At 33.9% G+C, this 72,089-nt stretch overlaps 2 protein-coding genes across 4 annotated transcripts; both read right to left on the bottom strand.

Annotated features, from left to right (window-relative positions):
* Positions 1-311: 311 nt before the first annotated feature.
* LOC107908827 (uncharacterized) lies at positions 312-1,869 on the bottom strand. The gene is made up of 3 exons (XM_016836107.2): positions 1,750-1,869; positions 1,016-1,067; positions 312-883 (listed from the first exon to the last, which is right to left on the bottom strand). The coding sequence occupies exons 1-3, from the start codon at positions 1,867-1,869 to the stop codon at positions 312-314; spliced, it is 744 nt and encodes a 247-aa protein (XP_016691596.2).
* Positions 1,870-23,754: 21,885 nt separating this feature from the next.
* On the bottom strand, positions 23,755-36,202 carry LOC107918026 (carbon catabolite repressor protein 4 homolog 6). Of its 3 annotated transcripts, XM_041099309.1 has the most exons (15): positions 36,008-36,202; positions 35,544-35,922; positions 35,146-35,309; positions 34,569-34,634; positions 34,352-34,404; positions 33,563-33,644; positions 33,384-33,430; positions 32,818-32,899; positions 26,537-26,629; positions 26,380-26,412; positions 26,221-26,306; positions 25,131-26,148; positions 24,939-25,024; positions 24,365-24,449; positions 23,755-24,055 (listed from the first exon to the last, which is right to left on the bottom strand). In XM_041099309.1, exons 1-15 carry the CDS (start codon positions 36,092-36,094, stop codon positions 23,975-23,977), a joined length of 2,442 nt encoding a protein of 813 aa, XP_040955243.1. In that variant the 5' UTR covers positions 36,095-36,202; the 3' UTR covers positions 23,755-23,974. The 3 variants fall into 3 exon arrangements, with proteins under 3 accessions (XP_040955243.1, XP_040955244.1, XP_040955245.1); XM_041099310.1 differs by lacking the exon at positions 26,537-26,629 and having other exon boundaries at positions 36,008-36,191; XM_041099311.1 differs by lacking the exons at positions 26,380-26,412; positions 26,537-26,629 and having other exon boundaries at positions 36,008-36,197.
* Between the last annotated feature and the right edge of the window lie 35,887 nt (positions 36,203-72,089).

Below are 72,089 nucleotides of genomic sequence, written 5' to 3' on the forward strand. Positions count from 1 at the left end.
TCTACTCTCGATCCTACTCTCGTACAGTGGGCTGACGACCCCTTGACCCTTAGCTGTATAGGTTGCACTTCTATTTTGGATCCTACTTTGAACATGGCAGCTAGAGTAGCTAATGCATCTGCTAATTGGTTTTCTTCTCTTGGCAAATGAAAAAATTGGACATCATCAAACTCTTTGGTTAGCCCATGCACATATGTTTGATAATGAATTAGTTTGGAATCCCTCATTTTCTGTTCTCCTCTTAATTGGTAAACAACTAACGCTGAGTCACAAAAACCTTTTAAAAACCTGATCTTTTTCTCAATGGCGATCTAAAGTGTCAAAATGCATGCCTCGTATTTAGCTACATTGTTCGTACAGGTGAACATCAGTTTAGCTGTAGCGGGAAAATACTGGCCACTTGGGGAGATAAGTACTACCCCAATCCTATGCCCCATCATGTTGGATGCTTTATCGAAATACACCCTCCAAATTTCTTCTTCGCACTTTGAAATTGACATGATCTCTTCGTCTGGGAAATCAAAACTCATGAGTTTGTATTCCTCTTTCATGCGATCTGCCGGAAATTGTGCGACTATGCTTTCTTTTATAACCTTTTGGGACACGTAGACGATGTCATACTCGGACAATACCACTTGCGAATGAGCAAATCTTCCTGACAATGATGGCTTCTCGAAAATGTACTTCAAAGGGTCCAACTTTGCGATGAGGAAGGTGGTGTGATACAATATATATTGCCTTAGTTGACGCATGGTCCATGCTAAAATGCAACACATCTTTTCTAGATGGGAATACTTGGCTTCATATTTTGTGAACTTCTTGCTCAAATAATAGATTGCATGCTCTTTCTTGTTTGAACCATCTCGTTTCCCTAGAACACAACCTATAGAATTATCCAGCACTACCAAATACAAAATCAAAGGTCTTCCATGCACCGGGGGGATCAAAATTGGTGGCTTAGCCAAATACTATTTTACTTTCTCGAATGCTTTTCGACAATCTTCAGTTCATTCACCATCACTATCCTTACGTAAGAGCTTGAAGATGGGATCACATTTATCCGTTAACTGTGAGATGAAACGAGACATGTAATTTAATCATCCCAAAAACCTCTTACGTCCGTTTTAGTTTTAGGGGGTTTCAATCTTCAATTGCTTTAACCTTGTCTGGATTTATTTCAATTCCTTATTCACTCACTACAAAACCCAAAAACTTCCCCAACTTTACCTCAAAAGTACATTTTACTAGATTCAATCTCAATTTGTATTTCCTCAATCTTTCAAATAGTTTGTGGAGGTTTTCCACATGACTTTCCTCCCTAGCCGACTTTGTTATCATATCATCAACATAAACTTCAATCTCTTTATGCATCATGTCATGAAACAGTGTCACCATTGCTCATTGATACATGGCCCTAACATTTCTCAGACCAAATGGCATGACCTTGTAACAAAAATTTCCCCAAGTTGTGATGAATGTGGCCTTTTTCATGTCCTCCATTTCCATTTTGATTTGATTATACCCTGAGAATCCATCCATGAAAGAGAAAGCACAATGTTTAGCAGTGTTATCAACTAGTGTGTCTATATAAGGTAATGGAAAATTGTCCTTGGGGTTGGCTTGGTTCAAATCTCTATAATCGATGCACATTTTGACTTTTCCATCCTTTTTAGGCACCGGTACAATATTCGCCACCCACTTTGGGTATTTAGCTACTTTCAGAAATCTAGCATCAAATTATTTCTTGACCTCTTCTTTAATCTTCAACAGCATCTCAGGTTTCATCCTTCTTAACTTCTGGTATATGGGCTTACTATCTGATTTCAAAGGTATCTCATGTTCCATGATATTGGTTTCCAAACTCGGCATATCTTCATATGACCATGCAAACACATATGAGAACTTAATAAGTAGATCTTTCAACAATTAACTTTGCTCTGGCATGAGAGTGGTTCCAATCCTAATTTCCTTTCTTAACTCATCATTGCCCAAATTGATTAAATATGTTCCCTCCAAGCGAGGTTCTATAAACTTATTTTCTTGTTCAACTAGCCTAAAAAAATCATCTGGTACAACTTCTTCCTCTTCCATCTCATGATCGTTATAGTGAACATAATTATGAGAATTTGATTCATGTCATTTGGATAATTTATCAATTCATAAGGTATATCCCTGAAATAATTATGAGTATGTATATTGGTATATGAATGAAAATGATTGAATGAATAAAAGTGACTAGGGACATGATCCAAATCTGATTTCATTAAAGATAAAACAGTTTTACTTGGATTTTTAAAGGAAATTAAATTAACTGAACAATATTAAATTTTGATATAAAAACTCTTAAAAATGATTACATCTCAGAGGATTCAAGGATAGCTGGTAATGGTATGAGCTGTCAGTTGTCCAAGGCGGAAGGGTCGTAGCGAACCCAATCTCTTGACATCAGCACTCTATCGCCAATCATGTTTAGATCCACTATATCTCCATTAATCATTAACTTGATCGAGGTCCTTTCCTGTTTCTCAAATCCCACTGGGTAAAAGGTCTTAGATAGTGGAGGACAAATCAAAGAAGGTTCCACCACCTTCTTTCCAGCCATGCTAGGCAACCTCTTTGCTCTCCGCTCTTTACACATGGGCTTATATCCCAAATCTCTTGTATCCTTCTGAGTGGGAATAAAAATGGGTTCTGAGATACCTTATAGGTCTTTTCCCAAACCCAAGTGGATTTACCAACCCTTCCCTACTGTCTGGGCAAATAACATGTTCATTGTTCGTGGCACATGAGGCTTAGGGGCTCGCATTCCCTCTGTCACGTAAGATGTAGTGGCCACCTTAAAGGTCTGTAAATAACTATCTATTACATCATCATCCACTTCTATGAAAGGATAATTTGGCAAGCTAGCTACCAACAGGTCTTTTTCACCTCGAACGATGCACAAATTCTGATCGACTACAAATTTCAATCTTTGGTGCAAGGACGATGGTACCACCCTAGCCGAATGAATCAAGGGTATCCTAAAAACATATTGTAAGAAGGCGTTATATCCATCACTTGAAAATGAATAAGGAAATTAATGACTCCTACCAACAAGGGAATCTCTATTTCGTAAATCATGCTTCTTTTAGTGCCATCAAAAGCTCGCACCACTAAAGGGCTCGATACCATGTACGAAAGGTGTCCACGGATAGCTTGGACAATGTTTTCAAAGGCAGGACATTGATCGATGACCCATTGTCGATAAAGACCCTGTCCATGGAATAGGTTTTACACTTTACTGAGATATGTAGTGCCTTCGTACTTCCTTTTCCATCCAGGGGTGTTTCATCATCATTGAAAGATATGTAATTTCGGGTCAAAATACTTCCTGTTAAGTGACTGACATTATCTACTGACACGTTGTGAGCCACATAAGCTTGTTTTAGAACTCGTACAAGAGCCTCCCTATGTGGCTCTGAGTTCAAAAGTAGTGACAACAAAGAAATTCTTGCTGGTGTTTTGTTCAACTGCTCGACCACGTTATATTCGATGTGCTTTATCAGATGCAAATTTTGGTTAACTTCATCATTCTCCACTTCTCCCTTTTGGGCCTCTCTCGTTTCTTTATCAGCTTATTTATCGCCAATTTCTGGTTGGTTTTCTGAAATCACTTCCTTACCACGAGGTTCTTTCCCCACCGTGTTTGGCTTGTAACAACGTCTGCTTTGAGTTATGCCACTAAGTCCTAAGATGTTGGAAGCATCAAATCCAACCACCTCATAATCTTATCTCCAAGAAACTCGTTGGTCATCTCCATACTTAAAAGGGCAAGGAACCCTAATGACCAACACATCATCCTGTACGGCCTTTTTGGTAGACTCTTTTCCAATAGGGGTTTTCTTTCCATATACAATGGTGACAGGTTTCACATCTAACGTGTTTATCTCATTATTTTTAACACCATCTTGTATCTCTAGCTAGAAAGAATCTAAGTGACATTGTATATGTTCCCTAAACGTTGGGCAAACTTGGATAGAGTGTCCTTGTCAAACAATGTTGAAATGCATTCCTAACTGAAACCAACTCCACCAAATCAAGTATACGATCCTCTGACTGGCATTTAATACAGACGTTTTCTTGAGGAAGGGAACATTGAGTTGGGAAACCAAAGCCAAAATAAAGTTTACTTACTACTCGTATATATTTCTCTTTTCCTTGATGAAGATTTGAGATCCTGTTCTGAACGAGGGGTTCACATCCTTGGCCCACACTAAAATGAGGGCTGCCAGTAGAAGTCCTTACTCTTGTTATCTTTAGTTGATAAAATTTCTTGAAAACACCCAATAGTGAGTGCTCATGGTGTATACAACAGTCAATGAAAAATGCCACCAATGTCCACAAGGATAGAGCTGATAATTACCCTGGTGCAATACCATAACTATTGACTGCGACACAGAAGAAAAGGTTAAGTGGCAGATGAAAACCATCCTCCAATAAAATGAGTGGTAAGATGAAACCTCTCGAACAGTCACTAAGATCGAAACGATGGAGAAGCTAAAAGTCATAAACAAAGTTTGGGTTTTGGAGACCTCGGACTCCTAAATATCGATTCATTTCTTCTCGAGTGGTACTACAATCACACATCTCAGTCTCTACATGCAACGGAGTTACATGAGCAACGGTTTAGGTAATCAGGCCACGACCTCTTCCTCTTATAGTAGTTCTTCTCATGATGGGAACAAAAAGCTAAAATTCAAAGGAAGAAAGAAGAAAAGAGTTACCTATGAGAAAAATTAGAAACGAAAGATGAAGAATGCAGAGAGGCTTAGTAGAGGAAGGTTAGATTTTTGACCGATTTTGCAAAAGTAACTAATGAAGTATTTGAGTACCTGTTTTATAGAAACAAACTTGTGCAAGAAGTTTATTTAAAGGGAAATATTTAGTTTCTCCAATGTAAGGTTGACATCTTTCATAAAGGAATAACTGTAATGTTTAGGAATTTACGTGGTGATAATTGAAATTTGAAATTTCCAACTCTTAGATTACACTTAGCCTAGTCAGTCGGTTTTCAATGTATACATATATATTGTAATTATATGAGATTAGAAAATTTCGAGGATGAAATTTTATTAAGGGGAGGAAAGTTGTAACACCCAGTTTTGGCAGGTTCTAAGTTCTGGCGTATAGACTGAGAGTAATCTGTAAGACATGGTTCTACTCGTCTAACTGTTGCTTTGGCATATAGATCGGGTGCATAGCAGATGTTAGAATATTAATTAAAGATTGGTAAGAGTGTTGAAGATTTTTGGGTAAACTAGGTTATCGCCAAATGTAATATACGACATGTTCATTGGGTTACTATGTTAGTTCGTTGTGAATGATTTGGTTATGAACTAATGGAACATATGAACGAGGTATATAAAAATATTGGATTTTATTTTATGTTTTCTCTATAGTTGTAAACCATTATTGGGGTAATGTTGAAAGAAGGCAACATGTGTCAAGTTCAAATAAGGACTTGGGTTGTACAAATAGATATTCAGGAAAGAGAAATATGGGTTTTTCTTCTTCCTTCTTCCTTCCTCCATTGAGCTAGAATTGTAGATTTGGGTCTTTATCAGTGATTTCTCCATGTCAAGGCAAGATTTATGACTCTACATGTTATGTTATGAAATGTTAAGTCAGTAAGAGTGCATAAACAGTAAAATGAAGAAATAAGGCTTTGCATAAGGGCTATTTGGGTTTGAGATGATGGTAAAAGTCATACGAATGAATTTAATGGTGTCCCTATGTTGTATAAGCAGTGGTTGTTGCATTTTCTCGTTGGATGTTGAATCTGGAGTTAAAGCTGCTATCTGTGGTTGTTAGGTGAGTCCCTATACTGACTCTTGCATGTGTGCTATTCATACCAGAATATCTGTAAGAAGTTTATCAAGAAAGGTGAATCCCTATACTGACTCTTGCATGTGTGCTAGTCATACATGATATGGGTGATTATTAAAGGATATCTATGATTGTATAAATATGTGTTGAGGATAGTAGGTAAATCTGATACAGAATATGATAAGTTCAAGTATGTGATGAAATACGAATATGAATGTATGTTTGGATGGTAAGTTACGCAGTGTGATTAGAATTAATGTGCTTATTTTGAGTTAATGCATGAAAGGTTTATAAATTAAATGTGATTGAAACCGAGCTCTAGCATTTGTTGCGGACTCGAAGATCGTATGGCACAGATTTATCCTGGACTGGTAATTTGTTGTCGTTTTATAGGTTTAGCTTGGACTGGTAACCGTATATGTATGGTACCATCCGAAAAGGAAATCATGAATGATGATTACCCAATAGGGTTCTCTATATGTCCCAGGATGATGATGAGCAAACCTCACGAAAGTGAGTTTAGGCAAATCCATGTCATAAACATGTCAAAAAAGAATAGCCTTTATGACGTATTGCAGAAGAATAGCCTTTGTGATGTATTACAAAAGAATAGCCTTAGTGGCAAAGTTTAAAAGAATAGCCTTTGTGGCGTATTACAAAAGACTAGACTTTGTGGAGAAGTCTAAAAGAATAGCCTTTGTGGGGAACTCTAGATGGACTATTCTTGTGGCGTGTCTTAATAGGATTCCCAATGAAGAACTATGAAGGAGGTTCTTTGTGGCATACTATGATAAGGCCTTCATGGCACATTCTAATAGATTTTCCCTGGTGACGAATCCTGTATGGCTCTTAAATGAAATCAGAGGAATCTTTAAGGACAATATATCACTACACGGTGAAGTACTATACAAGACTAAGACTCGGTTGGCAATAATGAATTGAAGAGATATAGAGAAGTAATAAATTAGTATTGAAAATGTATTATGATTAAGGTTATGAATTTATATGATCAAAGGAAACATATGTGATCTACGTACGTGTTTCTTCTTGAATCGTGATAAGGTGATGGCTCAGTGATTGAAGGATGTAAATGATACAACAAAGAAGTTTTTTTGAGAAAAGGAAATAATTTCAGTGTAAGGTATAGTAACAAACAAGTGTAAATGAATAGAACTTTAAGAAGCATTCACTAGAGACAAGGTTGAAGGTTAAGAACAATAAAACCACCTATATAAGTTATCAGTTGTGATGTGCAAATATGACTTAGGTAAATGATGTTTTGCTCATGAAGTCACCATGAACTTATTTGTGTGTGTTATGTCACAGTTAAATTGATATGGGTCTTCTCTAGGTGGAATAATGCTAGGACATCCTGAGTTAGTTTGGCGGCGTGTCCCAAGACTGAAATGTTACTTAAAGATCCATACTTTGGGGTATCTGTAACTAATTAGGATTTCAATATAGATATTACTGTAAATTAATTAAGATGTGTTGTAGTTGTATTTAGTCATGGTATTTACTTATGTATTTTAGTTTAAAATTTTGTAACTAAGTTGTAATTATCTATAAATTGTGTAAGTAGATTAAGCTCATGTTTGTATCTGTGTGGTAATACCCAATATTCTATTTCGATTAATTGAATCAGACCAAGGGTGTTACAGGCGATCTTTTCCCACATTATCTTTCTCTTGGGGAACCATTGCTCATAATGTACCCCACACAATATCCATTCTTTCAGTCCAATCATTAGAGAGGCTTCATTAGACTTGCGGTTTTGACCTTTGATAGATCAATAAGATCTTCACTTCATTGTGTTTCATGTTCTTATCGGACCTCCATTTTCGACTATTCTCTAACTGACTTTACTACCCACTCAGCCTCGAGCAGGCATTTCTTCCCCTAAAGACTTTAATAGGTCTACCCAATCTCTCAACCACCTCTTTAGTGGCTAACAAATTAAAATTGTAACTGCAGCTTACCAGGCGGACTCCTTTTGTTGCACAATACGTATACCTCCTTATCTATGGAGGTTTTTTCTCTTTTAACTCTAACTAGGTTGAGACATTACCTTGTCTCACTCATCATCGCCCCTGGCGAATTCTCTCATCATATTGATAGCGTGTGTCCCTCAGACGCACCAAGCCTATTCATTCATGTGAGTTATCGCACCAATCACACTGTTAAATTTACTTTAAACCTTGGCGTCACTCCCAGTGTACCTATAAGCCCCAAACACGACCTAGACGTTATGACCAAATTTCAGAAGCCATATTAAATCCATTAAAAAATTTTACTTGTTAAAAACAACTATGTTAAAGTCGTTTTTGTGAAAAATTAAAATTTAAAGACTGAATAACTTAGTTTTTGAAAAACATTTATTAAAACATAAATATTTAAAAGGTTCATTATTATATCGAGTTGTCGTCTTATATCATTAAAACAAAGAATTTGCAACATCAATTTTAATTATTTCTTAAAAATGATTATAGTAAAATATTTTAGAGCGGAGTTTGGAAATACTTAGAAAACAACTAAAATTTATAAGTTTACTAAAAATTAGATAGAATCGTTAAAATATTTGATAACAACAATTTAAAAAACTTATAAGTTCATCTATCATGCATGCATGGCAATTTATAAAATATAAGTAAAAACAACCCATAAATAGTCCAATGTCCAATGTCCAAAATAATAACCCAAAAAGTGTATTAACCATTTTATAAAATATTTTATTCGAGAGACCGCTCCATATGCTGAATCCAAGGCCTACGCTCGTGAATCATCTAAAAAGTTTATGAAAACTAAAGAGTGAGCTAAAAACCTCAATGTGAATTTTATAACAAATTAAATATCAATAAACACATTCACAATATACAAAATTACAACTCTTGTGCACATGATTATGGCAATCTAATTTTGATAAAACCATAATGCAATTTCTTTTAAAACATCCTACCCATCACCGCTACACACCAAAAGGAGTACCCCAAACTCATCCATCCAAAACACACCAAAATATATGTGGACGAAGCCACCAAATTCATAAACAACCTACCAGTACATATAGTTGTGGACAAAGCCACCAAATTCACAGACAAGCTGCCAAAACATGTAGGTTGTGGATAAATCACCAAATTTGAAGATTATTACTGCCACATCCTGTCACATCCCACTTTTTGATTATTTAAGCAATAGTGAAACGGTCATCTCTTATGTTTTAAATTAAATGTGCAAGATTGGACACAAGGGAATTAATGGTCAAGTGGTTTAGTAACTAATTATCTATCCTAGTCATTCAAGGTTCAAGCCTCATTATTCAAACTCTTACATTTATTTCTTTTTGACAATTTTCCCCCTTGTTTAATGCGCTAGCCATCCACCTTGTGCACCATAATGAGGAGGATTTGTTTCCTCCATTTGATGGTTAAACTTACCAAAGTTAGGGGGAACATGATCCCCTTTTTGCTTCATGTCCCCCTCTCTTTCCATAACCTCACCTCTTACCATGTAGCTTGATACATTGAACCTGGCCATAGTTGACCAAGCTTCTCCCTTTCTTTTGCCATCCATACCCGCTCACCCTCTCACTTTCTTCCATTGTTCATGTCTTTCTCACCATTTTTCTCTCCATTTTTGCAAACAACCACCACCTTTCCTCCAAAACACTTTTCTTCTTCCACCGTGAACTGAACAACCTTCTACCCAATCACCACCTCTTGTGGCCTCCGCTCTTCCTTTTTTCTCATCTCCGACCTCCCATTTCCGTTGTAAGCGTCATCGTGGTCACCGACGTGCGCCACCGCGAGACCACTTTCTCCTCCTCTTTTTCTTTTATTTTCTTCTCCTACTTCTTTATTCTCCTCTCCTTAGCCAAACCTCCAAACTCCACCGCTATCGAACCATCGTTGAACATAGCATCACCATCATCAGACTGTCATCGAGTTGTCGTCGATCCACCGTCGTCGTCACCGCTGGTGATCAAAATCTTTCTTTTCTTTTTCTTTTTCTTTTTATTTTCCTCTCTTTCTGTTGATTTTCATTTAAAAAAATCAAACTTATTCTTTTATCTTAATGATATTTTCTAGATTACTCGATTCTCTAACATTGCCCCTTCTCAATTCATGGTTCGATTTGAATTGATCAAGTGTAAGTATGGATCATTTTTTAAGTCATAAAAATCATTCTCCTAGTATTTTCTTGACATGGCTAAATGTTATAGTGCCATGAGTCATAGTGGTATTTTGTTAATATTAATTATTTATGTACTATAATACTAATGCTACATCATATCGGTTTGAAGGACGAATAAATAATTGTAGGGGAGACCCCTAACTTCAAGACGGAAGTTCTCCTTTCAAAAGTCTTAGATCGCATAGGTAAGCAACGAGCTATTAGTGATAGACCTCTAAAGTGACGAAACATTTTCAAAGATCTATACTAATATGTGTTAATTATGTGAGATCATCTTGTGAGGTAGATCGAGTGAAACTGATTAATAAGGGTTGAAGCAAATCGAATCTACAATCTAAGGTGTGGGATCGATACTATTTCTTTGTGTGACATCAATATTTTATTGTTAATAAAATAATTATATTAAATTATGAATACTAAAAAGATGTATAACTCAACAAGATGGATACCAAGTAAGTGTTCTAACCAAGTGGATCTATGAAATACATGGCAAATGATATGCTTATGATACTGATTGTGTTATATGTGTAGATCTCATGCTCGTGATATGTGATGAATTGCTTATGTGTTATATGTGATGATTTAAATATATGCGATATATATGTATATATGTGTAATAAATCAAGATCTATGATCTAATGTGAAAAAGCATGGTATTCATGTTAAAAGTGAATATTATGTGATAAGTGATTATGAGAGCATGTTTACATGCATAAGTGTATAAAGTGGTCTATATGTGTAATAAGTGAAATCACCATATCACATGCATGGGGTGAGATTATGTGAAAGGTGGAAGCAGTAGCAATAAATCTGTAAATCAGTGGTGGCTTGTCCACATCAGTATTATCAGTGGCAGTTTATCTGCAAATCAGTGGTGGCATGTCCATAAACAGTGTTTGGATGGACGAGTTCTGGGGAACTCGATGTTGGTGTATAGCGGAGATGGGTAGGAATTTTTATAAAACGTGCATCAATTTTAAATGTGCACTGATGTGTTCATGCATGGTTATCAATGATAAATTCCATCATTTTGATGATGTATGATTATGTCATGTTTGATATATGAGTTGATCTGCATGCAAATATATGTATATTATGTGGTGATCTCACACTGAGCCTTTAAAACCTCACCCACATTACTTATGTATTTAAGATCATCCTCGTGGCTAGGACTCGGATTCTGACATAGGAGAGGCTCTCAGAAATAGACGATTTTTATGGCTATGGACTATTTTATTATTTTGGGACTTTCGTGGACTTTTAAATTTTATTTTGGGACTTTAATTTGTGTATTATCATTGAATGGATATTTTTTTTTAAATTATGATGAGTTGACTTTTTGCATGGTTTTTAATATGGATAAACTGTTTTGATGTTTTCTTAATAAAATCAGTTTTTCACAAACTCGTTTTATCGAATCTAAATTTTTAAAATGATTATAAAATTTTTCAAATAATAAACAAGATTACCTCTCAAGATTATGTTTTAAACAAACTAATTCTAAAGAAATATTAAATACGTGTTTTAAAAATTAAATCTGTTTATTTCCATGGCCCATGTGATCACTTAGATTGGGCCATAACATCTACGCCTGATTAGAGGGGTTACACATCTTCCTCCTTACACAGTTTCTAACCCCATGTAATGCATCATGGCAAACAAATCACATAGAAAATTAGTAGGACATGACAATCACGTTTTCATGTACATATAAGTTTCAATATCCATGGTAATCCATGTTATCACGATAATCAAATAGCCATGATTTTTGCACAACATGAGATTAGAAAGTATTTTTCAATACATAACAATTTTTTTCACATCTTATCATAAAGATTCATGTAAGAATAACTTACCTTATAACCACAAAGTCAATCACTTGAAATAACAAAAACATTATGCTTTCATTTGTATAATAGTTTGATAATTTATAGTCAATTCCTTACATGTTTAACTTGTATAAAATGCACTCCATCTGCAGTTTGACTTGTAAATCCTACTAAATCTTGATCACTTCAAATCCAAGAGAATATGAACTTTGATTCACACATAAAGAAATCGTACATGTGGTTAGAATTCTCTTATCTCCAATAAAAGAATTTCCCAAATAAAATCATCTACTAACTTCTCAACTTATGAAACTTACTCCTTTATTCCAAGATGAACACTTCTAAAGTTGATGACTTGAGTTGGTGTGAGGATCTAGTTTAATGAAAAGATTGAGTGAATTGAATTAGTTTTCATGAAAATAAAATAAAATATATGAGATTATGAATAAAAATTAAAAGAAGAAATAGAAGATACTTGTTACCCAAATATTGACAAATATGTCAAAAGTTGAAGAAGTATCCAAGAGGAATTTTAAAATTTTGACAATGGAGAAGTGTTAAGATATTTTAAGTGACGATCAAAATAAATAGTAAAAGAAGAGGAGAAAAAAATAAAGAAATCGATTTTTGGATGATGGTACTAGAGTGATGATATGGTTTTAATGTAGTGGTGGTGGGGTGGTGCTAAGGTGGTTTAATGGTGGTGATATGTTGGTTGTTGGGTGGTGATATGATGGTTTTTGGGTGGTATTTCGATTTGAAATTGGAAAATTAAGCAAAAATGAAAGAAAGAAACAAGGAGGAGCAACCAATTTGGGCCGCACAAGGAGGAGGAAAATAATGAGAAAAGAGAGAAAATTGTTATGAAAACAAAACAAATGAAAGAGTGTGAGGGAGAGGAGTGGATGGTCACCTAGAGTAAATTCCCAACAAAGCATTCAAGAGGGGGCAAGAGTGTTAAAGAGAATTAAGCAGAGTTACTCTAGGAGTTTCACCTTTTCAAATTTTAAAATATGGGGTTACAAAAAAAATATGAGTTACATGCTTATGGTTGGATAGTTTTGCATGGGAAAGTTGACCAAATTTTTGCATGAATTTTAAAAAATAATTAATGTTACGGGTACTAGACCTTGGGTCATTTAGGAGTTACATAAATTATTTAACCACTATACCACATCTCAAACTTAATTAAATGCTAACAACATTTATTTTTAAACAAGGCATAACACAAAATAGGATTTTGAAACAAAATTACTCAAAATAGAAAATGATGTGAGGGAAGGGACTCGAACTCAAATCTTCAAGAACAACTCTACCAATACTTAACCACTAGACTAGATACTTATTTAGTATCTAATTTTCAAATAAAATTTTTAACAATCAAGGCGTGACCACTCTTAGTTCACTAACCCTAATTTCTTTTAACTTGATTTTTGGAATGTGAAAACTCTTCCCTCCTTAAAAAAAATTTGTTGTCGAAGTTCTTGTTGTCACGCCATACACTTAACATAAAATCTGTAATTCCTCTTTCCCAATTGACCATCATGCTTCCACTGCGCAACTCTAATTCCAATACAGTTCCAGACAATACTTTGTGTTCAACTACCAACGGACTTCTTATTCACTTTCACGGATTGTCTCAAGAAATTATCTACAAAAATATCACTAATGATTTCCTCTACCCCAAATTCTCAGTTCAACAGAAATACTTTTAACAACAAACATTTGGGTAAAACCAATTCTCACTCAATGCAAGGTACAATTAGAATGGATCATAAAATTACCTATATTGAAGCCAAATGCATCTTGATCCTCTCGACACCTAATTGCATAAACCAATCTTTGATTCCACTTTTGAGCTGAAGCTTGCATTTAACTAAGAGAATGATATGAACAATCCTTAACTCAGTGTTCAACAGAACCACATCTAAAACATGCACCTGACTTTTTCCAACACTTGTCTGGATGACGCTTACTACAGTACTTACAAACCAAAATTCTTGCTGAACTAATAAAACCAGTATTCACTGTTGCAATACTTTGCTGAAGTCTACCACTGACTCGCTTCTAAGGTTGCGGTTTTGAGCGACTAGAATCAGAACCCATCTTATTTCGTTCTTTATTCCTTTTCTCTTTCTCGCACTCTAAGCAATTACTCTCTTTCACTATCTTGGTCTTCTTAAAAAAAGTTTTGAAAACTCTTCTAAAATTCCCAACACCTCTATGGGACACTGCATCATCCCTAGTCTTTTGGTTTTCGCCTCTAGCGTTAGGCATATCCACAATGTCATTTGTCTCAGGGCCAGGTACAAGTCCCTAAGAAACAAATGACTATCCTTGATCAACACGACACTGAACCTCACAGTTTTGCATACCTCGACTATTCTTAACAGCCTCGAGTCTACAGTCTCAAGGTTTTATCTACAGTTTCAAAGAAAAGATACCACCACTAATTATTACCGGAAAGTTTTTAGTTCTAAAATCTATAGTTTCAAAAATATTCTTCATTATTCACACATATTTACAGTCTTATGATCAATATTTTTAATAACATAAAATTTCAATCTAAATCTCAATAAGTACATCGTCTAAAGAGGAATCAGCATCAGAGTCTCGAAGTCACAGAGGTTCGGTTCTGAAATTTAACAGTAATATATATTTTTTAAAAACAAAAATACTCTTTAAAACATGGATGCAAAATCGATTAAAAATTCATAATCAAAGTTTTGAACTCGACTTTGATACCACTACATGTAACCCCTTAAACTCGGCTAAGACATTATAGCTAAATTTCGGAAGCCACATTAAATCCATTGAAAAACTTTTACTTGTTAAAAACAACTATGTTAAAGTCATTTTTGTAAAAAATTAAAATTTAAATACTAAATAATTTAGTTTTTGAAAAACATTTATTAAAACATAAATATTTGAAAAGTTCATTACTATATCGATTTATCGTCTTATATCATTAAAACAAAGAACTTGCAACATCAATTTTAATTATTTCTTAAAAATTATTATAGTAAAATATTTTGCAGCAGAATTTGAAAATGCTTAGAAAACAACTTAAATTTATAAGTTTACTAAAAATTAGATAAAATCATTAAAATATTTTATAACAACAATTTAAAACACTTAAGTTCATCAATATTTCATGCATGGCAGTTTACAAAAATATAAGGAAAAATAACCCATAAATAGTCAAATGTCCAATGTCCAAAATAATAACCCAAAAAGTTTATTAATCATTTTATAAAATATTTCATCTGAGAGACCCCTCCATATGCTGAATCCAAGTCCTACGCTTGTGAATCATCTGAATAGTTTATGAAAAATAAAGAGTGAGCTAAAAACCTCAATGTGAATTTTATAACAAATTAAATATGAATAGTCCTACCAATCACTGCTACACACCAAAAGGAGTTCCCCAGAACTCATCCATCCAAAACGCACCAACATATATGTGGACGAAGCCACCAAATTTGCAGAGAAGCTAGCAAAACATGTAGGTTGTGAATAAACCATCAAATTTGCAGATTATTACTGCCACATCTTCCTCCTTACACATGTTCCTACCTCATGTAATGCATCATGGCAAACAAATCACATAACAAATCAGTAGACATGACAATCATGCTTTCATATACATATAACTTTCAATATCCATGGTAATCCATGTTATCGCGATAATCAAAAAGCCATGATTTTTGCACAACATGAGATTAGAAAGTATTTTTCATTACATAACAATATTTATCACATCTTATCATAAAGACTCAAGTAGACCAATCAATCGAATATTGATTAATACGTAATCAATCGAGCACTACTTGAAAACGGCTCTTCTACTCAAAAACGAAATGTTCCAAATGCTCTTGGAAATCCTTGCTCTCATTGGACCATTTGTATCTATATGCATTAGGATCTCGATTCATGGATCTCTCAGTCCAAGAAATCAAAATAAGAGGATCGAACCATTTCTTCTGACTCATTTTCAAATTCGATAAATGTTAGTTGATCGTATATTTCATTATAGTTTTATGATTCAAAGTATCATTTCCTTGAGAAAAAATAAGTTTTAATTTTTTTAAATAATAGAGCTTTTATTCAACTATATAGTTGAGTTAAAGTTGAATTCAATGTATTAAAAATAAGTAATATTAATTAATTAATTATTAAAAATAGATAATATTAATAATTATTAATAATAGATAAAATCATATCAATAATATTTTTTTTATATAAAATGTAACACCCCTAACCCGTCTCCGTCGCCGAATCAGGGTTACGAGGCATTACGAAACCAAGCTCACATAAACATAACTTTAATATTTAATTCCAAATGCAAGTCCAATTCATGAACATATATATAATCAAATTCAAGCATGGAAGTTAAACTCTTTTCGCATTGCTATTTACACAATAGGATTCAAAATTATCCAAAACATTATCAAGCCTATACATGCCATAAGATCGAGTTCAAATATTTAACAAAATACCAAAAGAAGTCGATAGTGTGATGGGCGGTGCTGATGATCCCCGAGCTCGTAACACGTCTCAAAAAAAAATCTATAAAAACGAATGAACGAAAGCAAACAAAGTAAGCTTTTATAGCTTAGTAAGTCTACAGCATATCTATAATACATATAAAAGAATCATATAATTCTTTAAGTAAATTTATTGAAATTACAATCATCAAATATGATTACTAATCAAACACTACTTTATTGAGTCATTTTGTTTAAGTCTAAAAGGATGTATATTTATCTAATACACATAAACGGACAAATGTATATACATTATATGCATATAATCAAGTTACTAGCATAATCCTTAACAGCATATACTGATTTCTAGAGTACTTATTGTTCGCACTTCATCGAATCCATTTAAATACAACTATTCAACTACATATATCAAAAGCCAAATTTTTATGCTTATCATCCATAAATGCCGAATGCACATATGCACCTATACCCATCTATGCCGAATGCATAGATACATACACTTATTTTCACCTATGCCGAATGCATACACATAAATATATTCACCTATGCCGAATGCAACATATATATATATATACATATCTATCAATTGCTTAGACCAAATATATGTATATATATATGCTCATCAAGTTAATATGACTAAAATCATGTGATTGAACATTTATGTATACATTGATTTCATATAATCAAAATCATAGAGGTATCAATTGTATATTATCACATGCTTTAAACGGATTCACCGGCATTTAGCCTGCTAGGTTTTAAAACCTGATTCAATACACCGGCTCTTAGCCTGCTAGACTTATAGTCTGAAATGTGTCACCGGCATTAAGCCTGCTAGACTTATAGTCTGAAATGTGTCACCGGCATTAAGCCTGCTAGACTTATAGTCTGAATAATTTCACCGGCATTAAGCCTGCTAGACGTAAAGTCTGAATTATGTCACTAACGATAAACCGAATGATACTGAGCTTTAACAAAAGAATCTCAATTCATAGGAGTTGTATATCATAATGGTATATAGAATTCACATAAAAATTCAGCTCAATAATTTATAAACTATATCCTTAACCCACATCGGTATAAAAAGTTCAGTCATCAAATTCAACTCAATATCTAAATTATACATCCGAATATATATATATATATAACTTAACACATTGAAGCATACTATTAATATCGTACTTTCGAACACATTAAGATAATCCAAGCTAATAATTTCATCTCTTCAACCCCGTTCAAGAACCTTTACAAGAACATACATACCTAATCGAATCTCCCTTTTTCATATATAAGTTTCATACTTAAATTTATCACAAGAACATATACATGCATAGTTGCATAGTCGAACCCCTTATAAACTTGTATAAATGGCATACCTAAGTTCAATACGAGAACATATAGATGTAGATTTGCATAATATATATATAATTCACTCATACTTTTAATTATTTCAACTATCATATTTTTAATTATAATTCATCCAAAAACAGCTCATATACTTATTTATATACTGATTTTATGACATTAAATAGCTAATAGACTTACCTCGGATATCAGCAAACACGATCGACTATTCGATTATCTTCGACTTCCCCCGATCCAAATTCGTTTTCTTCGTTCCTTGATCTAAACATAGTCAAATTTAACCTTTTTATTCATCAAAACATTCATTTGAGTCCAACAATACATAAATGGGAAAATTACCATTTTGCCCCTAACATTTTGCACTTTTTGCAATTTAGTCCTTTTTGCACAAAACACAAAATACACAAAATTTGCCCATAACACACAAGGGCCGAATATTCATGGTTCTCATACAAGTCCACACATTGCATTTATTTCACATTTTAGTCCCTCAAAAATTTATTTTCACAATTTAGCCCTAAATACTCAAATTCATCAAAAATACCAATACAAAACATGTTAATCTAAGACATATCTTCCATTATTCATCATCAAACATCCCAAAACACAAATATTCATCAATGGCATAATTCAAAATATTCATCAATTCACAAAATTAAGACATGGGTTTTGAAGTATTCAAAGCAACGATCTCAAAAACGTAAAAATCATCAAAAACCGAACAAAAACTAACCTTGAATTAAGCTTCAAAAGATGGCCGAACCTAGCTTAGGTTTCTTTCTTTTTCTTTTCTCTAGTTTCGGTCAAAATAAGATGAAAAATGTGGCTTTTAATTTGTTTGTCTTTTAATATATTAACATTATAATATAATATATTATTATAACCTTTATACATAATATAAAAACTATAATTTATAAGCATAATGCGATCCACTATCTTGAATAATGGCCTAATTTCCTATTAAGGACTTCACATTATAAAGACATTAGCAAGTTAGCACTTTACACATTAATTAGTCAATTTCACATTTTATGCGATTAAGTCCTTTTATTAAATTAAGCACACAAACAATAAAATTAATTCACGAAATTTTCACACATGTAAATTAACATATAATAAACACATGAAATAATATTAAAATATTTTTTTAACTCGGACTTGTGGTCCCGAAACCACTATGTCCAATTAGAGTCAAAATCGGGCTGTTACAACTCTCCCCCCCTTTAGGGATTTTCGTCCCCGAAAATCTTACCGGTGAATAGGTTTGGATAACGCTCCTTCATTGTATCCTCTGACTCCCAAGTTGCTTCTTCAACTCCGTGTTTATGCCACAATACTTTAACTAACGGAATTTTCTTATTTCGTAATTCCTTGATCTCACGAGCCAGAATGCTAATCGGTTCTTCTTCATATGACATATCAGGGTTAATTTCAATCTCCGTCGGACAAATCACATGTGAAGGATCAGATCGGTATCTACGGAGCATCGAAACATGAAATACATTGTGAATCTTTTCTAACTCAGGTGGTAACATCAATCTATAAGCAACCGGTCCGACACGTTCTATAATCTCATACGGTCCAATGAATCTTGGACTCAATTTGCCTTTACGACCGAATCTGAGTACTTTCTTCTACGGTGAGACTTTCAAAAACACTTTATCGCCGATCTGAAATTCTATACCTTTTCTTCTCAAATCCGCATAAGATTTCTGACGATCTGATGCTGATTTCAGGCTGTCCCGAATCACTTTCACTTTCTGTTCGGTCTTTTTAATCAAATCAACCCCGTGTATCCTATTTTCACTGAGCTCGGTCCAATACAGTGGTGTACGACATTTACGACCGTACAAAGCCTCATAAGGTGCCATTTTAATACTAGATTGAAAGCTGTTATTATAAGCAAATTCAATCAAAGGTAAATATCGTTCCCACGTACCTTCAAACTCGAGAATGCAACATCTCAACATGTCCTCAAGTATCTGTATAATTCGCTCCGATTGAACATCTGTTTGCGGATGGAAAGCTGTGCTAAAATGTAGTTTCGTACCTAAAGCATCTTGTAATTTCTTCCAAAACCGCGATGTAAATCTCGGGTCTCTGTCCGAAATAATAGAAATAGGCACTCCGTGCAATTTTACAATCTGAGAAATGTACAATTCAGCAAGTTTATCAAGCGAATAATCAATACGAACCGGAATAAAGTGAGCCGATTTTGTCAATCTATCAACAACAACCCAAATTGCATCTTTCTTGCTGGGTGTTAACGGTAAACCGGATACAAAATCCATCGTAACTCTGTCCCATTTCCATTCAGGTATCATGATCGGCTACAGCAATCCAGAAGGTACCTGATGCTCGGCTTTTACTTGCTGACATATTAAACATTTCGAAACAAAGTCAGAAATGTCTCGTTTCATTCCATGCCACTAATAGTGTTGTTTCAGATCATTATACATTTTCGTGCTACCCGGATGAACAGAAAATCGACTATTATGGGCTTCATTCAAAATCATCTGAATTAACTCTGGATTTTTCGGAACACATAATCGGTTTCTGAATCTCAAACAATCCTCAGTATCAACTAGAAACTCTGAATCAACATTTAAGTCACACTGAGTTCGTTTTGCAATTAAATCATCATCGGCTTTTTGAGCTTCACAAATCTGTTGAACAAATAACGGTTTTGCTTTCAATTCAGCTACTATCGCACCATCATCAGACATAACCATATGTGCATTCATTGCACGCAAAGCAAACAGTGATTTTCGACTTAGGGCATCAGCAACAACATTAGCCTTTCCCGGATGATAGTCAATCACGAGCTCGTAATCTTTCAACAATTCTAACCATCGACGCTGTCTCAAATTCAGATCTTTCTGAGTCATCAAATATTTCAAGCTTTTATGATCGGAATAAACATGACATCTTTCGCCAAACAGATAGTGACGCCATATTTTTAACGCAAATACAATAGCGGCCAATTCCAGATCATGCGTCGGATAGTTCTTTTCATGCGGCTTTAACTGTCTCGAGGCATAGGCTACAACTTTGCCTTCCTGCATCAATACACAGCCCAAACCATTTAAAGATGCATCACTATAGATAACAAACTCTTTACCCGATTCGGGTTGAACTAGGACTGGAGCTTTGGTTAAAAGAGCTTTCAACTGATCGAAACTTTTCTGGCACTTTTCTGACCACTCAAACTTAACGTCTTTTTGTAGTAGCCTTGTTTATACAGTCTTAAATGTTGTACACCATTGTATTAGACCGAGCTCAGAGAAAATAAGATACACGGGGTCGATTTGATTAAAGAGACTGAACAGAAAGTGAAAGTGATTCGTGATAGTCTGAAAATAGCATCGGATTGTCAGAAATCATATACAGACTTGAAAAGAAAGGATATAGAATTTCAGATCGAAGATAAAGTCTTTTTGAATGTGGAAGAAAATACTCAGATTTGGTCGTAAAGGCAAATTGAGTCCGCGATTCATTGGACCATATGAGATTATAGAGCATATCGGGTCGGTTGCTTATAGACTGTTGTTGCTACCTGAACTAGAAAAGATTCATAATGTATTCCATGTTTCGATGCTTCATAGATACTGATCCGATCCTTCGCATGTGATCAGTTTGACCGAGATTGAAATTAAGTCTAATATGTCATATGAAGAAGAACCGATTAGCATTCTGGCTCGTGAGGTTAAAGAATTACGAAATAAGAAAATTTCGTTAGCCAAAGTACTGTGGCATAAACACGGAGTTGAGGAAGCAACCTGAGAACCAGAGGATGCAATGAAAGAACGTTGCCCACACCTACTCACCTGTAAGATTTTCGAGGACGAAAATCCCTAAGTGGGGGAGAGTTGTAATAGCCCGATTTTGACCCAAATCGGAACAGTGGTTTCGGGACCACACATCCGAGTCATAAAATTTTTCTTGATTTAAACTACACAATTGAGTATATTAATTCATTATTAATAATAGGTATTATTTTAAACATATTATTCATAACATTAGACATTTAAGCATTTTCTAACAAATAGCATCCAAATAATATCTCCAAACAATTTTGAGATTATTAGTATGATCATTTTAATCTATGACGAGGTGAATTTATTATATTCTTTCACCTTTAGTTTATTATAAACCAAATTTATTTTAAACTCACTTTATTCACTTTCCCATTCATTTGTCTAATGTGAAAGTTTCATTTTATAATAATATGTCCTTATTAAATTTACTTTTACTTTATGCTATTTTCTAACTACTATATAATTATTAATTATAAGTTTATAAAAATATTTAATTTACAAAAATAAATTCTTATTATTTATCATTATAATTTTATAATTGTTTAGATAATCTATAACTCCAAAGCAATTAATTACATCAAAAGTCTAACATAAATTGAAGATGATAATGCGGATAATAGATTGAAGATGATTAAGATAAAAAATGTGATGAAAATGATAGATTGAAGCACAAGACATAAAAAATTAAATACATTTGTAATATTATTAGTATTTATTTTTAAATTAGATTTTATTTTATTTTATTAGGAAGTCTGATTTATTTAATTTGTCTAAATATACTTTTGTTTTACTTAGGAATTTAATTTTTTTAAAATTTTATTTAATTCATTTCATTTTTTTATAATACACTTATAAGATTTAATAATCTAAATAGTTGTTTCACTTATGAAAATAAACTATAAAGAAATTTAAAAAAAATGTTTTATGATAATATCATCCCAATTGATAAGTAGATTCTAAACAAAATTCATAAAATTTAATTTGTTTATATTTAATATAATTTGAATTTAATATTTGATTAATAACATCGTTAATTGGTATTAAATTAAAAAACAGTTAAATATGAAATGTTAAGAATAATTTTTAATAATAAAACTAAAAAATTGAATTTAGTTTTAACGCTAAATTTAAAAATTAATAGTTAATTTGATAATTTTAATACATTAAAGTCATAATCAATTCTATTTATTATTAGCATACATATCGAAATCAAATCAAAATCTAATCTCAGTTCTCAAAAAAAATATTCAAAATTTAATGTTCAAGAAAATTTATTTCACCTTTATTAGAATTCATAATAAGAGTTAGATGATTCATCTTTACTACACTTTCATTATATTTGAATTATTCAATTTAATCAATTTTTTTTATTTAAACATAGATCAATTCTATCCTCAAAGAAGACACAAAAAGAAGCATACACAAAAATGTAATATACAAATAACTACACGACAAACACAAATGAAACATTTGGTAGCAACCGAGTAAAACATTATTATTTAATACATTGATAATATCATTAATTTATTTGCATCAATTGTAAAAATAAAAGATATTAATAAATATGCGCATCTTTTAAATATTTTACAAATATACTTTTTTAATATCGTACTATTATTTAATTATGAATTGAAAGTCTTTCATTATATATATCATTTTTAATAAAGACGATGATATAAAATATTTTATTAAATAATAAAAATAAACATTTATATTCAATATCGAAAACTAAATTAGTAAAAAGTACACAACTATAATTGTTCACATCACTTCGATTAATAGATTTCTAATTATGGGGGTAAGTGACTATGATCCAGCAATTCCATTCAATCAATTGCCAACTACCGATTCGTTGATCAGATTCATTGAGATAATTTACTTAATAAATCATTAAAAATAAAAAGAATACTTAAAATTTATTCAATTGTTAGTTGAACTAATTTTTTATACTTAAAATTTATTTAATTGTTAGTTGAACCAATTCTTTGTCCATTTCAATCGGTCCATATCGATTCAAGAGACCTTTCTTTGGACTGATATCCAACTGATCTAGTCCAGTTCAAATAACCATGCAACGATCTACTAGATAGTACCAACAGGTAACAAAAGAACATGCATGTTGTGACAAAGAAAAGACGATCTAACCAAATCTGCCCTGTGAGCTGCTGAACTTGAGACTTGTCCCAACTATGTTACCAAGATCTCTATATATAATTATGCAAAATGACAACCAGGAGGATCTGGTATTTACTTATTCTCATCCACAATTAGTAACTGATGAATTAAAATATCTAATTGTAGTCGGTAAAACAGATCGACATATAACAGCAATAATACAACAAGTGAGATTAGAAAACCCCGCAAGTAACCACCATAAAAAAAACCCCTTTCTAGCCACTTAACTCTTGGGGTCTTGATTGGTCAAGCTTTTTGTGAATGCCAACTCTGCTGCCAATGCAATATGATCACTACCCCATTTCTGAGAAAACAGAGAAAAAAGAAAAATACCTACTGAAAGTGCAATCCAGTTAAATCTGAGAAAAATTTATACCCCCAGACTAAAAGCAAAGAGAAATGCAAATTACAAAATTCCCTCAAGCTGGGGTATATGTAATATACACAATTTCAATATAATCCAATTTGAATCTGAATCTTCTGTTTTCTTTTGTCTAATTTAAGTCATTATAAATCGCTATATACATTTGAACTATGGTTACCCAGAAGAAGAGTATTTGCTGTTTACCATAGAGAAATAGCACTTTCATATGAACTAGGTTTATTATTATACCTTTGTTGGAAACCCTGGAGTCGATTGCATAGCATGTTTTGGAATTGGAGCAAGCACCCTGACAGTCTGAAGACCTTCAGAACGCCTGGAATATAGATCACCGTGATTGATATAATCAATACTAACCATGCATATCAGCACTATTTTATAACCCAAAACTTTTAAATGAAGGTGAAAAAGCTAGTTGATTATTTCAATTGACTAGACCATGAGAAATGAAAGAAAAGGTCTCATAAGAAAAGCCTCAATAACTATAAGCAATGAGCACATATTGATGGGGTACTATGAAAATAAAATGCATGGCTTGGATAACATATATACTATCCCCCAAAGGAAAGTAAGGTAGGCAAGGTTGCACCACAGTCATTGTCAGCCCTCCTAAGGAGGTGGGCAAGTCCAAAGTTGAAATTTCCATTCCCCATTGAATTTCTTTCTATATACCCAAATAAAAAGGGTGTATAAATGTCCAACACCCAAAACTATATCCAGGTCAAATGTGAACGCTGCTTGACTACATATCTGATGACTCAAATATATCCAATAATCTAAGAAGCATGAGATGAGAAGTACTTACCATATGTAATCAACCGTGCCCGAGAAGCGCCTGTTGTAACTTGTCACAAGGGGTTCTCCATAAGAATCTCTTGTACCAGGAGAATCCTGAGTTGTGGAAAAGAGTTCCAAATTTTAACCCATTATACTCATTATGCTTGCAGATATCTGATCACTGAAAAGACTAAGAAAGTATAGCTCCACAGTGATCTACCTTGACTTCTGTATATGTACTTTTAAGCTGCAGAGGGTGCTCCAGGAACTTGCAGTCCTCATTGCCAGTTGCAGTTGCTAATTCCTTTGGGCTCCATGATGATGGATCGTAAGTAGTCTGCTCAATCTCAGCAACTTCGGAATCCAAGGAAGGCAATACATCATCCAGAACATCAGCACTTGGTAGCAAAAGCTGGGAGTCCTGGGAACTCAAAAATTCCATTGAAGAATGATCCAAGTCTGATGCTACCGATTGACTAGAGTTTGTTGGATGTCTATCTTGATTACCATATAATGCATCCACAAATGCATTATTGCCTGCAACAATATTTTCACTTTCTACCATAGTTTTGCTATGCTCTTCAGGAGACAAATTATCCATTTTTTCTTCTAGTTCGATGTCAGTGCCAGCAGACAGACCTGAGAAGTCAACTTGAGAAGGAACTGGACGTCTATCCCTGTGATCATTAGCAACTGACTCTGACGACTGACAAGCTAAGATATGAGGGGAAACTTCAATTGCGTCAAGAGAGTGAGTTTGGTATAATGGTTCAGTTGAAGAAGTCTCTGACTGGGAGGTACTCAACAACTCAGGATCAGTTGTAATCCCGTTAGAATGATTGTTCATCACAATGTCATCCAACGCTTTTCCATTGTTAGAATGGATGGTAACATCTGTTCCTATGTGCTCCATCTCAGTGATGCCGGAGCACATATTTTCAGGACAGGAAGAATGGCCAGGAGAAAGCCTTTGCATATCAACTGCACCACACTGAATTTCTGTCACTTCATCATATTCTGCACTGTCATTGCCTCCCATTCGCAAATTGTTGCAGGACATATCTGACAAATCCTGCATTGTCTCACTGGACCCAGACATGTTTACAGTAGCATCTTTCATATTTCTGTCTAGATTATTTTGTTTCTTCGTATCAGAGTGAGAATCATTTTTATCCACACCAATTCGCTTGATATCTACTGCAGGAGGAACTTGTGCAGGAATATTACCAGACTGAGCCCTGTAATATTTTGCGAGCTTTTCATTTTCAGTAATCAGCAGTGTACCCAAAAGTTATTTAAGTGTTACCCACCCTGAATTGGGATTATATGTCTGCAGAGGAATTTCGGCAGAAGCTTGTCCTGACACCTTATCTCTATTCACTTCTGATAAATCCAACTGCCCCGAACAATATATAATTACAATATTCATCAATCAAGGAAATAAAGAGAGAAAAGATAAACATATTTACCTTTTGCTCTGATATAAAGTTGTACAATGGACTCTGTTACGAAAGTAAAGTGTGGTCCTTGTAAGTTACCAAAGTAGAAAAATACAGAGATTTATAAACAGAAATGAACCATGTAAATCATGCTTAACTAAAGCTTAATATGTAAAGACATGACAACCTTGGGAGTACAATTAAAATCCCCACAAAGAACTACTGGAGCATTATCCCAACTCTTTGAAACAGAATGAGCTCTTTCTAGGAGCCTCCTAACCTGTTTGAGAAAAACAGAGGTAAGAACATTGAAATGATTATTATTCATAGTTGACTAATTGACAGCTTAGCACTCTTGACTAATAGATAGCCTAGTACTGTTGACTAATTGATAGCCTAGCACAATCTTGCTGACAGCTTAATCTTGACAGATTCTTAGGCTAATATGTATGGATTTTTTATTTAGTGTATTGACTTTATTTCCTAAGTTAGGCACCAATTTTGTGTATAAATACCTTTGTAATCTGTTCAAATCAAAACGAGAATTCAATTCAGTTTTTCTCTCTCAAAATCCTGAAGATTCTTCATGGTATCAGCTTTAAATCCTGATTTAGGGTTCCAATTTTTTTTCAGATTCTCTTAAACCATAGATAGCCAAATTTGGCACTTTTCCATTTAGACTTCTATTATGTTCTCACCACCACCCTCAAAGGAGCCGCAACCTCATCGCAGGCCAACTGACTTTTTTTAAAGGATATTTTTGGGTTTGGTTTTTCTTTTGCATTTTTATTTGAAATACCAGATGATAAGAAAATTGCTGCTACTAGTTCCACTAACCCTTCTTTGTAAATCAGTCTTGCAAAGCTTGATGGGAACAAATACCTTGCATTGTCACTTTCTTTTTTATTGATCATTTTGACTAGAGGATTGCAAGGTTATATTAATGGTGATAAGTGGAAACCATTGATAAAAGATCCGACCTTTTAATCAGTGAGACTTAGAGAACTCACTTGTTATGGCAAGGCTTATCAACTCTATGCAGCCCCAAATTTCCTGAGCATATGACATTGCAGAAAAAACATGAAATGCAACCTTACCTACTAACGAACGAGAATGAAGTTTAGATCTTTGAATTTTGGGATAAAGTCCATAGCACAAAGCAAGGTGATGACAATTTCTCATTACTTTTCTTGAATTCAGTGGCTTACTACAGGAACTTGATTATTACCAAATGCAATCAAATTTCAAATTTTGGTTGAAAAGGAGTGGGTTTATGATTTTCTAATCAAGTTGAACAATGAGTATAATTCCATGAAGATTCAAGTTCTTGGAAAACCCCCTTTTTCCTTCTCTTGAGCAAAACATATTCCCATGTCCAGCAAGAAGTAGAAGTGTCATGTTCTAAACAGCACTAGTTGAGAAGGTTGGGCTGACCGCTTGAAAGCCAACAATTTTGAGAAAGATTAATGGCGTTATGATTATTGTGGAAAGTCGCGACATACCAAGGATACTTCCTAAAAGTTACATGACAGACCCACTAGAAGTCGTGGAGGAAAACAGCCAAGTCAACAATGACTCCGGCAAATTTGTCAAGAATCTAAGAAACTTCTAAGGAGACAGATATAACTGATATCCTTTCTTCTGGTGAAATTCAGCATCTCAAGCATTTTCTGTCCTGTATTGACGACTCCTCTAATGCAACATCCATTTTTTGTTAAGTAATGCTTTTACTGCCCACCCTGAAACCGATTCATGGAGTATTTGAATCAAGCAAATAGGCACATATGACAAGAACCACTATAGACTTTTTTAACTACTCTCCATGTCTAAAAAGGGATGGCGTCCAAATGACTAGTGGTTTTTCTACTCCTGTATCCAAAACAGGTTATGTTATCTATGCCCCCAATATCTATCTTCTATACTTCATGTCCCTCGGTTTCATGTTAAATATTTTACTCATCAATGCCATTATCAAAACTCTAAATTGTAAAATTGAGGGTTTTTTTCTTGATCATTGTGTCTTTCAGTACCTTCAAACAAAAGGAACGGTAGTGATAGGTTGCATGATGGCTTAAACGTTAGAGGGGAGTCGAGGTTCTAATCCATATTAAGTTCTTTTGGAAGAAACAAGGATGTCAACCAAGAAATAATACAATGGCACAAACAACTAGATATCCATCTTTTTTTGTTCAAGAAAAATCATATCTTTGTTTGTTTTTAAAGACTCACTTTGATTTTTTTTTTTTGTGAGACTTGTAAGTAAGCTGAACATATGAGAAACTTTTATCATTTACAAAATAATAGAAGTAATAAACCTTTTATGACTATTCTAATGTTTAAGGACCAAAAGGGACTACATCATTGTCTGGTAGTTGATGATTTGTTACTTTTGTTTAATATTGCAATAAGATGGTTTAGGTGTCTAATAAAATCAAAGAATAATGTTTTTTCATGCTTTCAATCTTTTCATAAGATGATTTGTACTCAATTTTATGCTAAGATAAATATTCTAATAATTGATAATAGCACAAGAGACAAGTTTGGAACTTATGCTAAGTCCTATGAGATAATTCATCAAACCAATTGTCCTGGATACACAAAAAGGAGTGGCCGACAAGAATAGCCTTCTGTTGGAAATTGCTAAATCCCTTTTGATACTTGTGAATCTTCCAAAACCAGGGAATGCAATTTAGTTCAAAAGTTGGGAGAGATATCTTTCATTAGTTAAATTTGCGTACAACATTAGTTACCAATCTATCATTTAGATGGAACCATACGAAGCTTCATATGGAAGGAAATGAAAGCTCCATTGTATAGGACCAAGCTAAGTGAAAATAGACTAGTAGGACCAGACTTAATTAGGGAAATCAAAGAAAACGTGAAATTCATCAAGGAAAGATTAAAGTCGCTTCAAATAAACAAAAATCCTGTACCAATTTAAAAACAAAAGGATGTTGAACGCAATGTTAGTGATAGTGCATATGGAAGTGTCACCATAAAAAAAAAAAGCAAGCTACGCTTGAGGTTTATTGGTCCATACAAGATCCTTGAACTATTGGCCTGATAACCTATAGTAGCTCTACTTCTTGAGCTGGAAAAAACTCACAACATATTTCATGTTTCAATGTTGAGAAGATATAGATCTAATCCTTCCCACTCCATTACCCCAATATGATTGAAATCCAATCAGATTTGACTTATAGGGAGGAATAAATAGATCCCAATACGAGAAATCAAAGAATTGAGAAACAAGATTCTTTTAGTGAAGGTTTTTATTAAGAAATCACAACATCAAAGAAGCCACCTACGGAGCGAAGTAGTGCGATAGCAACCTCCTTAATTATTCGATTCAAGTAAATTCCGACAACCAAATTTCTTAAGGGAGAGTTGTAACATCGACAAAATTTCTACTTTAGCAATAACCCTCTATCGGGTCATGAATACTAACTTTGAAATACTTGCATTTAAATTAAGTGTCTTGAAACATTATTATTGAAGATAGAAATTGTCAAGGGAAATGTGTCTGACAACCTCTACAAAATGAATGGGAACAGTTGCTCATTCTAGCATCGCCTCCTCGTTCGAAGCACATTGTCAATTGGGACACCCCTTTCTACTAATCTTGAAAAAGTTGTGTCCTCAGTTTTGTAATATTTCTTCAATTGAGTGTGAGCCCTATCATTTTGCAAAACATCACCGTAGCTCGTTAAGCCCTTAAATTAATAGGCGAACTGAATTTGCTTTTGAGTTGGTGCATTCAAATATTTGGAGACCTCATCTTGTTTTATCTAAAATTGGGTTTCATTACTTTATTACTTTAATGGATGATTGCTCTCGTATGATTTGGATTTATTTCATGGAAACTCACTTTGAGGCATTTTCACATTTTGCTACCCTTTATGCTGAAATTAAGACCCAAATCAATGTTCCTATTCATGTATTAAGAACTGATAATCTCAAAAATACAAGTCAAATGTATTTAAGAATTACATGAATCATTCCTCACCGGTCTTCCTATTTTCTTACTATGTTGATACACCATCTCAAAATGATGTCGCAAAGAGAAAGAATAGGCATTTTCTCAAAACTACTCGAGTGCTAATGTTCCAAATGAAGCTTCCCAAACCATTTTGGGCAAATCTTATTTCTACAACCAACTTCTTGATCAATCACATGCCATCTTCAGTTTTCAGTGGTGAGATTTCCAGCATTGTCTTTTTTCCTACTAAAACACTGTTTCTAGTAAAGTCCAAAGTGTTTGGTAGCACCGGTTATGCTCATGATGTACAACCTCATCTCACTAAGCTAGACCCCAAAGCATTCAAATGTGCTTTTAGGGGCCACTCTTAACTTCAAAAAGGCTATCAGTGCTACTCTCCAAATCTTCACAAATACTTAGTCTCAACTGATATGGCATTTTCTAAGCAAATACCATTCTTTTCACAAACTATTTCTCCTAATCAAAAGTATCAAGAAGAATCAAATCCTCTATTGAGCAATCCGAGGGTGGGTCTGACATGGCTAGTTCTCCTGTTGAGCAAACAGTTGCCAATGTTCATCAAGTTTAAAATAAACCACCAATTATTCAAGTCTACTCTTGAAGAAAAAAGACCGATGATACATGTCCTACACCAATCACTTCATCATCTAATCCTTTGCCAAATGATATTGATCTACCAATTGGAATTTGAAAAGGTAAACGTCAATGTACCCTTCCGAAACCTACTTATCCCATTGCTAGTTTTGTTTTTCTACGGTCACTTATCCCTTTCCTCTAGATCTTTGATTGCCTCTTTAGGCTCTATCTTAGTTCCTAAAACAATTAAAGAATCCTTGTCTCATCCTGGTTCGTATGAAGCAATGCTTGAAAGATACAAGCTCTCGATGACAATCACACACGAGATTTGGTAAATTTACCTAAGGGTAAGGCAACAGGTTGCAAATGGGTCTTTCTGGTCAAAGTTAATCAAAATGACTCAATGGCTCGACTTAAAGCTCGAGCTGCTACGTGCTTTTCGTCATGGTGGTCTCAAAAAAAAGTCTATGTGGAGCAACCACTTAAGTTTGTTGCTCAAGAAGAGTATGGGAAGGTTTGTTGTTCGAAGAAATCTTTGTACAAAGTAGAGTCCTCAAGCATGGTTTGGCAAATTCAATGAGGTAGTTCAAGAGTTTGGGCTGAAAAATTGTAATTATAACCACTCAATTTTCTATAAGCGGAAAAAAACTAGTATCATTCTCCTTGTGGTGTATGTAGTTCATATTGTTAATGTTGTAGATCTACCAAAAATTGTATCATTTTGGCGAAAATTTAGTATCATGGAGCAAGAAGTAGAATGTCCTATCCTGGTCAAGCGCAAAATCAGAATATAGAGTTATTTCTCAGTCTACGTGTGAGAATCAAACATATCAATCTACGATGAATGCATCATATGTTAGCTGAAACTGGGATGGAGCATTCATCACCAACAAACTTTGCTTTGATAATCATGTCACTCTTTCTATCACCCTAAAATCCTATCATAAGAGAATCAAACAGATCGAGATTGATTGTTACTTCATTAGTTAAAAGTTCTTGACAATTTAATCTCCATTGGTTATGTAAATACACGAGAACCCACCAATTTTTTCACAAAAACATTGAATGGAAATCGAGTTGATTATGCATGTAATAAGACAGACGTGATCAATATCTATGCTCCAGCTTGAGGGGAGTGCTACAAGCAGAATCAACAAGATTAGTTGATCAGTAGGAATAGTAGATTTTAGGTATTAATTAGATTAATTACATTGATTTATTTCCTTGTACAAAACCTATAACACGTGTATAACTACCACACAAATCAATAGAATTATCATCTTTCTCTCAACATTTCTAATGTGTTACTTTTACTCCCTTGATTTTCGTGAATTTAGTATAACTTTTTCTTTCTTTTCTCATCCTTTCTCTTCATTTTCTTCTTTCTTTCTTTGCTCTTCTCACCCAATCATGAGTTTGACAAATCCAACCCATACCGGGTACCCTTATCCGTACCATGTCATGTTGACATGATTGTGGCTCCTATTTTAGTGAGTCCAAGCAGTTGATGATTTCTCCAACTAAATAAGCAAGGCCAAAGTAATTCAAATGTTTTTGAGCTCTATGCTATCCACAATTGATATTTGCATAGATCTTGGGATTTTACACCACATTTGCAACAAAATCTACGTAAGTGTTACATCATAAAAGGTAGAGCTACTCAAGCAAAATATGTACACAAAAATAAATAACTTGACATGGCAAAATAACCTCAAGTTATACGAAATGCTTAGTGATCAATCTTGAAAATCTTGCAAATGAGCAAAAAGATTGATTCTTATAGTGAATGTGGTGTAATCAATAATCAAGGCCTCCAAGGAGGTGACAAGAAAAGCATTTCAAAAAGTAGAAAAAGAAAGATACCAAATAACTAGCTCTAGAAAATTAAATACCTGGCCAAGCTTAATTTCTCCTCTTCTTGGATTATATAGCACGTGAATGTTACAAATGACAACTTTATTTGAATTTGTTGAGCTGCAAATAAATGCTAATATTTTTTAATAATTGAATGATACAAAATTCAATTTTGTTTTAATAGAAAAGCACATACGGCATACGAGCACAAGCAAAAAGCCCCAAATCATGATCCATAACATTAAGCACCATTATGACAAAACACAAAAAGCATACGAAAAATGGTAGGAAAACAACTGGATTTTAACTCTTCTAGTAGGTAATCTAAATTTTTTGGCACACAAGGTCTCATGCTACATAATAAAAGGTAGCCCTCCATAGATTCCACCCTTCCCAAGATTTGAACTCATAACTCCACATTAGATTTTGAAATTCTACATCTACAGAGTCCCTTTGGGGACTCCGTATATAATGTCTCTGAATATAAATACTTGATTCAAGATTACCCTTACAAGAAAATTTCATGTCAAATTAAATAAGAAACAATTTACATGACATTCTGTTATAAAGGTATTAGATTTAAACCATAAACTTCCTTTATTACCTTCTTAATGGTGCTGCTGTATTTTGGGGGGGACTTTGGCTCAACAACTATGGGGAAAGAGTAAATAAATAGTAATTAATGCCATGTCAAGGAAAACAAAGAAAGTCAAGATGAAATCCAACCACAAAAACCATATTAAAATTGCAATTTCAAGATTGAACGAGAAAGTTGTAGTGGACCTCAAGAACACATATTTGGGCAACATTATCTCGAAGTTCATGCTTGTTGAACTCTATAGATTCTTCATGAAGCAACTTGAACCTAATATGAAAATCATCAGATGAATATTAATGCTACAATACCCAATGAAATATGTGATAAGGGGTCTAATCTGAAATCAACAAGGAATTATCACATAATCTAAAACAAAAGTTTGAGAGGGCTGAAAGAAAAACAAAGAATTCAAAATCTCAAATGGATAAAAGCAATACATAGCTTAACCAAAGTAGTCAGTACGAACGTACCATTTTCGTTCTGGTACTAGTATATACTGGTAACGATGTATTGTGATGTATCGTTTCAAGTTTATCGGTATTTTTTTAATTATTTTTCGATGTGTATACATGTACAAATATCTCAATTACATTCACATAAATATATTTATATGGAAATATTAATTTTAAAAATATGTAATTTCGCTATTGTAGCCACTTGTTCTGAGATCATGGCAGATAGATTTAGAAATATGGTTTGTGTTCTCTCAGTGTTAATCTATGACCTATAATATTGCATCGCTTTAAAGTGGAAAGCAATCAACTGCAAGGCACATTAATAAAGCAAGTATTATGTAGCGTGGATCTTGAATATGACAAAATGCATAACAGCAGCAATAAAACAAACAGCTGACCTGCTGTTTAAGATGATAATTGATAAGATTCATGCAGTAAATAAAATAAAGTGCCAAATCACCAATCAACAAATTAGACCTCACACCACTATAGACTAATAAAATGTGAAGGTATAATGACCTTGATGTTCGCCAAAAGATTGCACAACCATCAACTGCTCTCCCAGTTCGCATCTGCAAAATGGCCCAATAAATAAGTCAGAGTTCTGCTCTCCAGGGCAAGGTTGTTTGCATGCACATCAAGTAAAAGCATGCCATTTCAGTGTTGAATACAAACGGAAGACAGAAGTCACAGTTAGGATAGAATTTTTATCTCTAAAATTCATGACATAGCAAACCTTCCAAATGCCATTATATCCCATGGAATTCAACTGCTCCTCCATGTCATGAAATCTATCAACCTCCTGAAAACATAGTAAAAGGAAACATAACATTTCATATTAAACAACAATACACCCCGTTAGCTACCCGCCAAAAGAGGAACAACCAGTCACACTTAAAAATAAGTAAATAAAGACACTCCCGGCCAAGTTAGCAAGAATATAAACCCTAGCACACCCTACAACATTGCTTTTACCATGAGAATGGTAGTCATTATAGTCCATAATTAAGTCGCTAATGGAAACACTCATTTACTGCTCATCTATTTTTCAAAGGCCTCAAAACTTTATCAATGCTGGTGGCGGTATGCAGAAAGTAAACAGATGTAAGAGAACAAAAACAAAAACCTTTTAATGAGATGCTAAGGACTGGACTTACAACCTATTTATTATACTAATTATAGATAGAGCAAGCTTCTAGCAAATCAATAATTTTCAAGATAAAAATGGAATCAAATTACAGGCCTCCATATTTTGTTCGCATATGTCAAACTTCATTACAGTTCTGAAACATAGAAGAGGGATAAAGGATAACCTGAAAGCACAAAATATCAGCTGACCATAAACTGAGCTCAAACATTAAATTCCTCATCCTCCACTCCCAATTCATCATATGGAAAGGTATATGGAAGTAAAGATTCCGATGGGTACTAGCAAGGTAATCCGCCAATACATTATATGAAAGGACAACAAACTTATCTGCAAATGATATATATACAAATTAATCAAACCAACTAAATAAGCTATCTTTCAATTTGGTTTCTGCTGTTACTACTTTCTGCTATTTGATTGTCTGCTTCAAAATTTTGCTAAATTTCTTTTACAGAGAAAAGGAACAAATTCACGATATTTTCTTTTTTAAAAGTTCTTTTTTTCTCTTCGAAGAAACAGAAGCGATGGAAAACAGAGATTAAGCATACTAATATTAATTACCAGAACGCGGAGGCGGCGGAGTTCCTGCGTACTTCCATTCCCGGTAATCCCAGGGCTTGGAATTGCGGGGACGGAAAGGCTTAGCCGCTGGATTTTGACCAAACGGATGGCGTGGCGGTTGATAACGGTTGTACGGACGAGCCGGAGGAGGTTGGCGAAAAAACTGTTGGTTTTGGCTGTAAGGAGATGAAGGCCTAGGGTTATAACCGAACTGCTGAGACTGAAAGGAGTTTTGGTTGGAGAAATTTCCTCGACGGAAACCTAGGTTCGCTTCTCCAACAGAGTCCAAGTTCGAATCCCCAGTAACTAGATGGCCTCTTCCGCCGCTGTTGGTTCGGTCGGAGAAGCTTCTGCCCCATTGATTTCGACCGCCTCGATGCTGTTACAGTTAGAAATTTGAATGTTAGTGCACATAGATGGAAATATAATACACAGGGCAATGTGTTTGAGAAGAGATGAAGTACGGGACGTTGGTAAGAGGACATGGCGGCGGTGTCGGCTGTAGCAGTGGCGGCAAGGAATTTGAGACGTAGATGAGGACAACGCCGCATCGAAAGAAACTGTTTCAGTGAAGTGGAACCAGAGCGGTGAGCGGCTGGAATCAACTAACAATAATAAAAGCAATCGTGCAAATTACTAGAAAGTAGAAACTCTAGCATGCATAACATTTAGGACATAATTTATGTTTCACAATAATATTCGATAAATAATAAAAATTATGATTAGAAATTAATTAATAATATTTAAAATATATTTGATATTAAAAAAATTAGTTCAAATTATGAGGAAAATGAATTTTAAATAAGTAAATATATTATATTAAGCTACTTTTTGTTAATTGTATAATAATATGAGGAAAAAGTTATTTAATACATATATTTTAAAATAGTTAATGTCCTGTTTTTTACTCCTAATATTTTTTTGTAAAGAATTGGAGGCATTGATGTGTCATTATTGGTGGGTGTTGGGAATCGACTCGATTAAGCAACGAATCAGTAAAATAGTGAAAGAAATTGAAAATTTGAACACACAAATTTAACGTGAAAAAACCTTTCAAAAGAGGATAAAAATCACAGTTAAAGATAATTTTACTATAATGGCAAACGAACGAAGAGTACAAAAGATGGAGTTAACTAGACCTCAAAAGCCGAAAACAAAGAACCCTCAAAACGTAATACAAAATTCTCCAAAAATGTTATGAGTTCTAATCTTTTAATGGGTGTGTTTTCTAAGGTTGTAAAAGAGCTTAATTAGGCTAAATTCGTAGGTCAAATAAATTATGCTAATAAATGATAAATATATTATATTAATAAATACTAAATCTTCTAGGAAGAAAATATATTTTGTTTAACTTACTTGCAAGCAATCTCTTATTTAATAGGAATTTGGGTCACACAACTCTAACAATCTCCACCTTGACACGAATTCTCACAATGCCATCTTTGCCAAAGCCCGCCACGGGCCTATCTTGAATTATGCAGGGAATTAACTGAGTTGAATCTGTGCTTAGAAGCTAGAAGACTGCTAGCCTTCGACTTATGCATTGCCAAATCAAAACTAACCCGAGTTTGATTCTCACGAACACAGTACCTTAACTTTTCAAAACCTGCATCCAAAAGAGAACATCTCTTCAACGAAGTGATCATACATTTTTCCCTCCTATGACCAAGTTGTCTCCGCTCCAAACGAGTTGACTTCGACTCCGTAACGTACAAGGGACGTCCAGTTTCATTGGTCACTGTAGAGCCTTCCAGAATATAAGGATTGCCGGTTATTTTACCTTTTAACAAAATAAGAGCTCCATGAGACACCTCAATGTCGCTCAACTCGATATTGATTCTACAACCTTTTGAGTCTAAAATACTCAATGAGATGAGAATCTTTCGTAAATCAAGTACATACCTGACATCTGAGAGTGTCATACTCATCCCATCGTGCATCCTAATTTTAACAGTACCTGTAACACCCCAAATCCAGTCTAAACGTTATGACCGAATCTGGCGATGTCACATTGTAACACCCCTTACCCGTATTCGACGCTGGAATAGGGTACGAGACATTACCAAAACACATACACTTATAAACATGTTAAACCGAGTTATAAAATTTCATTCAAATTTAAACTCTTCACATGCTTTTATAAATCTTCACGTTATAACTTCAAAATACTATATTTGTAACAAACAGGGCTTCTGAGACCCAATACATACTCATGCAATTCAATACTTCATTTTCATTTAATTTAATTCACGATTCTCATGCTCACGATTCTCATGTTCACGATTCAATTCAATTTCTCAATCCAATATACATTTCAATACCACAATAATTCATTTAATTCAAATCATATCATTTGCAATTTCCATTTAATTCACGTACAATTCAATTTCATAAACTCAATACTAATACATATTTATCGTTTAACTTAACTTCCCCTTTTTGCATCATTTTACACTTCAAGCATGAATGTAGTATGTCATTTCCATTTCACTCCCGTTTCCTATGCATATCACACAAGATATAAACATTACACTCAACCATAGTCGCAAGCTAGTCTTTTTGACGACTAGCCACATGATAAACCATTTTAATAAAGATTACAAACTTTAAACCTTACCACCCTTTTATGATCACAAGCATATTTCCATCTAGACATTTACCATCTCAATGCATAATTTTATAAATTTAATGTGGCGTAATCCAGCCACAACTTGGCCAAAGCCTAAGCATACACACTAAACATGCTAGCCAAATAAACATATAGTAAATGATACGAGTCACAAAGGCCTTAGATGCGTACACGAAAGAAAGAGAAAATCAAGATTCAGTTTCTTGTTTTCAAGAAAATCAAGAAACCGAATCTTGGCCCAAATTTGCTGTTTGGAGCGATTTCAAGAATCAAGAAAATCAAGATTTCAAATCTTGGAAATCTTGGTCCAAGAAACCGAATCTTGCAGCCAAAGCGCATTGGATCTCCGTTACGAGCATCAACGAGCCAATTTCGGTAGGAGATGGACTACAAGCCCAAGTTCTTGAAGGCAAGGCCCAATAAGAGGATTCCAAGCCCAACCAAGAAGTCAAACCATACTTAGTTGAAAATCAGGCCAAATTGTTAAAGTGGCCCAATTTGTAAAAATTTTAATTGTTTAATTTAATTTTTAGACTTTAGGAGTATTATATGTAAAAATTCGGCCCAAGCAGCCCATTAGAATGCCTTGGCCGAATTTCCCTCTTAAATTTGTTAATTAGGTTTTTTTTAAGTTTTCCTAATGAGATTAGGAAATAGTTATAAGGCCTATTTATAGGCATGGCCGGCCACCCTTGTGACACACATTACATTACATTAAAAATTTTAGATTTTTCTGAGTAGAAATTCTCTTTGAGTTTTCTCTAAGAATTCTCTCTTGAGTTTTCTTTAGAAGTAGTTTTAACAATCTTTTTTATTATGGGAGCCATCTTCAGCCTTCTTCTTGCCATTGTTCTTCATTGGAAGGGAGATTAGAGCCGTTTGAAGGGAGTTGTGAAATCTTTCTCGATTTCAAGGCTTCTTAGGACTTATATTTATTTCTTGCTGTCATTCTTTCTTTTTAAATCCTGCTTGCGTCGATTTTTATTTAATTAATTTGTTTGCTGTTCTTGTTGCGTTTCAGAATTTCCAAAACATCCAAGATCTAATTTGCCCCCTTCTTCATTAAAGATCTGATCGCCCCCCTTGTTATTGGCAGCAAAGATCGTTCAAGATCCCTAAAATTCATTGTTCTTGCCTATTTCTTCTTTTCAAATCGATTGATTCGGTAGCTGGAATTTTTTGAGGAAAATTAGTTGCTGTTTCGATTTGGGCGAATCAACGTCTCCTTGGGTTTCAAGAACCATTTTAATTCCTGAATTTTTTCTTTTCTTTTTGCCGACCCAAATCCCTGATTTTCTATTTAAAATCTGATTGTTTTCTTTGATTTGAATTCTAATTCGTTTTCTTTCGTAATTGATAGGACCGGCTGTTGGGGATATTACTTCCTAAGTTCAAATCGATTCTTGGTTTCCAAGAATAGCCGTCTCTAAGGGTGTTTTTGATTCTTGTTGTTCATTGATAGTTTTTATTTCAGATCTAATCGAATCTAACTTCAATTCTCTGTTTCGTTTCAGGTCTGATCGTCTAGAGCCTCGTAGGAATTTTCTCGTGACTTGACAACTCGATCTTCGTCCGCGCGTAACCTTCTATCATTTAGTATCAGATTTTGGGCGTTTTGGGTGTTCTTGGTTGATTTTTAAACTGATCTCTATTTTTTAAACTACAAACAGCAGTTTTACCCAGAAAATTTTTTTGAAAAAAATTCATTTAAGTGGGTAAACATTGTCCGATTGATCTGAAATTTTACATACATATTTTTGGAACTGTGATTAAATATAAAAAATATTTCCCGCAAAAAGTCAGTCGAAAAAGTCAAAAAAATTCAAAAAGACGAAATCCAATAAAAATTTTAAAAAAGATTCAGCGGTTTGAGTTTGGTGCCCAAACTTTCCTGACCAAAAATTCAATATTTAAGGACATTCCAGACTTAATTTTGTGATTTTTGGAGATCAGGAACACCTCGAACGAAGTTATCAAGTTACTCCGCAGTTTTTCGGGTTTTTCGATTTCAGCAATTTTTATTGATTCTTAGCTGTAGGTTTTCATTTGTTTGCCTTTATTCTTCCTTTACACTATCTAACACCTTGTTTCTTGTGTTAGTAGGATTTTAAGGTGTGCACAATTCTTCCTCGGTGCAACACAAATTAATTGGTGTCTCGTCAGTTTTTGGCATCTTAGTGCAAATTAGGACTCTTTGGTAGTTTCGGTTCATACACTTTCTAATTGGTTGATATAGACTCTACTAAAGAACTCACAAGACTGAATTCTACCTCATGGAGAATTTGATTTTTCTTTTTGAGTGACTAATGGTGAGGTTTGCTAATTTTTCTTTTGAGTGTTGAGTATTTTTTTTACAGGTATTTCAAAAAAAAAAGAGAAAAAAAAATAAGATGGTAGTCTGTCGCACCCTTAACATCCAAATGGGAGATGATTGTGATAACCAAAAGACGAATATTTTCCATTCTAGGTGTTTTATAAAAGTTAACTTATGTTCACTTATTATTGATAGTGGGAGTTGTTCGAATGTAGTTAGCAGCTATTTGGTGGATTCCTTAAAGTTACCTTGTATTGAGCACCCTAAGCCGTATCACCTTCAGTGGCTTAATGAATGCTCAGGAGTTAAAGTTACAAAACAGTCCTTGATCACTTTTAAGCTTGGGAATTACGAGGATGAGGTATGGTGTGATGTGGTCCCAATGCATGCGGCACACTTGCTCCTTGGACGGCCTTGGCAATTTGATTGTGATGTTACACACCAAGGCAAGCTTAATAGATACTCTCTTGTGTTTAAAGGCCAAAAATTCACTCTTGCTCCTTTAAATCCCAGTGATGTATATAAAGATCAATTAAAAAGGATGAAATTTTGTGAGGGGGTGAGGGAGAAAGGACAAATAAAAAAGACAGAGAGAAAAGAGGCTAGTAGTGAAAAAAGTCACAATTTAAATGGCCCAAAGGTGAGTGAATCCGAAAGTGGTAAAAATAGAGTGCAAAATTTAATTGCAACAAAAAAAGATGTGCGAAGAGACCTATTCAATGAACAGCCTTGTATCCTTGTGACGTTTAGGCAAAATTATTTATCTCTATCTAACATTAATGAAAATTTGCCTAGTGTGTTTCAATGTTTTTCGCAGGATTATGAGGATGTTTTTAGTGAGGCCGCTAAAGGTTTACCACCTTTGCGTGGGATAGAACACTTCCATTGGCCACATATGAAAGATAACTTCCAACTTAAATACCTTTCCGATGAAAGACGCTTTCATACGATCAACATAGGCAAAGATGAAATCACACTACATAAGCCCGAAGGTAAGCGAGGTACATGAGCCCGAAGGTAAGCGAGGTAAGGAAATTTTATCAACCGAGTCCCGTGCAGATTTAAAAATTATTGATAAAACTTTTGGTGACTTAATTCTTAAAAGATCCCCTCATTTTGATCCGATTAATTGTTATTCTTCGATTGTGGCTGATAAAGTCATTACGAAAGGAAGCGTGAGTTGTTATTCTCTTGATTTGCCTTGTGTAAAATCCGCGAATTTGTGTAAATCTGTTTTGGTGAATAAGATAACGAAATTTGAAAATTTTGTTTTCAATTTATATTCGTGCCTTAAACAGTTTAGGTGGTTGTATATGAAGTTTGAGTTCCATTTGGCAAAGGTTAACTCAACAACAGAGCTTCGACTGCACTATGCCCCCGATGAGCGAAGGTTTGTATTAAATGGAAAAGGTAAAATCGACCCTTCTTCTTCTGCTAATATAGGTAAGATGCTTGAAACTTTTGAAACACATTTGTACTCCTCGGATAGTAACAAAGATCGTGTTGGTGATTTAATTTTTATAAAACACTTAGATCGAAACGTGCTTGACTGTCCTATTTTATTTAGTGATGATCTATCTATTTTGATGGTTGACAAAAAGATTCTTGTTTTTGATAATGCATGTGTGAGTGAATCTATAAACCGTCGATTACTACATGGTATGATTGTGCAACTCTGTGAACTGTGTGAATCTTTTCAAATACCTACTTGTGATGATTACGTTTACCATTTTATTTATTACTCGCGATTTAATCATGGTTTGTAGAAACAATTTGAGATGATTGAATGCCTTAAAACATGTCCATCTTTGTTTTGAATATTTGACGAGGTATTGGCGAGTAAATTAGCTTGTTTGCATGGTAATCTGAATCTGTCCATTCGTATGCGTTATACTTGTTTTGTTATGCTTATGTTTGGACTACAAGTTCTACTTTCAATGTGGTTAACTTATCTCCATTTGATTTTTCAGATTCGAGGACGAATCTTTTTGAGGAAGGGGGAATGATACGAGTCACAAAGGCCTTAGATGCTTACACGAAAGAAAGAGAAAATCAAGATTCAGTTTCTTGTTTTCAAGAAAATCAAGAAATCGAATCTTGGCCCAAATTTGCTGTTTGGAGCGATTTCAAGAATCAAGAAAATCAAGATTTCAAATCTTGGAAATCTTGGTCCAAGAAACCGAATCTTGCAGCCAAAGCGCATTGGATCTCCGTTACGAGCATCAACGAGCCAATTTCGGTAGGAGATGGACTACAAGCCCAAGTTCTTGAAGGTAAGGCCCAATAAGAGGATTCCAAGCCCAACCAAGAAGTCAAACCATACTTAGTTGAAAATCAGGCCAAATTGTTAAAGTGGCCCAATTTGTAAAAATTTTAATTGTTTAATTTAATTTTTAGACTTTAGGAGTATTATATGTAAAAATTCGGCCCAAGCAGCCCATTAGAATGCCTTGGCCGAATTTCCCTCTTAAATTTGTTAATTAGGTTTTTTTTTAAGTTTTCCTAATGAGATTAGGAAATAGTTATAAGGCCTATTTATAGGCATGGCCGGCCACCCTTGTGACACACATTACATTACATTAAAAATTTCAGAATTTTCTGAATAGAAATTCTCTTTGAGTTTTCTCCAAGAATTCTCTCTTGAGTTTTCTTTAGAAGTAGTTTTAACAATATTTTTGATTGTGGGAGCCATCTTCAGCCTTCTTCTTGCCATTGTTCTTCATTGGAGGGGAGATTAGAGCCGTTTGAAGGGAGTTGTGAAATCTTTCTCGATTTCAAGGCTTCTTAGGACTTATATTTATTTCTTGTTGTCATTCTTTCTTTTTAAATCCTGCTGGCATCGATTTTTATTTAATTAATTTGTTTGTTGTTCTTGTTGTGTTTCAGACTTTCCAAAACATCCAAGATCTGATTCACCCCCTTCTTCATGAAAGATCGGATCGCCCCCCTTGTTATTGGCAGCAAAGATCGTTCAAGTCCCTAAAATTCATTGTTCTTGCTTATTTCTTCTTTTCAAATCTGATTGATTCGGTAGGTGGAATTTTTGGGGAAAATTAGTTGTTTCGATTTGGACAAATCAACATCTCCTTGGGTTTCAAGAATCGTTTTAATTCTTGAATTTTTTCTTTTCTTTTTGCCGACCCAAATCCCTAATTTTCTATTTAAAATCTGATTGTTTTCTTTGATTTGAATTCTAATTCGTTTTCTTTCGTAATTGATAGGATCGGCTATTGGGGAATTACTTCCTAAGTTCAAATCGATTCTTGGTTTCCAAGAATAGCCGTCTCTAAGGGTGTTTTTGATTCTTGCTGTTCATTGATAGTTTTTATTTCAGATCTAATCGAATTTAACTTCAATTCTCTGTTTCGTTTCAGGTCTGATCGTCTAGAGCCTCGTAGGAATTTTCTCGTGACTTGACAACTCAATCTTGGTCCGCGCGCAACCCTCTATCAGTATAAGCATTATAAGCATGGATAAGCACTACATTTATTTATGTATCAAACTTATCAACATGAGTTAATTCATAAACGATTTCTGACATTGCTACATACCAAATCATATACTAAGTATACCACATACACATACTATGAAACTTTATTTTCTCACATGAACTTTAACTATAACTAATAATTCACAATTATAAACATCATTTCTTTTCAATCGTTTATCAATTATAATCGAGCATATGGTCAATTATACACTAATCATTCATATGTTCTTCCAATTTTTCCTCCTCCTCCTCTCCATTTCACATCCTTAATGTGTATAACACACTTAAACAACATTAACTACAATATCACTATTCACTCACATGTATATTCAAAGTTGTCTATTCAAGTCAGAGTCACTAAATTATTTTTACCTAGAGCTATAAAACTCCAAATTAAGATCCGTAAATTTTCCCCGAAACTAGATTCACATATCCTCTTACCATAAAATTTTCAAAATTTTTGGTTTAGCCAAATAGTACAGTTTATTCCTTAAAGCTTCCCCTGTTTCATTGCTTGACAGTTCTGACCTCTCTTCACTAAAAAATAATTATCTCATTGTATAGAATTCAGATATTGTTTTTGTTTGTTTCTCTTGAAAATAGATTCACTGAGGATTCTAAAAATATAAACTTTATCCCATAATTATTTTTGTACAATTTTTGAAAATTTTCCAAAGTCAGAACAGGGGATTTAAAACTCATTCTGACTCTGTCTAACTAAACTTCAAATATCTCAAAATATATAAATCTTTTGTTTGCTCTATATCTTTTATGTGAAAATACTCATCAGCTTCAATTTCATATATTATTTAGCCTCTAATTCAATCTCCACCATTTTTGGTGATTTTTCAAAGTCACACAACTATTACTGTTTAAACTGTTTTATAGCTAAATGTACTATTTCATAATTTCACTTTTTCACTTTCAATCACAATTCAATTCAAAATTCACTTTTCCATTTCTAAGTCGATATTCAATTCAATTCCACACCTATATTCATTATTCAATTACACTTAGTTAATTTCCCGATGAACACTTCGGAATAATAACAGATACTCGGTAGATTCAGCACATAGCAACCACCTTACTAATCAATGATGTTCGGTTCACATAGTAGCCTACAAGGCAAAAACGTAATTTTGCCAAAGTATGATTTTTGGACTGGAATGAATAGTGTGAAGGTTATATAAGTTAAATGTATTGTTATAAATCAAGAAAGACGAGAAATTGAAATTGATCAATAAAAAGAAAAGTGAGAAAAAGTGAAAAATTCCCGAATGAACCTTTGGAATAAAAACAGATACGAATGAAGTGACAGAAATGATCACATGTGTGGCACGGATTGTGTGTAGGCCACTATGTAAAAGTAAAAGTGATGGTCACGTGTGTAGTACTATGTGCAGGTTACTACGTGTACCGGAATGATAGGTCGCATGTGTAGTACTATGTGCAGGCTACTATGCGTACCTGATAGTTTCGATCACGTGAGTAGTACTATGTGCAGGCTACTACGTGTATCAGATGGTAATGGTCACATGTATAGTACTATGTGCAGGTTACTATGTGAACCGAACATCATTGATTAGTAAGGTGGTTGCTATGTGCTGATTCCACCGGACATCATTGATTAATAAGGTGGTTGCTATGTGCTGAATCCACTGAATATCTATTATTATTCCGAAGTGTTCATCGGGAAATTGACTAAGTGTAATTGAATAATGAATATAAGTGTGGAATTGAATATCGGTTCACATAGTAGCCTGCACATAGTACTACACATGTGACCATCACTTTCACTTTTACATAGTGGCCTACACACAATCCGTGCCACACATGTGATCATTTCTGTCACTTCATTCATATCCCTTTTTATTCCAAAGGTTCATTTGGGAAATTTTCACTTTTTCTCACTTTTCTTTTTATCTATCAATTTCAATTTCTCGTCTTTCTTGATTTATAATAATACATTTAACTTATATAACTTTCACACTATTCATTCCAGTCCAAAAATCATACTTTGGTAAAATTATGTTTTTGCCCTTAAAGTTTCACAAAATTATGATTTTGCCCCTAGGCTCGTAAAATAATTTTTATTCAATTTCCTTGCATTTTAGGCCTAGTTGAACCATTTTCATAACTATAGCAGTCCACAATACTCACTTATTCACACACTTGTGACATATTTTATAACTTTTATAAATTAATCCTTTTAGGCATTTTCATCGAAAATTACTTAGTACAAATCATTTATCACATTCCAAACATTCATATTCTTCCACAAAACATCAAAATACATGCATATCATTCATGGGTAAATTTTTAAACACAAACCCTAGTTCAAAACAATGGTAAAAATAGGTAAATCTTGTTACGAGGATTTTAAAAACGTAAAAATCATTAAAAACGGGGATAGAACGGACTTACAATCGAGCTTGGAAGCTTGGAAAACCCTAGCCATGGTTTGTCCATGCAATTTTCGGCCTAGGGGTTGAAGATGGACAAAAATTGACTTTTAATTTTGTTTTAATTCATTTTAATAACTAAATGACCAAAATGCCCTTAATGAAAAACTTTGGAAACATGCCTAACCATACCCATTTTTGTCCACCAACTTAACTAATGATCTAATTACCATATAAAGACCTCCAATTTAAAATTTCATAACAATTGGACACCTCTAACATATAGAACTCAACTTTTGCACGTTTTACAATTGAGTCCTTTTGACTAAATTGAGTGCCCAAACGTCAAAATTTTCGAATGAAATTTTCACAAAATCATTTTCTGAAATCTTAGACCATAAAAATATAATGAAAATAAATTTTTTCTCGTCGAATTTATGGTCTCGAAACCACTATTTCGACTAACCCCAAATTCGGGCTGTTACAGTACCAATACCGATTACCCTTATTGGATGATTTGTTTCTCATACGCAGAACTCCTGTGACACCCCAAACCCGACCGGGACAAACTGGCCCAAATTCGAAGCATTTCATTAGCCATCTAAGTGACTCTTCGGCTAACGACCACCCAAGACACACCCCAACCTTATAACATCTCAATCTTATCTAATTATTACTTATTTATTAATGCGGAAGCAAATTATAAGCCAATTTTAAACTTTTTCTAGGTAATTTAACCTAATGGCATTTTTATCATTTTACCACCTATAGTAAAACTAACCCGATTTTAGATCTAAGCATTTACCAACATTCTTTTAGTCAACTTATGCAAGCCTAAAAATTTCAGCTTAATTTGAGTTCGTTTACTATGTCTGATTCAAGTTTTATTATTAGGGACTAAATTGTAACTAATACAAACTATCAATACCTATTCTGAATTATAAATTAAGTGTGTTTCTATCGAATTTTACCCATTACAAGACTAATCCTAAAATTTTACCAAGTTCCCTTATCATATAAGGCTCTAATTAGACTAATCAATTTTTAGGACTAAATTGTAACTTAAACAAATTAGAATATCAATTTAAAAAGACAAAAATTTCAAACCCCCCAAAACCCACACAGCTGTGTCCTCCAGGCTGTGTGTCATTAAACGATCGTATTCACGTTGTGAAAAACTTTTAGGCCGATCGCACACGCCCGTGTGGAAATCTTACACGCCCATGTGAAAACACTGCAGCTATTTTTGCGAAAAATTCATTTTAAAACCTAATTTTGCATATTTAATGGCCATTAAACCTGGTTGAACTACGATTAATTAACATACATATACATAGACCTTCAATTGAATTTATTGACATCAATTAACCTCAATTATATAGAATTAGGCAATCAATTTCATGCATAACAAACATCGAATAAATCAAACAAGTGGCGTACCTTAGTCGCTAGTAAACCACTCCATGGAAGCTTCATTTAAACAATCGTTAGTATAAATTTCATGCCTCACACACCGTGTTATCAATCATCGTGTTATCAAGCAACAATACACTGTAAATCATTCAATAATTAAACTCAAACATGCCTCAAAATTATTATTAAACCATCCAAAATAAAATGTCCAATGTCCAAAGTCCAATTACAACCAAAATTAAACTTATTCCCATGAGTTCTACAATGCCCGATTACAGTCTCTAAAACGTGTAATAAAGTCTCTACCAAGCCTAAATCTCTTGGAACTCTCTTGCTCGTCTCCTCAACTCCTCAAGCCCGATGATTACCTGCACATATTGTGAGGGTGTGAGTTTTAAAAAGCTCAGTGAGTGTTAATAAAAACGACTAGTAAATCAACATCCAAATCATGCTTAAATCACATCCAATCAATTACCAATTATCAACCATAATAATAAAACATGTCAATTTAATTTCCATACGCTTTATCAATATCAAGAATCAATTGTTCATGGCTTACAAACATCGAATGATATAACAATAATCACACATAAATATATTGGCATACACTTGTCATGGCTTAATCGGGTGATCATACATCGAATAAACAGATCTTCGAACTCCTAAAAATATTAAGTACAGTCCACCAAGTTGAGCGGAACGAAGCACATGCTCCCTTATAGTGCCTAAAATAACCCAATGAATGGAGACTCATGCTCAACACTCCCTTACCTACTCCAAACAAATCAGTCCACCTATAGCCATATGCTCACAATATCACAAATAAAGGTGAGTATTCACAAATCCTATAGCATGCCAACTATATCCAATGGATCCACTATGCATGTTGCCAATATATTTAGTTAAACATAGCATATAAATCAGTCATTATTGTGCTCAATTTAATGTGACAAAATGCTTATGTGTAACATGTAACATAGCCATTTAGCATCCAATTAAATCAAGCATTTCATTTGTCATTTTCCAATGTTCAATTACCAATTGCAACACCAATATATCATGATCAAAAAATCCAATAAACATGATCTAATCATCAATATAATTAGCCTAAATAAATTGCTTAACACCACCTAAATGCTTACTTACCATTATTCAATAAAATTCAACTCTTGTACATATAATATCAATCTTACAAAAAATCAGCCATTCAACCATAATTAATCAATTGAAATCATCAATTAATCTACTAATTAAACATAAATGAGGGTCAATTTACCAAATCGCCCTTAGGAACACTCACCTCACAATTTATTCCACCATAAACAAGTGATTAACTAAGCAAATCCAAGCTTCAGTTCCTGTTAGCTCGGTCCTCTTCAAGATTCAAAGCTTCAACAGAGATAAAGTAGACATTATCACCTTTCCAATGCTATAATAAACATGAATTTTAATTAACTATACTAATCGAAATCCTCTCACAAAGATACATTATCGGATTTGTAACATCAAGTTGAAAACTCGATTCCTCACAAAATTGATCTCTCCAGCCCTCCTAAACACTTTCAATCATCAATACTAGACCAAATATACTTACACTAAGCATCAATTTCATCTTTAAATCAATTTCACAAAATTTCAAAAAATCGGTTCATAAAGATGATGAAATTCGGATTTATTTAAATTACCTCACAAATCATGTTTAATCTTGATAAATAATATAAAAAAACATTTTAATAGATCCATTTTGAGTTGGAACATCCATTGATTTGTGTATTTTCTCTCAAAATTCAAGATCCACCATTAAAGAACCATGTGTTCTTGAAAGAAGATGACATTGATAAAAATCATTTAATTAACTCTCAAATCATGTAAAAATGTTTCTAATCATCATAAAAATAAGTTTAGGATTGAAGATTACCTTTAATTTGCTATAAATTCATTGATTGAAAATCTTGATTCAAGAAACTTGAGAAATTTTAGAATATTTTTGGCTACTTTTGAGAATAATTTTGGGCGAATTGAGAGAATATTTTGAGAATGAAATTGGCTGGATCTATTCTTTGATGATAGATCTTTAAAATCATGCAAAGAAAATGAATTTTAAAGCTCTCTAATATGATGTAAAATGTATGAAAAGTGGGCTAGATACATTAGTTTTAAAACTGAAACCACCCACCAGAAATTTAAAAATTGGGAAATTTGCCTAATGGCCACTCTCACATTTCCTTTACTTTACCATTTAATCCTTTCCCTCGAAAATTCTAAATTTTAAGGTTTATTTTCCATATAAATACTCTAAATTTTCCCTTATTTTACAATTAAATCCTATTTAATTAATATTTAAAATTTACTCAAATTACCCACAATAAAAATTATTTTAGAATTATTTTTCAACCAAAATTGATTATTTTCACTAATAATTATTTAAAATAATTAAAATTAATTTTTTGAAAATATTTTTAAAATTTTTTTGGATTATTATTTAATCAATTTTAGATGTAATTAATCTCCTAAATTAAATTAAAAATAACTAGAAACCCTATAAATTCCTAGTTTCACAATCGAAACCCAAAAAATATACCCGAAACTACTAGACTCGATTTAGGGATATTACAACTCTACCTTCAACCAAACTGTATGTGGAAAACTATTCTCTATTGGGAGACATGTGGAAAGAACATCCCGAACCTAGTATCTACTCGAACGTAAGCTCGGAGTTATCGCTTGTTGACACTAACAAGAACTCATCCCCGCTTTCGTCGACCAAATTAGCACCAGCTACATCTTTCTCGTTACTCTCAGCAACCCCTTTATTTTACAGTTTATAACAATATGCTTTGACGTAACCTAACTTCTTACAATAGTGATACCTTTTGTCTCGCTTCTTTTATGCATGGTAGATGGGACCTCGAATTCGTTTGGAATGTGAAAGGCCATATGATGTGTTTTGGTGGTCGACCTTGTACCTATAGACATATACATGCTGTGAATTAAAACATTAAAAACATGATGCATGATAAATTAAAACAACAAACATGTAAATATCAATTAAAGAACTCGAATGATGGATTTCATTTGAACTTTGGGCCCCTAGAATTTAAGCCAAACTCGAGTCCTTCTAGCCAAAACAAATGATGTGACCGAGATCACATTAGGTGTTTTGAGTTCAAATTGAATTATAAACATGATTTTTTTTCTAGATTTTATATTAAAAGACTAAAATAACATTAAATTAAGATTTATTGCTTTATTAAAATAAGGGCATTTTGGTAGTTTAATAACTAATTTGGGACCTAATTATGGGTGACACCAACTCAATCAAAATCTTTATGGTATAACTAGAAACTCTATTACATGCATGTGAGTGTGGAAATCACGTATTTAGAACACAGATTTATGTTTCAAAATACAATAAATAATGAAATATATGATTTGAATCTAATTAATAGTAACAAATGAAATATGTGCGATATTAAAATAAAAATATTAGATTAAATTGCAAGTAAAACAAAATTTAAATACATGAACACATTGTTGGAAAAATTGATTTAGTAAACAATGTTTTTAGGCATAATGAATGTTTTAAAAATTTTCTTTAAAACCAAGAATTTGTGTTATTTATTACAATAAACCCTTAACTGACATTATATATGTGCTTTGTTTTGGGAAAAAATCCAGTTCAAAAATGGTTTTTTTGCACAGTGAAAAATAAAAATTTTGAAAATCGACCCGGTTTGTGATATTTATAGCAATAAATCCTAAACCGAATCCACACCTGTGTTTACGAATAGGTGAATCCTTCTCATTCCAGTATTTCCATCAAATGATCTTCTCCACTATACTCGTACCACGAATGGCTTCGAGTAGTTTGTTTCATGATAGTTTTTGCTACTTGTCGGCCCTTGCTCTGCCTTGCTATTCCGTTCAATTTTTTTTATTTCAAAACTATACTATTTTGATTTCCCTCATTCCCAAATCATTAAATCTTCCTAAATCATCAAGAAAACACCCAAAAATCTTACCAATTTCATCATCTTCCTTAAGTGTGGGTTTCTTGAATTTGTGTCAAAAACTCTATTTAATCTTCCATAAAATGTATCCATTCACTTTCCCATTAGTTTTTAATGTTATCTAGACTTTAAAATTGAGTTTTTAGTTATGAAATTGCATGTTTTTATTAAAACCCGAAAATCAGGTCGTTATTGGTGGAATTCGATATTGTGGATGAAAATGTGATTTAAAAGTGTTTTTATCTTGTTTTAACTTGGTTAGAAGGTTTCTAAAATTATTTTGAGGTTTCGTTAAGGATTTCTCGTGTTTTAATGAATTTTCATTAGAATGGCCAAAACTTGGCGAAAAATTTTGCTACCTTGAAATGTGTAGTTTTGTATAGTTTAAAGGTTTGAAATTAGTCATAAATGAATATGTGGATGAATGGAACTTGTTTCATGTGAAAATGTTAAGTGTAGATCGAGATATTTGCGTTTTAAGTTTGTTATACTAAATGTGTAACAACTCATTTTCAGTGAAATCGGAACAGTAGTTTCGAGACCACAAATTCGAGTTCGAAAGGAAAATTATTTTAATATTAGTGCATGGTCTGCATTATGATAGGAATGTCGTATGAAAATTTTGTTAATAAAATTTTACCAATTACATGTTTAATTAGATGGAAAAGACCAAATTGCATAAATTGCAAAAGTTGAGTTCTAGTAGCTTTAAGTATCAAATAGCTTTGGGATTCAAAATTTGAGGTCTTTATGTGGCAAATAGACCGTTAAGAAGAGTTAGTAGATAAATATGATTAGTCATCAATGGAAAATTTGATAAAGAAAAGGACTAAATTGGAAAGTGGAAATAATAAAAGATAATAAATGGTTAAATAATAAAATATCATCTTTCTCATCATCTTTCTCAAATAAAAATACGTGGAAAACCTAGTTTAAAGCTTGAAGAATAGACAAGCTTATATTGCTCAATTAGGTGAGTATTCAAGTTCCGTTTTTAATGATTTTTATGTTTCTGAGATCGTAAAAGCTTAATTTAGCTATCTCGGGGATTAATTTGTAAAGTTATCAAAGTACTAGGGTTTTTCCATGGATGAGTATGCATGAATTATGAAGTTTTATGATAGAAAATGAAAGTTTGTTGATAGATAAACAACTTTTGTAAAGGGAATTTTGATGAAATTGTGATTTAAGGACTAAATTGTAAACATGTACAATTCATGGAAAAATTCTAAATTTTATGAAATACATGGGCTGTTAATGTTACAAGTAAAAATTGGCTAGGCTTGGAATAAGGATTAAATGCACGAATTTCATTTTTCGAGCCTAGGGATGAATCGTAATTAAAGAAAAGTATAAAGGTAAAATGGTAATTTTGCCTAAGATATGAATTAAATTGAATTGAATATGAATTGTATTAAATTGAGTTAAATTTACTCGTATAGTTCCAGATATACAAAATACGGAATTAGATCGAGGAAAAGAGAAAGTGTCAGATTAGTAGACAACAAATCAACGTACAATTGTCGATGCAAGTTCGTGTAGCTAAACTTTCTATATTTATATGTTTGAATTTAATTTTGTATATGTAAATTGTATAAATTCCATAAATATATGAATTGATTACTTATCTGACAATGCCCGATAAATAATAAGTCCTGTTTGGATAAATGATATTTGATGGATAGAGGGTTCCAGAATTGGTTGTGGTCCTGCATATGTTGCGGACAGACCATAGATCGAAAAAGCGTCCCGTTATTAGCTCTCATGAGCTTCCTGTTATATGGTTCTTGCGAGCTTCCGTTAATAGCTCTTCGGAGCACCCCGATTGGTTATGATCCTACATGTGTTGTAGACACACCACTGCTCTTATGAGCGTCCCGATATATGGCTCTTCGGAGCTTCCCAATTAAAGGCTCTTCCATGAGCTTCTTGATTAATTGGCTCTCAAAAGCTTTCCGAAATTAGCTTACTTGAACCTTCACGATATTAGCTCGTATGAGCTTCTCGTTAATAGCTCTCTGGAGCTTCCTGTTACATGGCTCACATGAGCTTCCAGTTTATGTGTTCATATGAGCATTCCTGAATATGAATTAACAGATTACAGATTTGTACACTTCGTGTGTACTACCTGGGTATCCATCAATATTTTAAATGATTTAACGGGCAAAATCCTGATATGAGAAAATAAATAAATTCAAAATGAATCGTTACTTGTATATACACAAAATACATGGAAATTTGATATTGAAGAGCTTATACATGATTCTTGATATTCATGTGAAATAAATGACTAACATGTTTGATGAAGTTTAATAAAAATGAATTGTAAGTTAATTTCCCGTTATACGAACTTACTAAGCATTAAATGCTTACTCTGTTCTATTTCTACTGTTTTATAGTAATTCGAAAGCTTGATTTGGTTGGAAGCCGTTTGGAGCAACATCACACTATCCTTTAGCTCGTTTTGATATAAATAGAAAAATTTCTTTTGGATATAATGGCATGTATAAGCTAAATTTGGCCAAATGATGGCATGTATGTGTTTGGTTGTGATTTGCCATTGGTATGGCTTATGTTTGATACATTTTGATATATATAAGTATATGGACTTATCATGGTTGATATGTGTTTTGGTATAATTGATTGATGGTTAACTAGTAGGCAAATTGTAACATGGCTTGAGTTGGTACAAATATAAATATATATATGTAAGTGATCAAATTGTTAAGCATGGATACTTGATTATATAAGATGATATGTTATGCATAAGACTTGATTTTGGTTTGATTCAAATGTTTTATACTGGATGGGAATATGTTTAAGTGTTAATGTAGGTGGAAGACATGTTGGGGTGAGAAACAAGGCTTGGAAATGGCCTTATTTTGTCCATACGGGCAGAGATACGGGCATGTGTCTCAGCTGTGTGTGACATATGGCCTAGCACATGGGTGTATGACTTGGTTTTGTGTCCCCTAGATCTTTGAAATTTCAAAACAGAATGCTCAGAATTGATCACATGGCCTAGCATACGGGCGTGTGGCTTGGCCGTGTGACCCTTGCACCTATGTAATGAAAATTTTCATGTTCACACGGCCTAGCGCAAGGGCGTGTGACTTGGCCATGTGACCCAAGTCAGAGAGTTAGACTGGTACGGGCATGGGCTGGGACACGACTGTGTGCCCTATTTCGAATGCCCACACGACTTGACCACACGAGCGTTTGTCCCCTACACCTTGGAAAAATTTTGAGATTTTGCAAAAATTTCTCTGAGGACCCGGCTTAATCCTTATTTTTTTCAAATGTATGTTTTGGGCCTCGAGGGCTCTATAAGGGACTTTATGAATAATTTCTGACATGAATGTTAAATAATATGAAATGTCTGTATTTGATCTGTATATTTTGGTAAAGCTCTGTAACCCTATTTCGGTGATAGATATGGGTTAGGGGTGTTACATTTATTAGTATCAAAGCTACAGTTTAGCCGATTCTCAGACTAACGTAGCATGTACGAGTCTAGCTATACATGCCATTATATAACCTGTGATAGTGTGATATCTCCTGACCATTTTAAATATGTTTTGCATATAGTAATGTCATCCAACTGAGCTAAATCTGAAGAAGCTGAGAGCAATGCTCAAGCTTCAATTTAAAAAGCAACTTCAAGTAGTAGAAAGCCTGTATCTGAGGGCCGAGGAGGAAAGGCTAAAGAATCCCTCTTCCAAATGATGAATGAATGGTTTACAGAATTTGTAAGAACAAATCAGGCTATACAACAACCTCCCCCTCCTGTCTCTCAACCGGTTTCTGATATGCCGCAAGGTATAGAACTTGTTACAATTGGTAAGCCTCCGGTAGATAAAATTCGTAAATATGGAACAAAAGAATTCAGAGCTACCGCTGAGGATGATCTAGAAAGGGTTGAATTCTGGTTGGAAAACACTATTAGAGTTCTTGACGAACTATCCTATACACCAGCTGAATGCTTGAAACATGCTGTATCTTTGGTAAAAGACTCAGCATACCAGTGGCAAAAGACTCAGCATACCAGTGCTTGAAACGTGCTGTTGTACCAAAGGAGAGGGTTACTTGGGAATTTTTCCAAACTGAATTAAAAAAGATGTATATTAGTCAGAGATTCCTGGATTAGAAACGGAAGGAATTTTTAGAGCTTAAATAGGGAATATGATACTATCTGAGTATGAACGAGAATTTGTCAGACTAAGTAAATATGCCAAGGACTGTATCTCAACTGAAATCGCCATGTGTAAGCGGTTTGAAGAGGGTTTAAATGAAGATATCAAGTTGTTGGTTGGGATTCTAGAATTAAAAGAATTTGTGGTACTGGTCGACCGAGCTCATAAAGATGAAGAATTGAGTAAAGAAAAGAGATAGGCTGAGATGGAAGCTAAAACTTTGAGTAAAAGGTTTACGGGAAAGTCACAACAGTTGACTTCAAAGAAATCGAATAAATATCATGACCGTTTTACCACTTCTACAAGGTGTTCTAGGAGAGACAGAAGTATTCAACACTCTAATCCAAGATCTCAGGCAACATTTGTAGCAAGTGTAGGCAGTGTTGGAAATCCCAAACTCAAATGTAAACATTGGAATAAACTGCATTTTTTTGAGTGCCGCATGAGAAGCGGAGCATGTTTTAGATGTGGTTCCTTTGACCACTATATCAGAGACTGCGCAGAAAAGCCTGAGAAAGATATCGTACAAACTTAAAGGCTGAGTAACCCCGCCCTGAGGGTAGACCACCTCGTAATTCTGATAATGTGAGTGGCAGCTAGGGTACAACAAAAGATTCAATCGTGAAATCTGAAGCACGAGCACTGGCCATAACATATGCTATTCGTGTACGTGAGGATGCCTCTACACCCGATATTATTACTGGTACTTGTTCTCTTCTTGATACTGATATAACTGCTTTAATTTATCCTGGTTCTACCCATTCATACATTTGCACGAATTTAGTGTCTATTGAAAATTTACCTGTCGAATCCACTAAATTCGTGGTTAAAGTTTCAAACCCCCTAGGCCAGTATGTGATGGTGGATAAAATTTGTAAGAACTAGCCGTTAATGGTATAGGGTTACTGTTTCCCAGCTGATTTGATGTTATTGCCATTTGATGAACTTGATGTGATTCTGGGTATGGACTGGTTAACTCAGCATAATGTTGTGGTAAATTGCAAACAAAAGCATATTGTATTGAAATGTCAGAATGGTGAAATGTTCTATATTGAATCTGATAAAGTGGATGGGTTGTCTAATGTGATATACGCCATGTTAGCACAGAAATATATCAGAAAAGGGTATGACGTTTATTTTGCTTATGTGTTAGACACTAAAGTATCTGAGTCAAAGATTAAGTCAGTGTCAGTAGTTTGTGAGTATCTGGATGTATTTCTAGAGGAGTTACCCGGATTACCACCAGTCAAAGAGGTTGAATTTTCTATAGATCTTGTTCTGGGTACAACATCGATATCTATAACACCATACAAAATGGCCCCCTACAGAATTAAAAGAGTTGAATGCACAGTTGCAAGAACTGACTGACAGAGGTTTTGCTTGACCTAGTTCTTCACCTTGGGGTGCATCGGTTATATTTGTTAAGAAAAAAGATGGATCCCTGAGGTTATATATTGATTACAGATAGCTCAACAAAGTCACAATTAAGAATAAGTATCCACTGCCTCGTATTGATGATTTTTTGACCAATTGAAAGGTGTTATAGTATTTTCGAAGATAGATCTCCGTTCTGGCTACTATCAGTTACGAGTAAAAGACTCGGATGTACCAAAAATAGCTTCTAGAACCAGGTACGGGCATTATGAATTTCTTGTGATGCTGGTTGGCTTAACAAATGTAACTGTAGTATTTATGGATTTAATGAATAGAATTTTCAGACTGTTTCTGGATAGATTTGTTGTTATATTCATTGATGATATTCTGGTATATTCCTGAGATGAAAATGAACATGCTGATCATTTGAGAATTATTTTGCAAACTCTGCGTGAAAAACAGTTGTATGCTAAATTTAGCAAATGTGAATTTTGGCTTTGGGAAGTTTGTTTTCTTGGACATATAATACCTACTGAAGGCATCAGAGTGGATCTGAATAAAATTTCAGCAATTGTTAATTGGAAACCACCGAAAAATGTGTCTGAAGTCAAAAGCTTTCTGGGATTAGCTGGTTACTTTCGGAGGTTTGTAAAAGGATTTTCAATGATAGCTTTGTCGATAACACGACTATTGCAAAAAGATGTGAAATTTGAATGCACTGATAAATTTCAGTAAAGTTTTGACAGATTGAAAGCCTTGTTGACTAAAGCACTAGTTCTTGTTCAACCTGAATCGGGTAAGGAATTTTTAATTTATAGTAATGCGCCATTGAATGGTTTGGGCTGTGTTTTGGTGCAATAAGGTAAAGTAATAGCCTATACTTCTAGGCAGCTAAAACTACATGAAAAGAATTACTCGATACATGATTTAGAATTGGAAACTATTGTCTTTACTATGAAAATTTTGCGACACTATTTATTTGGTGAAAAATGTCATATATTCACTAATCATGAAAGCTTAAAGTACTTGATGTTGCAAAAAAATTGAATTTGAGACAACGTAGGTGGCTTGAATTACTAAAAGACTATGATTTGGTTATCGACTGTCATCCAGGAAAAGCAAATGTGGTTGCTGATGCGCTGAGTAGAAAGTCTCTATTTTCCTTACGAGCAATGAATACCCAATTGGCATTATAAGATGATGGTTCAATCTTAGCTGAGCTAAAAGTTAAACTGATGGTTTTGCAACAGATTTTCGAAGCCCAAAAAAATGATGATGAATTACAGGCTAAACGGGTACATTGTGATTCAACTTCCAATTCAGAATTTTAGATTGAACCCGATGATTTTCTATTGTACAGAGGCAGAGTATGTGCACTGAGAAAGTCAAAGCTTGTACAGAAGATTTTTCACGAAGCTCATAATGGTACTATTTCCATTCATCCGGGGAGTAATAAAATGTACAATGATTTGAAAAAGATATACTGGTGGCTGAGAATGAAACGCGATATTTCTGAATTTGTGTCTAGATGTTTGATATGTCAACAAGTTAAAGATGAACATCAGGTACCTTTGGGATTATTACAGTTAGTGACAATACCAGAATGGAATTGGGAAAGAGTTACCATGGATTTTGTGTCAGGGTTACCTCTATCTTTGAAAAAGAAAGATGCCATTTGGGTAGTTGTCGATTGTTTAACAAATTCTACACACTTTATTCCCGTACGTATGGATTTCTCCTTGGACAGATTAGTAGAGTTATATATTTTTGAGATTGTCAGGCTACATGGATTACCGTCTCCATTATTTCAGACAGAGATCCACGATTCACATCTCGATTCTAGAACAAATTGTAAGAGGCTCTGGGTATGAAGTTACATTTTAGTACTGCATTCCATCCTAAAACTGATGATCAGTCAGAGCGTGTGATTCAGATTCTTAAAGCTATGCTTCGGTGTTGTGTATTAGAATTTGAAGGTAATTGGGAAAAATATCTACCATTAATTGAATTCACATATAATAACAGTTATCAGTCAAGTATAAAGATGGCATCGTAAGAAGCTCTGTATGGTCGTAAATGTAGAACTCCATTGTATTGGACTAAGCTCAGTAAGAAAAAGATACACAGATTTGATTTAATTCATGAAACCGAAGAAAAAGTGAAAGTGATCAGAGATAGTTTGAAACTAGCTTCTGATCATCAGAAATCTTATGTGAATCCTAAACAAAAAGAAATAGAATTCCAAATTGACGACACGGTATTCTTGAAAGTATCACTTTGGAAGAAAATTCTTCGGTTTTACCGTAAAGGAAAACTAAGTCCACGATTTATCAGACCATATGAGATCACTGAAAGAATCGGGCCTGTTGCGTACCGATTGGCATTACCACCAGAGTTTGACAAAATTTACAATGTTTTCCATGTGTCTATGTTGCAATGGTATTGGTCAGATCCTTCATATGTTATCTCCCCGACAGAGGTTAAGATTCAGGCTGACATGACTTATAGTGAGGAACTGATCAAAATCCTGCCACGTGAGACGAAAGAATTGAGAAATAAAAAGGTAGCTTTAGTAAAAGTTCTCTAGCAACGACACGGAATAGAAGAAGCTACCTGAGAACCGGAAGGAAACTATGAGAAAGCAATATCCAAACCTCTTGACTGGTAAGATTTTCGAGGACGAAAATTTTTTTAAGGGAAGAGTTGTAACAACCTATTTTCAATGAAATCGGAACAGTGGTTTCGGGTCCACAAATCCAAGTCAGAAAGGAAAATTATTTTAATATTATTGCATGGTCTGCATTATGATAGGAATGTCGTATGAGAATTTCGTTAAGAAAATTTTACCAATTACAAGTTTAATTAGATGAAAAAGACCAAATTGCGTAAAATGAAAGAGTTGAGTTCTAGTAGCTATAAGTATCAAATAGCTATGGAATTCAAAATTTGAGATCCTCATATGGAAAATAGATCATTAAGAAGAGATAGTAGATAAGTATGATTAGTCATCAATGGAAAATTTGATAAAGAAAATGACTAAATTGGAAAGTGGAAATAATAATAGATGATAAATGATTAAATAATAAAATATCATCTTTTTCATCATCTTTCCCAAATAAAAATACATGGAAACCTTAGTTTGAAGCTTGAAGAATAGAAAAGCTTATATTGCTCAATTAGGTGAGTATTCAAGTTTCGTTTTTAATGATTTTTATGTTTCTGAAATTATAAAAGCTTAATTTAGCTATCTCGGGGATTAATTTGTAAAGTTATCAAAGTATAGGGTTTTTCCATGGATGATTATGCATGAATAATGAAGTTTTATGGTAGAAAATGAAAGGTTGTTGATAGGTAAACAACTTTTGTAAAGGGAATTTTGATGAAATTGTGATTTAGGGACTAAATTTAAACATGTAAAATTCATGGAATAATTCTAAATTTTATGAAATACATGGGCTGTTAATGTTACAAGTAAAAATTGGCTAGGCTTGAAATAAGGATTAAATTGCATGAATTTCATTTTCTGAGCCTAGGGATGAAATCGTAATTAAATAAAAGTATAGAGGTAAAATGGTAATTTTCCTAAGATGTGAATTAAATTGAATTGGATATGAATTGTATTAAATTGAGTTAAATTTACTCGTATAGATCCAGATAGACAAAATATGGACTTAGGTCGAGAAAAAGAGAAAGTGTCAGATTAGTAACAACAAATCAACGTACAATTGTCGAGGTAAGTTCGTGTAACTAAACTGTGTATATGTAAATTGTGTAAATGCCATACATATATGAAATTGATTACATATCCTACAATGCCCGATAAATAATAAGTTTCATTTGGATAAATGAGATTCGATCGATACAGGGTTCCTGAATTGGTTGTGGTCCTGCATATGTTGCGGACAGACCACAAATTGAAAGAGCATCCCGTTATTAGCTCTCATGAGCTTCTCGTTATATGGTTCTTGTGAACTTTCCGTTAATAGCTCTTCGGAACACCCCGGTTGGTTGTGATCTTGCATGTGTTGCGGACACACCACCGCTCTTATGAGCGTCCTGATATATGGCTCTTCAGAGCTTCCCGATTAAAGGCTCTTTCATGAGCTTCCCAATTAATTGGGTCTTCGGAGCTTCCCAAAATTAGCTCACTTGAACCTTCCTGATATTAACTCGTATGAGCTTCCTGTTAATAGCTCTCTGGACCTTCCTGTTACATGGCTCACATGAGCTTCCCGTTTATGTGCTCATATGAGCATTCCCAAATATGAATTGATAGATTACAGATTTGTACACTTCGTGTGTACTACATGGGTATCCATAGATATTTTAAATGATTCAACGGGTAAAATCCTGATATGAGAAAATAAATAAATTCAAAATGAATCGTTACCTTTATATACACGAAATACATGAAAATTTGATATTGAAGAGCTCATACATGATTCTTGATATTCATGTGAAATAAATGACTAACATGTTTGATGAAGTTATGTGTTCAGGCTATTAGCCAAATTGCTTGGATGTATTTTGTATATTTATTTAATGAAAATGAATGGTAAGTTAATTTCCCGTTATACGAACTTACTAAGCATTAAATGCTTACTTTGTTTTATTTCTTCTGTTTTATAGTAATTCGAAAGCTTGATTTGGTTGGAAACCGGTCAGAGCAACATCACACTATCCTTCAGCTCGTTTTGATATTAATAGCAAAATTTCTTTTGGGTATAATGGCATGTATAGGCTAAATTTGGCCAAATGATGGCATTTATGTGTTTGGTTGTGATTTGCCATTGGTATGACTTATGTTTGATACATTTTGATATATATAAGTATATGGCCTTATAATGGTTGATATGTGTTTTGGTATAATTGATTGATGGTTAACTAATAGGCAAATTGTAACATGGCTTGAGTTGGTACAAATATGAATATATATATGTAAGTGATCAAATTATTAAGCATGGATACTTGATTATATAAGATGATATGTTCTACATAAGACTTTATTTTGGTTTGATTCAAATGTTTTATATTGGATTGAGAATGTGTTTAAGTGTTAATGTAGGTGGAAGACATGTTTGGGTAAGAAATAAGGCTTGGAAATGACCTTATTTTGTCCACACGGGCAGAGACACGAGCGTGTGTCTCAGCCGTGTATGACACACGGCTTAAGACATGGGCGTGTGACTTGGCTGTGTGTCCTCTACAACTTTAAAATTTCAAAATAGAATGCACAGAATTGATGACACGGCCTGGCACACGGGCGTGTGGCTTGGCCGTGTGACCGTTGCACCTATTTAATTTAAATTTTCATGTTCACATAGCCTAGCACTCGGGCATGTGACTTCGTCGTATGACCCAAGTCAGAGAGTTACACTGGTACGGACACGGGCTGGGACATGACCGTGTGCCCTATTTTGAATGCCTACACGACCTGAGACACCGGCATGTCTTTTGGCAGTGTGGCTCACGTGGCCAGACCTCACGGGCATGTGTCCCCTGCATCTTGGAAAAATTTTGAGATTTTGCGAAAAATTCTCTGGGTACCCAGTTTAATTCCAACTTGTTTCAAATGTATGTTTTGGGACTCGAGGGCTCATATAAGGGACTTTATGAATAATTTCTGACATGAATGTTAAATAATATGAAATGTTTATATTTGATCTGTATATTTTGGTAAAGCTCTGTAACCCTGTTTAGTGAAAAATATGGGTTAGGGGTGTTATAGAAGGGTCCAGTTACATGAGAAGGTAGCTTAGTCTTGTGTTTTAGTTGGTTTAAGTGGGTCATTGGCTGTAATTTGACTGTGTGTATTGTGTGAGTGTTATGTGTGAAGCCTCAGATTCATTTGAGCCTTCTACGAGTTAGAGGAAGAGCTAGTTCGAGCTCTCAGTTTTCGAAAAAAGTTGATATTCAATGAGTGTTGGGATGGCTACTTATAGATAATTTATTGTGTAATTGGGAATTTAGAGGTAGCCTAATCCCCTACTTTAAATTTCGAGTGTAAACGTTCTCACATCTATCATTAAATGTGAAATATGTTTGCTTGTGAATTTGTTGAATTGTGAAATCATAAACATATATGAGATTTATGATATGTGTGCTATATGAGCTTGTGATGACCGTTGTGATAGTAACTATGTGAATATGTTTTCATGCCATATGATAGAGATAATATTGTGCTACTAATGTGAGTATGCAGTGAATATGTGTGGAAAATCGTTAAGTAAATATGTCATAATAATGTGGATATATTGGCCTTGTGACCTTATAAGACTGTTGGATATAGTTGGCACACCATAGGATTGTGAGTACTCACCTTTGTGTTGTGAGATATGTAGGGCGTTGAGTGTTGGATCGCCGGCACCCCTACGGCGCAGCGAAAAAATTTAATAATCGGCGACCCTAACCACGGATCCATGTGTGAGGAACTAATCGGGGTGGAAAGGGTTACGGAATTACCTAATGCTGTTCTGAGTAGACAGCAACTTTTTAACAACGTGTAGTCTGATCTACAGTCGAACTAAGCCGCAATCTATCGAGACTCCGACCTTTACGTGATCCACCCAGTTGACTACGAACGGAAGAAATCCCCAAAACAGTTTTGAGAGTGAATTTTCTTTGACGGCTGCTAGACCAAAACAAAGAAAAACGGGATACTTATATCCTTATTATTTATTTTTTAGGGTTTTTATTTATGAATTAAAATAAATATAATAATATTTTAAACCGAAAATTATAATTACATTAATTATAATATAATTTCGGTAAACCATATATTTATTTGAATTCATATGCTAACCTCATTATGTGTACAACAACCTTGTACATAATGTGTTGGAAATCAAAATAAAATTAATTCTATAATTAATTTAATTCAAGTGACACCTAAAAACAATACGAACTATGGTTTATTCCGTTCATTTTAACTATAGGGTGTGACCCTGTAGGTTCTTGTAACGTTAGCAGTAATACTAGAACGATTCCAATGTTACAAACAATGAGTGGCATCTAGCAATGCATCATTGCTACCTAAGTCACAAGAGATCATGATTCGACATAACCTTTTATGATTAACCTTTTATGCAATAATCCTTAAGTCCTTTATCTCTGGATTGGACACAAGTCATGGAATAGTCACACTTGTATAGTCCATTCCATGTTCCTTGATATTTTAAGCAGACTACGATATACAAATAAGTATGACATCTCATATCAACTTATTTGAGCATGGCCATGCATTTCTAGTCTCACTTAATCAAGTGGCCTAAGATATTACTCCCATTATGTAAGAGGACTTATTCTATATCGACCAACCATATCCCTCTACATAGATTGTGGTATATCCAACACCAGCCTTTATAGAACAACCAGTTACGGTGTACGTTTGACTGTATCAAAATATACTACTCACGATGTTGGGATTATGATGATCTCAAGTCTGAGGATCATATACATATTAATCACTATGAGTAATGTCGTGACAATTACATAATAATCCAAGAAACATACTTATAATGGGTCAGTCCAATATGTTGTTCTCTAACACACATATTCATGCATCGATTCTGATATTCCATATCAATGATAACTCTTTATCATCAATCAACTACATGTTAGTCTTAATGCATTATTGTTGTCCTATCCAACAATAATACTTGACTAAGGATCTTTTAAGAATAATCATATTATTCTTAGGACATTATTAGAAAATAGTTTATTTATACACACAGAAAAGAAACTGAAATAATAATGGTAACGCCTTACATTAATAAACATGATAAATCAAGTATGTTATTACAACCATCTCATGATTGATCTTTGGGCATACTCTAACATTGAGGCCTAGAGACAGTTTCGGAGAGATAATGGAATATGAGCTAAGCTCCATTCATCAGGATATATAAGTGCAGTGTGTTAGAGAGTGTTAGCTATATGCTTCACTTATGAGACATGTTCAACTCTTTGAGTTATTATGGTGTGATGGACATCCGCGTATCCAATGTGTTGTGATAGAGTGCACTTTATTTTTCATTATCTCAAGAGTCAAATTATCATAAAAAGTGATTGAGGATGATTAAATATTATTGATATATGCTGGAGTATAAGCCTAAATATTTATGTGACTAGTATGTGAATGATCAACATGTAAAATATGTCATAAGAGTAAAAGATGATGTAACGCCCTAAATTTGTTAACTTTGTTTCTGTGAATTTTGACATAAATGAGGATTTGCTTTAGTGGCTAAGTGTTCTGATTGTGTGTTTAAGGTCTTGGGTTGAAGTCCCCCTCTCTAGAATTTTTTTTATTTTTTATCCTAGCCTTATCTTTGTTGGGTGGGCTTATATTATATTGTTGGTAAATTCATATCAGAATGAGTCTACTGGTTTAAGTGGTAAGGTGTTAGCTTGTCTAAGGTCCCGTGTTCAATTCCCTGTGTGAGCGTGGATGATATTTTTGCTTCGGTTGTCTAAGAGAGTTTGGGTGGAGTTAAAAGTCTGTGCTAGTGGATGGGTGAGTGGGTAGTTAGGATTGGTGGGAGTGTGAGATCATGCCTTAATTTGGGGGATTGTGGAGGGATTTAATTTAAATTTTATTATTATTATTATTTTCTCTTTCTTCCCAAATAGTTTTCTGATGTTAGTTTCTCCTTCTCTGCATATTTCTTTTCTTTCCTCTTCCTTTCAGTTTTCCCCTTCAATTTGTTCACATATTTTGTTCTTCACGTTGTACTCCAAAAATTTGGTATTCTTCGTACGATTTGGTTAAGTAGGGTTTCATTTGGTGATGGGTTTCGATTTTTGTATGTTGTTGGGTTAATCTCTTTTGTAGTAACGTAATAATGTAGTTAGGGGTTCTGATTTGTGCGAAATATCGTGTAGGAGAAGGCTGTGAAGCAGGGGGTGTCGCTCCAACGGTCTAAACGAGGTTAGCAAAGGTTTTAGTCGGTGGTAAGTCGGGTTCATTGTCAAATTTTTTGTTGGCGAATTTGTTATTTAAGCTGCTAAATGTGTTTGGTATTTTATTTTTAGGTTTCAGATGTCTCGGGGTTGCTTTCACGTAAAAATAAACTAGGTGTGTAATGAAAACATGAGAAATCAGGCTTGTCAGCCCATACAGGCATGCTGCATGAACGTGTGAGCTTTGGGCCAGTCCGTGTGGGCCCACACGGGCATGTGAGCCTAAAATTCTAAAATTTTCTCTAGGTTCGCATAAGTCGTTCCAATCGACTGTGGGCCTTCCATAGGGTCGGTAAGGGCTAATCAAACCCTAATGCTTGTGATCTGTTATTCTGATAGACTAATTTGAGTAGGAAAAACAAATATGTATGTTTGATGGTTCTGTATAAGCATGTATGATATGTGTACACGAGCATGCGAGTCTTGTTATTTATGTATATCTGTTATTCGATATATGTATCTGTAAATAGGGTGGGACTCATATATGTGGAGGAAGTGTTCTGTACTGCAACCTTTGGCCTATTTTCTGGCAGCTTGGCTGTATACTATTATTTATGTTTCGTATTAACACTATATGGTGTGTAGGAATGGGTGAGCGTTTTATACACCACATGGTGTGATGGGATGGTCAAAGAAAGGGGTAGGATTCTGTATATCTATTCTGATTATCTAATTCTGGCATCTGTTTCTGTTAAGGACATAAGTCCATATCTATATCTGTTTTGCATATGAGAATTCTGTGAATATTGGCATGACTATCTCTGTTAGGTTACACACTGAGTTTACGAAAAATCACATCCGACTGTTTGTTTTGTTCAGGTAATCCTCAGACATAGGTAGGTCAGTGCGACGGAGGCTCAGCGGTGGCCACTAGTTTGCAAATGATTTCAGTTAATGGTTTTATTTAATTTTTTAATTATTTTTAGAGAGTTTTGTAAATTTTGGACTCTCGGAACTGTTTGATTTTAATTTTGGTTTTGGTTGCGCTTTGAGTTTTAATCTGTGATGTTTGAAAAACACAATGGTTTTACGCCAACAAATGGTTTTTGAAAACACAAGCTTGGTTTTCAACAAAGATGATTTTCATACTTCTGTTGTAAATTTTACAAATACTTTAAAGGATAACTTATAATCGTTTTAAATAAGATCATAAAAACAAGTTTTTTCGAAAATGTGGACTTTGTTTGGTAACAAATAGTACGATACGTTTTTACATAAAAGAGGAGATTTAGAAACCCTTTATCGTGACACTCCCAGATTTGGCCATAGCGTCTAGGCCAGGTTTGGGGTGTTACAGATGATATGAATATGATGTATGTGTATTTCGTTGTTGCTTGATGACTTGTTTACATAGTTGTAATTTTGTGCATTCACTTAGCTTGTTAAGCTCACCCACTCCATTTTAACCTTTGTAGAGTAGTCGCGTTCTAGGTGTGGCCTTCAAGGGGTGATCCCAGTCGATTATTTAGCTTCTATTAGTAGGTATTATATGCTTATTTATGTTGGGGATAAAGGCAATGTGATTGGTCAATGTGGTAGATTTTATGTTGGTTTTGCTAAGACATTTTTGGGTTATTTGCATGATATTTGTGTTTGGAAGCATATGGACTTAAATATTATGTTTGGATTTTTGTTTTGGATATTTTGATGTTTATTTAACTAGGTGAATGAAGCATGTTATTTAGGGATGAATATAAATGGTTTATTTGTTGATTCATGTTGAAATTTGGTAGTCTAGAGTAGAGGTATCGATATATGCGTTTTTAAAAATGGTACCTTTGTATGTTCAAAAGTGCAGGGAGTCAAATTATAGAATTGGTATCGATACTTTGGCCTGAGTATCGATACTCAAGGTAAGTTTATCAATATCTTGCGAAAGGCACTTAAAATTTTTTACGCTTTCGAATTTGGTGAGAAATAAAATGCTAGTTTGGTATCGATTTTCCAAATGGTATTGATACCACTTAAGGAAATATTGATATTGTAGAGGTTGTATCCATATCTACTTAACACTTTTGGAAAATTTTGCTTAGTGGTCCCAATTCTTGATTTATGCCCATTTTATGTTCGATTGTCATATGTTAGCTTGATTAAACATTAAATTGAGTTTGTATGTCTTTATATTCGCATGAATGTGATAGTAATAAAAGAAAATAGAATATGCATGTATATGATATGTGACGATTAGGAAGGAACCAATGTGAGACGGTGATGTAACATCCTAGAACTCGGGCTCAGCGAGCTGGGTATAGGGTTTTACAGAACTATAGTAACATAACTCAGATACTTGGGTAACTACGACACACCAAAGAGCATCAAAATGTGAAACAGAGGCACTGTAGTACAACGGAGGCATGAATGTGTAGTCAAAGGCACCAAAGTGCAAACAGAGTCACCAAAGTGTATATAGAAGCACTGAACTTCAATCCCGTACAAGCACGCATTCTAACCCTATTGGCATGTCAATAGTATATGATAAGAAATTTAAGCGGAGGAAGCAAATCAGGATTGAATTCAAGTTGTTTGACTCAATAAGGAAATATTTGGATGTGACCTGAAAGGAAGGGACCAAATAAATTTAGAAAATAACAAAGGAAATACGAAAAATAAGAAAAAAAATAAAAAATAAAAGATAAATATTCAAAATAATAACTAATTAGAGAAAATATGGATTAAAGAAAAGTGGAAAATGGAATGATAAACCGATGGATATGATAGATAGAAGGATAAATGTCCAATTGAACCCTTTGAGATATAAATCCCAACAAACGTAATTAGTGGCTCTAATCAACCCTTGAAGAAATAATCCTTGGCAAATTAAAGGGTGAAGAATGAATTTCCACGACCCTTTAAAGAAAATCAAGAATAAAACTACTAAAAATCATAAGAAAGAAATCATTGTTGGAAAAAAAACGGGGGTTAGAAAATGCAACGGAAAATATATTTAGGGAAGAACCAAAGTTTTAAAATTTTTTCCAAAACAAGATCTTGGTTATGATATCTAAAGTAATAAATACTTAATCAAGATTGTACCTTTTTTATTCATTTAGGATGAGTGCTTCGAACGAGTAGTCTTCTCCGCTATCCTCAAGCTCATGTGGGTTCGCTTCGAATTAGAAAAATTTTCACAAAATTACCAATGGGGTAATTTTTAAATTTCTCTAAACTTTTGGGTCAAGTTATAAATTAGAAAAATATATTTAGAAATTTTCTAGAATAATCTCTTTAGAGAATTTTCTCTCTACAACTTTCTCTTGAATTCAAGTGTGTAAATAATGACTCAAGGCTCTCTTTATATAGGGAGAGTTTAGATTGTTCAACTATGATTAAACTTAATAACTTTAATACTAAATTAATATAATATTTATCAAGATAAATATTAGATTAAATTTAATATTAAATCTTATTAAAATAATAGAATGTTTATCTCAAGATAAACATTAAATTAAATTTAATATTAAGATAATCACATTAATATTAAATTAATAAAATACTATTAAGATAAGTATTAAATTAAATTTAATATTAAACTATTAAAATAATATTATTTTTAGAATAGTTAATCTAAAATCAAATTCTCTGGTAGAGTTCTAATAAGAGTGTAAATCTTCCACTACTTCACCACCGACGACCAACTGTCGTCGGCCATCGGGATGCCACCGTGGTAGCCATCGACACCACTATGTCCGGTGATGCAAGTGCGACACCTTTACGGCGCCGTGAGCTGGTTTAGCCCGGGTCAGTGACGACCCGGCTAGTCCGGTCTAGCCACCGATTGGACCGTCGACCCGGTTTTACATACCTAGCCTGATTTGACAAGTTTTTGGGTCTTGGTCTCAATTTTGGATTCTCGGGCCCAATTTACGATCTGAAGTCCAATTTTCAAGTTTAATTACCCATTGGACCAATTGTCTAACTTGAAAATTAACTTTCAAAAATATTATATTAATTTTAATTTATTTGATTAATTTAAATGTACTTGATAAAATTTATTTTTTCCACAAATCACTTAGATTTTCTAATTTAATTTTTCAAGAAAATTCATTAATCAAATTCTCTAGTTGAACAATTCTTATTGTCACCCCCCAAAATTGGGCTTAGGAGTTTTAGGGGTATTTTAGAAATTTTGGTTTAGATGAGTTCGAAATTTCATAAGATAGGTAATCGATAATGTTTTCGGCAATGGTTTACATAAAAATTAAGTCAATTCCTGAAACTGAGTTTAAACTGTCTTCAATTTCGTAAATAGGGCTGATTTGTAAATGTGTCAAAATTGGGAGTCTTTATGAGTCAAATAGACCAAAATTTTAAAAGCAACCCAATAAACCCTAATTCCAGTTTGCTTTCACGTTAAAATTTTATGTTCTTTTTGCTTGTGCCGTTTTTACTCTCCTCTTACTCTTCTAAGTGATTTTAAACTTTGATTCTTAAATCTCCTTGATTTCCATTACCCTTGAAACTTAAACCTCTATTAAATCATCCAAAAACTACATCATCTTCTCCAAAACGTGGATTTTTTAGGTTGTGTCAAAGTCATCATTTTTTATACATTCAAGGTAATTAGTCATCTTCCTATTAGTTTTAAATGTTATTTAGTTCTTTAAATCAAATTATTAGCTTGTAAAATGCATGATTTAGGTAAAAGTCGAAATTATGGCTATTAATGGTGGATTTTGGGTTTGTGGATAAAAACTTGATTTTAAAGTGTTTTCAACTTTTTTTAACATAATTAGAAGCTTTCTAAAGGTACTTTGAAGTTCCGTTAAGAAATTCTCGAGTTTTAATTAATTCTCGTTCTAAAGGCTAAAATTTGTCAAAATATTTTGATACCTTAAAACGTGTGGGTTTTGGTAGTTTCACGATTGAGAAATAGTCGTAGGTGAACATGTAAGTGAACATAATTCGTTTCGTGTGAAAAGATTTAGTGTAGGTCGAGATATTCGAATCTAAAGGTTCTATGTTAAAAGTTTCGGTTAAAAGTTAAGGTAGTTGAGGCTTATGTTTTTGACTGTTTTAACGAGTTGATGGTTGCTTGGTTGATGGTGTATTTGTATGGTTTACCTTGTTGAAGCGTCAAAGTCAGTAGGACCTGCAACGAGTAGTTATAAAGGCCAGGAAAAGCTTACCTAAGCTTTTGGTTTTCGACAAACGTGCAATTTGGTGAGTGTTTTGGAATAATTGCTCGTAAGAATATTGTTGTGTATCTAGGAATTTAGAAGTAGCCTAAACCCCTACTCTAAATTCTGAGTGTAAGTGCTCCCACATTTATGACAGAATGGGTTGTATGTATGTTGTAGAAATTGAGATTGTGGACTTATGAATATAAATGAAATGCTAGAATATAGGTCATGAACATGAGATGACAGTTGTGTATGTGATTATGAGGGTATGTTAAACATGCCATGTGACTGAGTTTATACAGTGATATGCATGTGTATGTGCAATGAAAATGTGCAGAAAAATCAATATGTAATTATGTGCTTTTAGTATGGATATTTTGGTCTTGTGATTTAATGAGACCTTTGGATATAGTTGGTATGCCATTGGATTATGAGTACTCATTTACGTGTGTTGTGGTATTGGGGTGTTGAGGCCCAGGGGTAGAACTCGGAGAGATAAGGGAATACGGGCCAAGCTCTATTCATCGGGATATGCATGTGTGGTGTGTTGGAGAGTGTTAGCTATATGCTTCACTTATAGGATATGACTGGCACGACGAGTCTATGTGTGGTGTGGTGGAGATTTGTGTATCCGATGTGT

The sequence above is a fragment of the Gossypium hirsutum genome, chromosome D08, assembly GCF_007990345.1.
Source record: "Gossypium hirsutum isolate 1008001.06 chromosome D08, Gossypium_hirsutum_v2.1, whole genome shotgun sequence".
Taxonomy (NCBI): domain Eukaryota; kingdom Viridiplantae; phylum Streptophyta; class Magnoliopsida; order Malvales; family Malvaceae; genus Gossypium; species Gossypium hirsutum.

Bases quoted from the DNA above. Each gene is read 5' to 3' on its own strand.
- LOC107918026 (XM_041099309.1), bottom strand. From the start codon at position 36,094: ATGCGGCGTTGTCCTCATCTACGTCTCAAATTCCTTGCCGCCACTGCT. The intron at 35,923-36,007 runs GTACTTCATCTC...TAACTGTAACAG, and splicing joins TGTCCTCTTACCAACGTCCC to CATCGAGGCGGTCGAAATCA. The intron at 24,450-24,938 runs GTAAGTACTTCT...TCTATATTCCAG, and splicing joins GGCACGGTTGATTACATATG to GCGTTCTGAAGGTCTTCAGA.
- LOC107908827 (XM_016836107.2), bottom strand. From the start codon at position 1,869: ATGCCGAGTTTGGAAACCAATATCATGGAACATGAGATACCTTTGAAA. The intron at 1,068-1,749 runs GTCAAGAAATAA...TTCATCTCACAG, and splicing joins TGTTGAAGATTAAAGAAGAG to TTAACGGATAAATGTGATCC. The intron at 884-1,015 runs GTGAATGAACTG...ATAATTCTATAG, and splicing joins CTTACGTAAGGATAGTGATG to GTTGTGTTCTAGGGAAACGA.